Source organism: Idiotropiscis lumnitzeri, chromosome 5 (assembly GCF_059441095.1).
Source record: "Idiotropiscis lumnitzeri isolate Australia: NSW breed Sydney's pygmy pipehorse chromosome 5, RoL_Ilum_1.0, whole genome shotgun sequence".
Classification (NCBI taxonomy): domain Eukaryota; kingdom Metazoa; phylum Chordata; class Actinopteri; order Syngnathiformes; family Syngnathidae; genus Idiotropiscis; species Idiotropiscis lumnitzeri.
The window spans coordinates 29,246,347-29,313,904 of record NC_142395.1 but is presented as its reverse complement, the minus strand read 5'-3'; the positions used below and the strand labels follow the sequence as shown (position 1 = coordinate 29,313,904).

The window sequence follows — 67,558 nt, the reverse complement described above, 5'->3', positions numbered from 1 at the left end:
TCGGGCTGACACCGAGGGTGTATATTTGAGACATGTCAAGGTTCAAAGGCGGCTTACTGTAATGCATTTTATTTTGGAGTCAGCCAGTCGTCCCTCAAGCGCCTCCAACTGGTCCAAAATGCTGCTGCTCGGAAGACGGATCACATCACGCCAATCTTGGCCTCTCTTCTCTGGTTCCCAGTTGGCTTTAAGATACTTCTGGTGGTCTTCAAATCTTGAAATGGCCTCGCCCCACCGACTGAGCGCAGCCTCAGGGGCCATCGCGCCTTTTCCGTTGCCGGTCCTTCCCTATGGAATGGGCTTGGATCTTTGACGTCTTGAGCGATCAATGGCAGGAAATGAGTTAAATGTGGGGCAAGCCCCGCCCACTCTCTGTCCAAAACTCATTTGAAGACACATTTTTATTTTTTAGCTTTTGACTCAAAATGAGACTGTCGCTGTTCTGCTGTTGTTCTGGTATCCATTTTTTATGTGTTTTAGTTTGTGTTCTAATTTCCTGCTAATTTATATGACACCATATGGACAGCGCTTGGTTGCAAAAAATCAAGTTGTATTGTATTGTAAGTAACACTTCATCACTTTTTAAATCATTCGCTAAATTGATTTTTTTGTTGAAGTTGCGTTCCCGTGCAGCCCTGCTGAAAGTCTTTCCCGGGCTTTGTGCAAACTCATTCGCTAGAAGGTCGATGTTTTAGCAGGGTGTCAAGAACAGATCTTGTTTCAAGCGTAGCGTAACTTGGAGCACTGTGACGACCATGAACTGCCACAAACAGAAAAACTTCCTGCCAGGCGGCGGCGGTTTTACGTTAATTGGCAAGGGAACAAATGGCGCGCAAAACTGCAACGCCCATGTGATGTAAAAAAGAAAATACATATTGGTGAACAGTGTAGCAGAACAGATCGCTCAAAAATGATCATGACAACCTCATCTAACCTTTTGCTTCCAAGCATCAGCAGCACCGCCCCAAAATACTTCATTCAAAAGAACATTCAATTTGCATTTTAGAGCATTGCTTAACTATGCCACAATTTCTGCATGTTGCATTTGGAAGGACTTGTCTCATTAATCTTCCACCACACCCATAAATGAATCCGGGGTTGGGCTGTTTGATCTTCTAATAAGGTCATGTGCCTTCTAATTAGAATAAACCAAATAAACGTTTTGACATACCTTAAAAAAAAAAAAAAAGATGGAATCGCCTCACGCACAAGTGCTTCAAACAACATAATATGTCTCAATTAAATTGAATTCTTGTGGTTCTTATTTGGCACAAAAATGTTGGTGATGGCCGAGCTGCTTTTCAAAAATATGAATGATGAACCTCAACTCAACTTTTGTCGGCAACAAAAAACCTAAATTGTTTAAAACCTAAAAGTCGATGCACCTGCTCGGCTTCCTGCATCAAAACGAAACTTAACATTGGGATTTTCCAGTTGGTCAGTCGTCGACTATTGATTGTGCTGCGTAAAGCATCAATCATTGACTTGTGTTACTATAAGACGGTGGAAAAACACCTTGATGGGACAATGAACCCTGGTTTGGTATTGTGACAACATGCAATCCTCCACCGAGGAATGCTCCGTGTGAGGTGTGTGTTCTTTGCTGCAGCCTGGAGATGAGTGTGCATGTGATTAAGTCGCCGGGCTGTGTGTGTTTTTCCAGCCGTACTCTCCGTGTGGGCTGATAGGCCAGAGCACCGTTTTTCAGCCGTGGGTCATCGAAGTTCACCTGCATCAGCATCATCTTTTCATCATTTGCCGTGCTGAGAAAGATAGTTAAAAAAAAAAAAAAGCGCTATACTACTTTCTAACCCTTTTATCATGAATAAATAAATAGATAAAATCTAATACTAAAGAAATAAATAAAATGCAAAATAAAATAATACCAAAAGAAATAAATACATAAAATACAAAATAAAATGATAAATAAAATACAAATAAAAAATAAAATACAAAATAAAATAAAATACTCAATAAAAGAATAAATAATAGAATTGGAGAAATTTTTTTTTCAATAATTGCTTTGTGCCACGCAATTCTAAAATAAATTCGGCCCTGAGTCTTTTGCCACCGATTTACACGAGAAGTCAAGCGCAAAAGACACCCCCCCCCAAAAAAAAAAAAAAAAAAAATCCCGGCTTTGCTCATACAGAAGGAGACAAAGCATTTTCAACAAGTGCATGCCTCTGCATTTCTTTGCACCGATGATTTAAAATTTCATGTTGGAAAAGGAAATGTCTTTCCATTTCTGGAATGACCCAAATGAAGGCAAATGACAGCATCGTCTGTCCTGTCCGTTCACGTGGTAAACATTTCCGGTAATGGATGAGCCAGTTCAATAAACAGAATGGGAGTGAACACGCTTGCACGGACCTGTTCTATTTTTATCCAGTGACGAACGACTGCGCATACAACTACTGCAATCGGATTTCATCATCTTATTATCTTTATTCTCCTTTCAGACATTATGCAAGGTGAGACGTGCTACTACTTTCTTTTTGTGTAATCACAGCTGACGATGCGTAAGCGCCACATAATTACTTCTATGATCTAACTCGAAACAAGCTGCCAGTAAACAAATTCCTGTGACAGAAAAAAAAAAAAATCAACCATGTCAGATAATCAGATTCAACATATTAATTTGCGTGCATTAGGATACAATCATTTTTTTATTGCATAACCCGCCTTAGTCATGTCGGAGCAACCAAACTCTGTAGGTTGTATCTGCAGAGGAGAATTTCATGCAGAGACAGCTCAGCTTGCTTTCCAAAGTACAAATAAATCAACATCACGTCCAAGTGGGATGATCGCTTGCCAACGACACATAAGAATACCTTAGCACAAAGCTACATTCAAATCTCTTTTCTAATAGGATATTTATGATGTGAGAGAAAGAAAGGATTCTTGTGTGCCCTAGCCTGAAATGTGAACCAGCACAAATACACTTTAGATTGTTTCTAGTTGAAGGCCTGGGGCTTGGACTGCAAATTTACCGCCACTTTGTGTGTGTGTGTGTATTCTTCTCTCCGACTGAACAGGAACAAATATTACCTCGGACTAAAGGCCTTTCTTGGGAGAGGCGAGCATCTGTGACCTAAAACCACACTCTTTTTCTCATAAAATGTATAATGGTTAGAAAAAGTCTACACATTCCCGGTTTAAATACCGTGGGTTTTTTTTACCTAACCAAAAACCCATTTTAAATCTTTTCTACCATGAATGAAATAATTAACACATTCAAACACACATTAAATGAGAGACAGCAAACCTGTCAACAGTTGGAGTGCCTTTGATGAATGAGCAAAATCCTGGCCAATGTTGATGATTTTGAAAGGGCCTAATGTCGTTTGGGCCCAAGAAAAAAAAACTCTCAAGGAAAACAAAAATTCTACTAGTGCGCTGAATTTGGTTTACGAATGACGACAAAGACCTTACGAGGACTGGACTTTAAGCGAGAAAGCAAGGCTATTGAATAATGCTCCAACAGATTTCCATATTGCAGGCTGTATTTACCAAAGAACATTGAATTGCATTTGTTAAATATAGCTTCCATTGTGCCTCTTCATCCAGTGCAGACAAAAGTGGAGTGACGCACTGAAGCTGCACGAAAGCCTTCAGTGATTACATAAGACAAACAAATCCAAATGGACGTTTTCTCTTCTCATCTGTTTGAGCACAATGTCTCATTGTTATTGCCCAGAGCAGTGGAAGGGATTTAAAGAAGGAAGAAAACAAAACAAAAACAACAACAACTTGGAAACTATGTCAAAATAAGCATATTTAGTGTAGTGCAAAAGCAAAATTCTAAGATCAAATCATTTGCGCTGCACTTCACTTCCACCCCCCGGGTGTTCGGTTTGCTCCCACATTCCCAAAACATGCATTCTAGGTTTATTGAACACTAAATATTCCCTGGAAGTGTTTGTGAGCGCGGGTGGTCGTTCGTCTTTGTGATCCCTGTGATTGGCTGGCAACCAGTTCAGGGTGTAGCCCCGCCCACTGCCTCAAGGCAGCAGGGATTGGCTCCAGCACAAACTGACGCACAGATTATATCGTAGTTTAAATGACGTTTTCTGCAAACTTGAAATGTATTGAAGAAAAAAAAACACAACATTGACAGAATGAGGAAAATACATACTGTGAAGAGCGCTTAATCGATAGCACTCAAAACTTGAGCAGAGTATTTAAAAAAAAAAAAATGGAAAAAAGAAATGAAATTAAATTTATTTGTTTTCGCCATCAAGCACTTGTGCCGATATCGATTTTTCCGTTGGAAGTAAAACAGATACTTTTAGGCCAGTGATGCTCTAAATGGAACCTTTTGGGTCTGTGAAATAATTTGCAATAAATTATAATCCATCATTCCAAAAAAAGTGAACACCAATAGGGAAACAAATCCAACAAACAGAAGCAATAAACTCCTCCCTAATTTAGTTTTGGGCTTTTCTATGATTGTCAAGCGAAGTCAATACAATATTTTCTTGAACTGAACAGTAAAAGAAGTGTTGCTGACACAGCAAAACCTCCATCGTGCACTTTTGCCTCCTCTAGCATCGTCTCCTGCAGCACCGCCTCTCTCACTTGGCAGGCGCGACGCTCAGGACCTTTGCAGTCCACATAACACGAGGACAAGAAGAATGAACGAGTTCCTTGGAGGAATAAATTTAGCGCCGTTACATTGAGGCGGTCAGACAGGTCGGCGCTAAAGACAGCGAGTCAGTGATGAAGTGCAACTGAAAGGAAAGCCGATGAGCGCTTCTCATGTGGAAAGTCCTTGATAGCCTTGATATCCAAGGTTCAAGATAATTCAGCGCACTCGCAGAATAACGTTGGCATACCAGTCGGACAGCGATAGTGCACTAGTTGACATCTACGTGCTACGAGTATGGCGAGTTGTGGTTATCGGTTATCGGTTTTCAGCAGTGTTGGGTCGTCAAGGCCTTCTCTGCTGGCCTAACATGATCATATTCTTCACAGTGATGTCATATTATATTCTAGTGTTGATTTTTCAATTCGTCCGAGGCCTTCAAATACAATCGTGCGGGCTTTTACAGTTGCAATAGTAAGTAAGGCCTTCGCGCTGGCCTTACGCTGAAGGCGATGAACGCGTTTTGTGATTGGGGGGCTTCGCGAAGCGGAATCAACACACCCGAAATTCGTAACTGACGACCGCTTGAAAATGTAAAATACATTCTTGCTTCTTTTAACCACAATGGCCGAAAGTGGGAAAAGTCTGGATTTAATTGCAGATAGACTTGCGACCGAGCTTTCAAGAGAAGCGAGGTCGTCCAACACTCACTCGGTACCGCGTGTCTGTCTTTCTGTAAATGATTTCTCCAGCCGTGGTGTCATAAATGATGGTGTTATGAAGATGATTTATTCAAGTAGGATTTCACTGAAGGCCCAGGTGTAAAATGCACGGCCCGCCACCTTTTTTCATCTTTTCACGTTAAATTCTGCAAGATAAGACCGAGCGCTTCAGCAGAACGACAAGTCGTGGCAGTTTCTTCAGTTTTCAAGCGGTTGTTCTGAAAGCATGCCAAGGGTGTCTCCAAATGACGACAAAGACTGTCCGAGTACACGGATGTATTTGATAGCCTTGATATCCAGCTTATGTGTGGTGCACTACTACACACTTTATTCTCTCTCGTAAGACAACTCTGTTCACTCGAAAAAAGACGGAACGCTAGTAGAACAATTGTGTCTTCTTAGTCTTGCCATTTTTTTTTCACGACTGTATGACATTTCTGCAAACCAGTAGGACAACCTGCATCATACTAGTACCACCAGTTTTTGTTGTTGCAACTTTTGACTTGTCTCAAAACGAGTTCACAGTTTTGCCACACTAGCAGAGCTGCACTGGAACGCACAAAAAAAAAAATATGGGCTTTTTATTTCTTGCAACCATGATTGTGGAAGGTATCTTGAAAAAAATGACTTCTCAGCCATGTTGTTTGGCTCTTATGGTGCGAAAATTGTGCTGTCAAGTGATTACATTTTTCAACTAATTAATCACGAGAAATTTCCACGACTAATTGCGATTTATCACATTTTTCAAATACTATTTTTTTTTTTAAGCTTGCGACAGATAATTAAAAAAAATCACCAAATATGAAGTATATATTTAATTCAAAGGCTGTTTTAATGGCTTTTTTTTATTCTTAACTATGATCCAAAAGGAGACATTTTTACGGGCATTTTTCTTAGAAATAATTCTCAAAATTGCCGACCAGCACCAACACTCCATCAGTGTTAGTTTGCAAGGCCCAGTGTTAACTTGAGCAGGGTATTTTGTTCTGAAATGATGTGCTAAAGATGTACTATGGTACAATATTTGCCAATTATTTTTGAAGTAAATCAAACTGAGTTCAAAACATTTTTGATTAATTTCCAGAGTTAACGCTTTGATTTTGACAGCCCGACTAAAAACACATGCTAACAACATTACTAGTAAGACAAAGTCATTCTACTCGTGCGCTGAATTGTCTCACAAGCGAGGACAAGGGGCTTACTGGAATCCGACTGGAATAAATAATAATTCATGCGGATCAATGCACAGAGAAGCTTCTAGTCTTACTAGAAACATACAAGACAAGTGCCGCCTCCACTCCATTTTTGTGTGCACTGAGGCGCCCAGCACCCGCCTACTGTACGTTGCGCGCCGATTGTTCAATTAGATACGGAGAGGGTAAAGTGGAAAAGTATGCAACCTCACATATCAATCCTCTTAAAGTGATTAAAGCCTTAGCAAGAGTTGCAGGTCAGCTGCCTGCTGTTATGCAAGCAACTGAGTTCAGCACATTCCCACAATTGCGTTTCATTCCATTACCATCAATCACTGAACACGGGAGATATTTTTCGGATGCATGCGAGTCAATTAAATGGAGTGTGACGATTTGTTAAAAAGGAGCAGACGCAGTTTTGTGTTGATTGATTACTTTCATTTCTTCCATTGCTTTACTTTGAAAGTAGATTGGTGCAAATTTGCAGTCATCCATCTTGTTTTTTTTTTTTGTTGGTATTTTTGCCTACAGTGAGAATAAAGTTTCCTTTCAGTAGGTCAGCCAAAGCATGCGAAAGGCCTCCCCACCCCACCATTGTCCCCCTCGCCCCAGGTATGACATTTGTGTGCAATGTGCGTGTGCTGTCTCTCTAATGAGTTGTCATGTAATGCTCTATTTGTGTACGTCTCCATGGAGATAATGATGTAAATTCACGGAATAGGGACAGCCAAACAACAAGTGACGGGTGTGAGCTGTATTTTGCCCGCCAGTCTAGTCGTCCGCTGGACGAGGACGAAAGGAGTGGATGGGTACACAACTGGAAATGGAAAAGATCGCAGCAAAGGTGAAAGAGTGTTTGGGAGATTTGCATTTGTCAGATATGGAATTTTGGGCCAGTTCTTCAAAGGTAATGGGACTGGATTTTGGTTTATCGGATTGGATCAAATCTTGACAATGAGTTGTTTGAAAAAGAAAAAAAGCCTTTCTGTACGGTAAAGTAAAAAGAAAAGGAAAATGATCTTGTGCCCCGGAAAAAAACACCCAAACTCACTTCAACAAAAATGATAGATTCCATTTTCTGTCATTCGTCATTGCATTTTCATTTTGAGGAAACAACGATCTTGAAAACTTTGGATCAGGGTGATCCAATCCAATGTTGCGTTGAAAAAAATGAAACGGATGACCTGATCCTGGATAGCAAAAAATTGGATTTCCAAATCTAGATCATCTTCAATCAGCCATGCCAGCGTGAAACTTTTTTTTCGCCCGCTCGCTCGCTCCGCTGTACTCACGACCAATAAAATATAATTCAACATTATTTATCTCGGACAGCTGGGGCTGTAACAAAGCGCTTTCCAAATACAAGAAATGAAGTGACATCCAGATTTTGGATTTCCTCTAGACAGGACAGAAGTGGTCTCAAGGAGAAAGCGTCAAGCAAGTATAACAAAAACCAAAACGGAACCTTGTGGAACGCCATACGACAAATGAGGCACTCAAAAGCGGCCTGGCTATCAAACGTTTCTCTGCAAGACGTGCTGCTCCTCACTGCCAAAAATGCGGCACTCGAAAGCAACCGTGCCAGCAGACAGTCTGGCGGAACGCTGGCTGGCATTTCGGCACAAAGGCATAGCTCACCGTATGTTGCAATGGCACTGGAATAACCGCTGCTGCGAACAGAGGTGATCAAGTTTCACACACACACGGACGCGCGGTCGTGCGTGCAAGGCGCTCACGTCATACGCGCGCTAGACTCGATCATCCAGAAGGGGAAATCTCGCAGTCTACCGGCTGCCATTTTCATGTATCGACCTCTGCGAGTTTTTTTCATTTTGGACAATGCTGCCCTGATTTTGATGCAAATGAGGGATGGCGCCATAATTTTCCAGGAAGAGGCGACTTCAGGCGCACAACGGCCCACAACGGCGCAAATGCCCCCTTAGGCCCAATTCTACCTGTGCAAAATGTAGAAAAATGCCAAAAGAACGAAAACTTTGCACTAGACTTTTGCTGGGAACAGAAAAAATAGGGCACAATATCGAATTGTAAAATTTCTTGTCTTGCACATTTTAATGATCATAAAACAATTGTAATTGGTAGTTCGAAACAAGTCTCTGAATTCACTTTACAGGATCCTGAAGTTCACCTCAAAAATTTCAACTGCATTTGAAGTTTAACCTGAAACTTAGCCAAAAAGCTAATTATCCTCAATTTGTTTTGCGAGTATAATGAGTAGTCCACGCCTTAGTTAGTTGAAGTTAGTAAACTCAAATGAAAAGAAAATTTGGAATTAGCAAGGCTGGGGGAAGGGTCCGGAGCAGCGTAAGTAAGACCTTGGGACTGGAGGCCCATTCGCAACACGTAAGAATCCTGAATTTCTCATTCCGGGTGTTCAGTATAGGACATGCGCTTACATAACTGGCAGCCGACAGCATGTTCCGTTCCCAACTCTGTTTACACATGTGAGAAATCCACAGTGGGAAGATATAAATATATAAATTGGCACAGCAGAGAGAGTGAAGCAAAGATAATGTTGTGAGAATATTCCAACGTTACACTTTGAATGACGTCATATGAACTCCTTCACTGCCAGCCCAGGTAAAAAGAATGTACGTCTCCACCCGTCAATGGCAGTAAATGCATGCAAATGATTACTCATGTCAGAAACATGCTTTATAAATAATGACTTCAGTATTTATTTGTTTTCAAAGATGGTGCATATATATATATATATATATATATATATATGTGCCGATAAAATGCAAAGATGGCTGCCCATGTGTCGATGATCCTGCTTGTGTGGATGACCCAAGTAAGCAGAGTCATAAATATGACACAGCCATGGACGTGGACATGAGATCATGCCACAGAGAGACAGCGAGCGGGCGAGAGAGAGCGAGAGAGAGGTGGGAGATTGTTTGGCTTGGTGCTGACAGGCCGGTTAAATAACAAAATAATGAGGTCAGGAGTGTACTGTCTCAGCGGGTTCTGAAATACTGCAGGTTAGGGAGAGGGGAAAAGTTCTCGGGCCACACCAGCCCTCACTTCACCACAAGACTCGGCGCAACCACGTATATATATATATATATATATATATATATGTGTTATATATATGTGTATATGTATATGCATGTTGGCCAGTGGAATTTCGTCATGTTACAGGTGTTCATCATTTTTGTATAAAAAGTCTGCAAAGAATTATGCAAGCATATATCAAGGGCCAGATCTGGCCCGCGGGCCTTGTACTTGACACCTCTGCATAACACATGGATCCAATGTGGTAAACACTAATTTAGAACACTTTGCTCCTTAATTCCCGGGCCCCTCAGCGCTGTCTTGCTTGTTTTTGTGGCGTAATAAAGCGCTCAGAACAGCTCCTTAGCTCCTGGCAACCAATTGTTTACCGATTAATCTGCGCATTTTCAGCGGAACAGGCTGACCCAATTTGCTACGGGTCAGCGGGACGTGATTGTTCCAAATGTGTGTTTTCATGATGACCACCTGCTTTGCACGTAAGGGAAAATGTTCTCACAGCGGGGCCGTGTTGGAGTCAGCGTGTGAATCTGTGTCGTGGAAGCGTTTGAGGTTGGAGTCGTAGAGTATTGTCTTTCTGCTTTATTTATTAGCCTCTTACATAAGTATCAGCAGGGAGACGGGCCATGCTGTGGCGAGCGGCAAAGGCCAGCAACATGCCACATGTGCACGCTGACATTTTGGAACTATCGTGTTGGATTAAGCTTGAAAGTAACTAGTGAATCGTTGGTGTGCTTCCATTGTCACCTGTGTGTGTTTCAAGGTTACGTAGGTCCAAATGGAGCTGGAAATTGTGTTGACTAGTATCCAGTTTCATTTCCAATTTGATAAGACTCAGCAATTTCTTTCATACAATTAGTTGCAAAGGCCTCCCCGCCCACTCGATGTAAAATTAAAAAAAAAAAACAAGTAAATATTTTGTCACTAGTAGCGCCTAATCGCAAAGGAGGCAGTAGTGGAAAATACAGCATTAGTAAGGCAGTCATTCTACTCGTGCTCGGAACTGTCTTACTAGTCAAGGTTCATGTACTAGTTCATACTACTTTGTCCTCACGAGTAGTACAATTTTGACAAACTAGTAGCACAACTACATGGGAGAAGTGAGGCAAACTAGTCGACAAATGCATAAAACTAATGATGACATTATTCAGTTCAACTATTTAGTTAACTATGGATAGACATTTGCGCATTTATTCCCTGTTCTTGATATCACACATGAGAGATTTACACTAGTTCTGTCTTTTTCAGCACTAGTTATACATTCAGCCCCACAAGTCGTACTCATTGCACAGAAACTGACTAGTCAGTCATTTTCAGCAACATGTTAACTACTCAAATGTGGCTCACTCTAACATGTGAACTAGTGCCATATGATTTCCGACACTAGTTAATGAGTGTGAGCCAAAATACCAGCTAGTTAACGAGTGACAAATAAAATACTGACTAGTTAACTCATGAAAGTCATTTGAAGACGTGATAGATAACGAGTAAGGTTAAAAAATGTTAACTCGTGATGCCCCGAATATCCACTAGTTACACTAGTGCAACATTTTGACTTAACTAGTAGGTCCAAAATATTCACTAGTAGAACCAATGGATTCAAACCTGCTTAGTAGTCAACTAGTTACTTACTCAAAAATCAAACGAGGAGGTGGGGCAGATGAGTGCATCCAGAATTCCTATTGGCTCTACAGTTAAATCCACCAATCAGAATTCAGATTCACATTATTTGCATATGTTTTACACCAGTTGATAAGTTGTCCCGGGGAACTGCAGCTGGTTAACTAGCAGCTGCCTATTATGGCTTACATGTTGACTAGTGAATGCAGAAATACAGACTCGTTCATGATTTACTAGTTTGAAATCAGAACAACAATTTTTTGGTGTAAATGTGAAATTATGAAGCGATCAGAATTTATTTGGGTTTGCAGTCATAATGGCCAACTGAGGGGAAGCGCAATCTCAATTTGGCCTGCGACAAAAATGAGTTTGACACACCTGCAGTAGATGAATAAATGTTACTAGTAAGACACGATCGTTCTGCTAGTGCGCTCCAGTTATTGAAGAGTACTAGTACTAGTACACGGATTTTAAAGTGGATATCAGGAACACGGAATAAATGCTCAACAGCTTTGCCCACATGTGCGCACACACACACGCACACACGCACACACGCACACGCACACAGTGTGGTGGAGAGAGCGAGAGAAAAAAAAAAGAGTAGTGTATTTTACAAAAGTGTATTTCCAGTAGTTGAAGGCTAACCGAGTGTCACAGCAAGCCGGCCTCTATGCCCAAATGAGGCTTTACAGGATAGAAAACAAACGGTGTCCCTTTGCACAAAAGATGATGTAACAGCGAGTTGAGCGCTAGTCGGGCCTGTGGGAAGATGGAGGTTGTGATACGGAGAGAAAAATGAGGAGGAGGGAGTGGGGGTAAAATGCTGCAGCCCTCCCTTCTACCTCATCCACCATCTGTACTGACAGTGGAGGGCTCCTGACCCCCCCACACCCCAGTCGCCCCCCCCCCCTTCCCTTCGCACTGTGTGGAACGGGCTTTACATAACCCACTGCAGTCTGAGGTAGTGCAGCACATCACTCCTGACAAAAGCTTCCCTTTGCAAGACATGAGCAGCATGGCAAATTTTCAATGAGGTGCCGGCGCTGCTCGATGGAACGACAGCCGTTCTCTTGGTATCCAATTTAAGGTCCGTGTACTCGTATGATGACCCTCGTGAGGCAAAGTGGTACGGATAGATGGATGTGTTCATACAATTGTGCGCAGAAGTTTACATACCTAAGAACAACTGCATTTTACGAGCCAATTAAATCTGTTCACTCGTTGATATTTGCATGCTACTAGTACTATGAGTGAAGTATTCGATATTAACTGGTAAAATGTTGTCTCCAGTAGGAATCGAAGCATGCGGTTGCCGTTTCTGCCACACGATCCTACTAGTATGCCAAAGTTGTCTGACTTGTGAGGACAAAGTGTGCACTAGTACATTGACCTCAAGATGGATATCGAGGATATGAAATAAATCATCAGGTTCAATCAGATGCACGGAGAAGACACGGGCAGGTCGAAAAGTTACGTTTGCTGTGAATGGTTGGGAAGAATTTGCGCTGAGTCAATAAGCATTTTTATGGACTACCCTGGTCGCTTTATTAAAAATGCTCAACATTTTCAGGATGCTCAACGGGCTCGTTTGTTGACTAACCGAGTGAACAGTACTCGCCGTGTGTTTGTGCAAGTGTGTGTGGGGGTGTGGGTGTGTGTGTGTAGCGCAGAGACCAGGTTGTCAGGAGAGAGAATGCAGTCATCGTACGGAACTCTTACCCAATCACAGAGTGTTTTACCAGTTTTGGTCGTCAAGGCGCTTGGAGTCGATGGCAGCAGACGATTGGCAAGAGGTGGGGTACGACTACCCCCTTTTGTGATTGTGTGCCAATCGCAGAGTATGGCCAAGGAGGGAAATTGTCTTTTTAGTTGCTTGTATAAAAAAAAAACACAATTTCTGTCCATTTTATTCCCGATTACGTTTGCCGCAGTAACGACGGTGGCTCTGATTTCTATTTCTTTCGGTCTCAAGCGCAATTTAGCCCAGGTGTGTACTGTTCATGTGACAAATGAATGTGCGCTTGTGAGTTGGCGTGTGACAGTGCGTCATTGTTGAATTTGAATGACGATAGTAAGCGGGACTGTGGTCGCATTCGTACATTCTTGTCATACTGCGGTTGAACGGAAATGGAGACAACCTCAAGTGAGCTCACTTGCTGTCAAGCGTGACGAACGCTGACGTCGCCGGACAACTTCATTGAAAGGTGATCTCATCTCATTTGCGAGTGTTACATAAGTGTTCGGGAGAGTAAGATGTTACATTTTGCCCGTAATATAACGAGCCACTCTCAATTCTTTTGGAATGCTATTACAGTTACAGAGTCTGGTATCGCGTTGCAAATTTTCAGGACCTGAACGGTAACGAATTTAATCAAACATTTTGAGTGGCAGTGCAGCTTACCTCCTCACTTGGCATGTTGCCGCTATGAAGCAATCGTGACAATCAGAGTTTCTCGACTCCCTACCAATTTACAGCTGCACAGTTGAATGTTTAAAGTCTCTTTGATCGCATTTTCGTTAGTATTTACACAAGCATGAGCTTACGCAAAGGCCTAGAAGTTCTTGTTTGTCACACCGATCCCAATCATGGTTTCCGAAAACGGTCATGGTCTGTATTTGTTGTTTTTGCTTCGGTATTTAGTTTTGTGGTTTTTTTCTTTGTGTTTGATGTGTCTCGTCATGCTCATTGCGTCCACCTGTGTTGGTTTACACAAGCCCAGTGTTAACCAATCAGCACCTTCCGACCCTTTGTGTCTCGTTCAGGTCTTCCTCGTTTTTGCCTTCATCGTCTCTGTCAGAAGTTGGCGACGTCAGTTGTCCTCCTGCCTGGCAAGTCCTTGTGTTTAGCCGCTCCCTTTTGTATTTTTTATTTTCCCAGTCCCTTGCTTGCTGTTTTCTCTACATTAAATTCCCATTTTTTACTCCTACCTGGAATTCCTCCTCCACAAAAACCTTGACAAAAATAAAATTCGAAACTTATCAAAATATAAGCTGGAAAATTGTATATATATATATATATATATATATATATATAAAATCAGTTTTGACTATCAATACAATATGTTTGCGTTTATTACAGATACCCTTTTGTTCTGTTTCATTAGAATTATCAAACATACGTCATCCATCATTATTAGTTGTGTCAACATTAATTTTACAATGTTGACAATTTCATTTAAGATTTATCGTCTGGGATTAATTATTTACTGGATAAAATATCACAGGCAATATTAACAAATAAATCTTATTGTGCCAAATATTGCTGGAAGGTAGTGATCTTCCACCATAGAGTTGAAACATTTCATAGCACAGTGTAATATCTATGAGTTAACTTCACCAGCTACTGTATGGTGGAAAATATTGTAAAAAAAACTCATTACTTTCACATGCAACATAATATTTTACATACATTTATATTTTACTTTCATTTTGTAAGTAACATAAATAAACACATGGATTTTTTTTTTTTAGCAAGTGCTGCATCCATCTTACGTACTTGCACCCCCCCCTCCAGATTTATCAATTTATCAGAAATGAATTAGGTCAATTTCCATATTAAGATCCCTAGGTGACCTCAACACAATCTTAGTCATTGAGAAAATGTAGAATAATGAATAGTCTACTGCGAGTGTAATAAAAGTGCAGTAGACTATTTTAATTGCATGTGTGGTTCAATGTTGTTGAACATAACATGTCCACACAGTCAGGGAGAGAAATGTCAATGATCGAAAAACCTTTCCAAATCCAAATATATTTGTGACTCATTCAACTGAAGAACACCTGACAGAACGTGGTCGATTAAACTTTATTTGATGACTTGCTTTCATTTCCTGTGAATCAGGTCTTGATACAAAGTCACTTTGTAGTCACGTTGATAAAGTAGTATCCAAATAGCAACTATTTTATCTGGAAAAATAGACGGGAGATTTCTCATGCATTTGAATCACATTGTTACAAAAAAAAAAGATGGAGAAAAAGGCCTTGGGAATGTCGAGTTACATAAGTCAACTGTTTCTTTATTTCTCACTTCAGCTGTACACGACATAAACAAGCAATCGCACAATTGTACACACCTACGCAAGGTTCTCTTAAAAAAATATACAAAACAAGGTATGGCTGTTTATCAGCTATGTGGGCCGGGCACTGATAGTTCAGTCCAAAAAAAAAATATTTATTCATCGTCTTCTTCCTCCTCCACTTCCTCCGGCTCCTCCTCCTCCCTGCCTTCTTCGTCTTCTTCGTCTTCTTCATCACTGATCACATATTTCTTGGTCTTCTTCGTGGCCATTTCCTCATCATCCTCTGCTTTTCGTTTGCCTGACCCCTCACCCTCCTGCAATAAACACAAATGCTAATTCCTGGCAGGAGAACCAAAATGAATTTAATTGACGCGTTAGGCCTGAATCATGATGCACAAACTATTTCATTCGATTTACATTGGCAATCTATGTTTTTATAAAGTGCAACATTATAAAATGCTATTTTCCTGATTAAAAAAAAACATAAAAAAAATATTTTTGTTGTTTTTTGGGGGGAGAAGGGAGCTGGAACAGATAATGTTTACTCGTGATAGATGGATTATCAGCCGGGCCAATTATCGGGGCTGATATTTGGCATTTTGCCGATTATCGGCGTCAGCATTTTTTTTTTTTTTACTTTCAAGGCCGATAAATTAAACGCTGGTTCATTTTGGCTTGCGGAAGCTCTCACTCTCTCTCTCGCACTCTTTCTCTCGCTCTCTTGTGCTCGTGGCCCTGCCCGCAGAAGCAGATTGGCCCGCCCAAAGCTGCCCATTTGCTTTTTCACCTTCAGTCACACGCACTATGGGAGAGGAAGGTACCCAAATTTAAATCAATGTCAGTCTACTACAAATCACAACTAATAGAAAATGATTTGCCGCAGTAGACTTTGAAGAGATTGTTGTTTTCATTGAACTATAAGTCTGAAAAACCTTTAATATGTTGTAAATCACTAAAGTTGTTTAATAAATACGTGCTTAGAGGTATTTAAACAAAGTCAAAATTTGACACCATTTTAACCCAGCAAATGAATATCAGCTTCAAATATCGGTTATTGGCCTCCATGACTACTAATAATCTGTATCGGCCCTGGAAAAAGCAGATTGGTCGGTCCATCACTATTGTTTAGCCATCATCCATCGATCACCCAACTACAGTAAAACAAATCCAAAAACAGGGCAGACGTTGAATACTTTCCCACTTTTAACTGCTAGTTGCATATTCTTCCAAGGTGAAAACATGAGTCAGCACTTTTGCTTTGTTTGATTCTTTTTTTTGCAGGCGGTGTGTGGAAAAGCAGCCTTTGTGCTGATCTGTAGCACACTGCCACCTGCGTGCTAACTAGCATATGACACTCACCTCATCGCTGTCCAGCTTTTTGGCTTTCATCAGCCTCTGGGCCTTGTCGTCGTCTGAGCCTTCATCGCTGTCCGATGAATAGATTCTCGCTCGTTCCTCTGGATTGAGTGAGACAGTGTACAGCAGTGGATCGGTGTAAATATTTTGTTGCCTCAAAACAGCGATTAGGGCTCACCTCTCAAGCCGCCTCCTCCTTTGTATTTGCCCTTGATGGCCGCCAAGCTAATTGACTCCTCGCCCTCTTCTTCATCGTCGTAACGATCGGGCTCCAGGTAGCTGCTGCTCAAGCCTCTCTGATGCTGCTTTTCTCTCATTCTCCTCTGCTGCGACTCTCGGCGGATGGACGCTCGTAGGCGCTCCTCCTCTTTCTACGTGAGCGGACACCAGTTGGAAATTCAGCGGAATCTTTTCAAATGTATTGCGTCAGTGTTAATGTGGGATTACTGATGATGAGTTGACATTTCTTGGCAATAATACATTCGACTACTCATTTTGTGGTTTAATATTATAGCTCGGTAATTCCCACCCCCTGTCCTGCGACACATTTGTGGGTAAAATATGTGACCATGTTTAACTTTGGATATCGGTAGACTGATAGCGTAATTGTCCAAGTCATTTCCAATTTTTCATTACAATATCACTCACAAATACCAAAGGTGCTTGCTAAAAACTTGTTTCTTTCTCTATGTCGGTGGAGACGCTCGGCCATCCAGGTCATGGCAATCCACAAAATTTGAATGGATGCAAATGGAAACCTTTTTCCGAAAAAGTTCAAATATTATTAGTTGAATGATATTAGCCATGCCAAGGTAAGGCAACTGGCCCAAGCTCTTGGTTCTGTGCATATTGGACGCCATCAGGGGCATCCTTTGTTTGGGTTGGCAGCTCAGACACAAGCAGGCTCGAGGTCTGAGTGACAGAATGTCAGTGTTGCTGACCACAGTCCAACATTATTACGTAAGCGTGTCACGATGTGTCTTTATCTAAACAGCTGTGGTGAGCGTGTGTGTGTGTGTGTGTGTGTGTGTGTACTTGACATGACTCGGCCAGTTGGATTTCTTTTCTCGTGGTGATAAGAGTGTTCTGTAAACATCAACAGAATAGAGTGTGTGGCACCTTAATCATTTCATTCCGATGCGACTCTGGATCCCGTCCAGCCATGGGGAGGATGCGGATCTTTTGTGTCTTGGAACAACGGTCGGCCAGAGACAAGGTCATCTTCCTGTGTGTGGCGCTGTCCGTCGAGTGAGGCCTGGCGAAAGAAACTGATTTTATTGTGGGATGGTGTGAAAGACTTTTCTTTTTGTCGCCTCGGTGACGTTGACGTTATGCAATTGTGTCGCATTTTTTGACAGGGAGAGAGAGAGTGAAAACATAGTCGAATAGTTGGGTCTGTGGAGAACCTGCATACCCATTAAGTGTCAAAAAAAAAAAAGTGGAAAAAGTTTCCAGAATTCGCTAATTGTTGCAAGTCATTCTTTTGAAATAGCCACGTTTCACATTTTAGGTGAAGGTTTCTACCTCGAAGAGGACCTTTATTTATTCTCGATGGCCCACCGAAGGAGATGCGAGTACCTGAACGTGAGTTTGGTTTTGAACACCGCCTGTCCCTGCAAGCCAGTACCCTGACGGATGAACAGGTGGTTGTGGTCTCCCTGGAGAGGAGCTTTGTAAACGTCAAACACTTCATTGCCCAGGTGGAGGGACATGCTGCAGCAAATAGAAAAGCAAGTTGAGAGCGGAGAGCAGTCGGACAAAGTGACATGATGATAGGACATACCTTCCATCGGACCACTTGACGATGCGTGCGTTGCTTTCGCGTGTTTCGTTTCCTTCCTCGTCGCGCTTGACTCGCCAGCGAATGGTGTTCTCCACCTGGGAAAGGCAACGATTCAGTCAGCCAGTCTCGCTTGAAAACCTTCCAATATGATAACTGAGTTGAAAGAATTTGGCAAAGAAGAAAGGGCAAATTTCCTCCAAACGCTTCATTTCAGTTATTGCTGCGATGACACACATTCAGCGACAGCATACGGAAGCCAAAACACACCTTCAACTTTAGCCTGGTGCGTCCTTCTTCATCCAGCATTTCCTCATCCTCAAACTCATCCTCATAGTACTGCGGGTCAAAAGGTCTGCAAAGGAGGAATTCAAATCAACTCAGCTTCAACATTCTCAACTTCTATCGAAACATGTCTTGAGTTAGTGTGAGTACAAAGTGTGTCTATAAAAGTTTAATGGGCTCCAACCTGGGCTCCACAGAGAGAAAGTTGGGCAGCTTAACAAAGTAAAGGTCAGAGCCAAGGTCGGTGCTGACTTTGGGGATCTCCACTTCGATACGAGTCTCAGGCACAGGCTCCTCCTCTGCCTGCTCCCCTTCCAAACCATCTTCTGTATCCTAAAGAGAACAGCTCATCAAACTCCGCCTCATTGAGCCATGATGAAAAGGGATGAGCGAAACAAGACTTTGCGAGACGCTCTGAGGGCAACACACACGAGTAATTCTCATGAAAGTTGACAGAGGCAGTAATGAAAAAGTTGAGGGGGATACCATGGGCTGTCCCGGGGTGGGGGGCTTTTCTGCATCACTGTCGGAAGAGATGTCGTCGGCCTCGCCGAACAGGTCATCCGCTACCGACTTCTTGTCTGCACGGGAGCACAGGTTGCACAACCTATTCATCTTTGACTGGGGAAAAAAATGATGCGTGAAGGGTGAAAAGACTCATCAGCGTCTCTTACTATCATTTGCACCAACGTCGCTGTCAGAGTCGGAATCTGAAGTGGCTTTTGCTTTGCTTCTTCTATGGATGAAATCATCTTCGCTGTCGCTTCCTTTTGCAGATTCTGAAAAATGCAGAACAACAATTTAAGGACACAGCAGGATAAACGCGTCTTTTGGCCTGTTTGACCGTGACCTTTTTTGTATTCTGTTCTGTGTGTGTAGCCCACAAGACAACTTGGCTACTGTGATTATGCCTTGCGCTCACCTGCAGTTACAACGCAACAAAACATGGTAGGAGGGCTTTTCGAAATCAGAGAACCTTAGAAAATTCTGTCTATTCTTCCACATATGCAAATAGTTTTAGATATATATTGTTTGCTGTAGTTTTGGTCTTGCTTTGAAGAAAATCTCGCCCAGACCATTAGTTTGGTTCGCATTTTTTTTTTTTTTGCAGTTTGTTAAATTCTTTTTTTTTTTTTCGTATTCTTGTTAGACTCCCCACCCTACACAATTGCTACCCCATTTTTTTTTTTTTTTGCTCAAACTGAGTATTTATCAGCGTTTGTTGAAGAATTTGTAGGGTTAAAGAATTCCATCCCTCCCCCCCTCCCCTGTGAGTATCGAGGGGCTGCTGTACCCGCTTTTCTATTTCTGGGCCCTTCATCATCAGAGTTCTCTCTTTCTTCATCCGAGTATTGCCGTTTCTCCTCTTCGTCCTCTGATTGGTCACTCTTAGCCCCGCCTTCCCACTTCTCATCATCTGAATGGTTCTCCCGGCCGGACGCTTCTCCGTCAGAGTGCGGAGTGCCCCCACCGGACCGCGGGGTACCGAGGTCGCTGTGAATGCTTACACAAAAGAAAATGGACAATATCGCCCCCATTATTATGACAGCTGTATAAGATAGGGAGAGATTTTGCTTTTACAAAGATCAGAACTCCTGTCAAAAAGGTATGAAATCATGTATTGCTGAGGTAAAATGTTTCTGTTATTGTGATTCTAGTTTGTTTGCAGGCAAAAAGGTGATGTAAACATTTCTACCAAATGAAGCAGAACATGAATATTTATTAGCGATAGACCGATTATCGGCGGGGCCCATTATCGGGGCCGATATTTGACATTTTGCCGATAATGGGCAGCCGCCTTTTTATAACTTTCATGGCCATTAAATTAAAAACTGGTTTATTTTGGCTCGCTGTAGCACACTTCTCTCTCTCTCTGCTGTGCTGGTGGCCCTGCTTGCAGAAGCAGATTGACCCGCCCACAGCACCATCTGATTGGCTCCTTGTCCAGTGGATAGCAGCCAATCAGCAGTAAGCTGCCTGTTTGCTTTTACAAAAAAGCTTTAACATGTTGTAAATCACTTAAGTTGTTTCATAAAGATGTGCTTAAAGGCATTTAAACAATGTCAAGTTTTGGAGTTTTTATTTTTCAAAATTTTGACACCATATAATCCTTCAACCAATGGATATCGGCTTGAAATATTGGTTATCGGCCGCCATTACTACTAATAATCGGTATTGGCCCAAAGAAAAGCATATCGGTCCGTTGCTAATATTTATGTAAAGGCAGAACATCCATTTCGAGTCAATGAGCCACTGACCTTCTGTCAGAGCGGACACTGCCCCTCTCAGAGCGAGGACTTCCCCCTCCAGACATCCCACTGCCTGCCGGGCTTCCGCCTTCTGACCGGCGGCCTCCTCCTTCCTCGTCCTCCTCCTCATCATCTCGATGGCCACGCTCCGAGCCGCTGTGCTGCTCTGCATCGGAGTGTTCGTTCTCAGCCAGATCCGAGTGCACGCTGGCGTCAGACTGATTGCCCGACCGCTCAGACTGGTTGTCGCTGCGTCCACTGCCGCTGTGCTGACTGCGCTCTTCTTCCTCGCTGTCGTCCCCGAATAGTTCCTGGGAATGAATGGACGTACAGTGACTCCTGTAATGGAGAATTCACTAAAAATACAAGACCCTACCTATCTTCAAGTTGGTGTTTGATTAGCACTTGTCACTTTCGTCATTGTTAGTTAACGATGTAATATTTCTGAGTGTCGTTGTTGCCAGCTGTCAAACTGGCACACACCTCATTCATACTGGGTTTTCCAGCCTCATGGCCTTCCTCTTCATCATCATCATCTCGTTCTCGATCACTGTCGCTGCCACTGCCAGATGCGTTGCTAGCAGAACGAGGTCGCTCTTGCTCAGAGTCAGAACCGGAACCTGAAGCAGATTCTGTGGGACGTCGGTCACGACATTAGGCACACTTAGAAATGATATCCAGTACAAAATTATTTAAAATTGTCTAATTCATGGTTTTATGAGGAGGCAGTAATTTGCGTTTGATATTTACTATAGTCATTCTAATCCTTCATGGGGATAGTCACAAAAATTGACATGCCGCTCTATACGTTTTGCACACCACGCAGTGAAGCGGATAACACAGTCGGCTTGGAAGGAGGGATGTCAAAGTGAAAAAGAAAGGGTTGTGCCGTGTTCAAGGGCACCTCAACAGGAAGCAGATTCACATCTCTCTAAAAATGGCTTGCATTTTTTAGTCTGCAGCAAGACTCTATCGATGTATAGGTGACACTATCAACACTTTAATAAACTTTCTGACTGCAGGGCTGCTCGATTACGAAAAATATGAATCTGTAATAATTGAAATCACGATTATTTAAATAATTTACTATACAATATTACAAAACAAAAAAAATATAAAAGGAAACAATATGAAGGCAATTCTTAAAATTTAAAAAAGGTGCTAATAATTACATTTCCTTGTATAAACAAACATTGCATTGGAGTTTACTTGCTACTTAAATTGCCATATAATTGTTGTAACACCTTCGTAATCAATTTATTACTCAATTAATTACTATAGTAGTAGACATTGTAAAATTAACTTTATGTAAATCAAATAAAGTATCAGAAGATTAAGTCACATAAAATAAGCTTAATGAGCATGACTTCTGGATTCTATTGAAGCAACTTCAAAGGTCAAACAATTTTAGTGTGTTTGATATAGGCTAAATAATAAACGTGAGGGACGAATCGCTAGGAAATCGTAAGTTTATTTTTTTTTTCCATTTTAATTGCAGTCCATGTTGTTAAATATGTTAGCAGAAGTGCTAAGAAACATCGCCGTGTGTTCCTGTTAGCTAAAATTTAGTTATTCTTTGACTGGGTGAGCTTGCGAATGTCCTAAAAGTAACAGATGAAAGGTTGGAAGAGAGCTCCATACCTCGTTGATCATTGTCGCTCTCTCCATCACTCCCGAACAATTCGTCCATATCCGCCATTTTTGGAAAACTGTGAGAAATGTGACCTAGCGGAAGTATTTGGGAAGACTTTACGAGGACACATTCAACTTCCGTGGTCACGCTGTAGACGACACGCTGCTGAAGTGAGTTCAAAACAACACCAGGGGGCGATAAAACGTAGGGTGTGGAAATCCTTAATTTCCAGTTTTAGGTCCATGTACATGTTATTAGGCATTGTCCTCGCTTGTAAATTACAATTTACGTTTTTTTCCACTACTGAATGACATTTCTGCAGTTTTGGCGCATTACCAGTTAAATAATGTGTGACTAGTGTGAAGCTTTAAGCATTTATTCACAAGTAAATGCCAAAGTTCTCTTGCTTGTTAAGACAGTATACAAATACATGGTCATGCCTAATGTGCATTGTCATCCAATAGCTGAATAATGAAAGCAATGATCAAATTTGTAACTTTTTTTCCTGACATGTTACGGACCTAAACAGCAACTCAATCTTATCTCAATTTATGTATGAGCATGTTTTTGCACCGTCAATTTGTCCTTTTGAAAATAGAGATGGAAAGTGGAACGCACATGTACGCACATATTAATAATAATTTTATTTAAAAAAAACGTAATGGGCTCTGAAAAACAGTAGTACGGTCTGTTATTCAGCTGATTTCAGTCCGACTTGCAGTTTTCTCTTCCTGGGGTGGGGATTGTTGGGGTTGTACTTTGCCCCCATTGGTTAAAAACTGTGTAATTGCTGTGTCTATTGGTCAAAATCTTACGTCACTCAATGAATATGCGGCACTCGCTTTTCCCTGTTTTACCAGCCTTGGGCTGAGTTTCCAAATCTTACGCTCTCGACACGGTCCTCACAAGGAAGTACTCCCATCATCACTCTACCTCGTTTCATTGTTTCCCAGGTAAGACATGCGAGATCTATCCGTTGGCCAAACGGATATTTTTATCGTTTATTTTGCGAGAATAATTGAAGTAATAGTACTGCCACTTGTTTGTATGTGTGCCCTCGAGCTGGGCGAGCTAGCTTCAACCATTAGCACTGTTGAGCAAATGTTAGCCTGCTAGCTCGCTGCTGTCAAGACTATTTCTATCCGATGCCGAGTTTCAGTGGATATTCGAAACAGTCTTGATTTAATTGCGAATTTGCTTATTCCAATGTTATATAGATTATGACGGATTCTAACGGCCGGTGGGATCGTCATAAACATGTCATGACGAATTAAACGTAGCAGATAAATGGAAGTCTCTCTATGGTTACATTTACGTAAACTTCTCCACTGAATGGAAATTACGCGTTGTCAGTTTATGGGCGTGTTGTCGTTCACAACACAATAACAGATAGTTCTTCTTGTACCTTGACAGACGTGCTCCATCAACTTGAGTTTCTGTCTCGTTTATTATTACTCGTTTCCGGGATTTTATTATATTTCAGTTCCAGGCAGTTACACGTCAGTATTCGTATAGTTTCAGTATTTAAGATAGGGTGACTCCCATCATCATTGAGAGCGCTGAAGTGGAAAATATCACACAGAGTCAATAATCATTTGGAAGATCATATTAGCTGTGTTCCTGATTGCATGTATACTTTCTTGTTCGCATTGTACAGCTGAGTTGACTTCAGGTCGACATGGTGAATGCAGGGTGTGGCTCCTGTGTCATGTTGCATGGTTGCTTGGGGAAAGTGAGCTTTCACATGATCGTCTTACAAGCTGTGAGAAAACTGCTGTATGTACCTGCATGGAGTATGCATCCTGACATGACATTGGTGGTGAAACCTAGCGTCTGCCACACCTACCCAATGCAGTGTTGTCTTGCAGATAAACAGGCTCTGCAGATAGGATTTTGATTGCATAAAGAGAAAGCAACCTGCTCAGAAATGTTGTCATACAGTTTAGCCCAAACCAGTTATACCCAAATACATGTTTGAAAATAAATATGTAAATATGCACAGTTTGAACTTTTAATTCAGTGAATGCAGCAAATCTTTGTGGCCAAGATTTTGCTTTGTCTTTTTTTTTTTATAGTCGTTCAAATTATCTGATTAATCGTTTCAGTCCTACTAACTCCTAACTCAAACTCCTAACTGTCATTCATATCAATTTCTTTGTGTACTTTAGCCAAAGCTGCAGCTATTTAAGAGTTGAATTCTTTTATTCTTTTCTTTTTAACTTGTACGCAGCGGCGTAACGGCCGACTTGACTCATCTTCCAGACTGTTTAGGGCGTTTATCTTGCTGTGGCAAACTGTTGCTATCAGCAACACAACATCGTCAAGAAATAATCTTCAGTCGCTAATTAGGGGCACTAAAAATGACTCAACTTCCCAGACGCTGTTTTGTACGCCGCCTATTGCCAGCGTTGAGCAGCGCTCAACTGGAGGTCACCATCCTCACGTTCAACAAGTATCTGTGACTTTGAGTGTGAATGGCTTTAAATACGCAGCCTAGTCTGGTGAGCCCCTCACTCTGGGCGTCAACAAATGCGAGTTTAGAAGTAGTTAGCTGTCAGTTTTTATGTACACTCGGCCCGAGTGTCAGCTTGCCCTCAGCAGTTTCTGTAGCAATGTGCTTATTATGTGTCTGTTTTATTTTTTCAATGATTCTTAGTGAACATTTGAAAATTCACTCTGACACCTGTCCGCTGCTCTGAAAGTTAATTTCCGAACGCAGCCCACGTTATAAACCAATCAGCGGTGCGTCCTTCAGCTGTTTCCATTTGTAAATATCAGATTGTTAACATTAACCATAAATGATTCCTCCTTTTAAGAATTTGCCCATCAGAGTGGAATAAAAGTATTAAGCCTTGGCTTGTTGTTTATATTAAAGTTGTTGTGTGACTTTAGAGGTCACGTCTTTCCCCGAAATGGCAGCCAGTTTCCAAATGTACCACCTTGAGGCCAGAACATTCAATTTTGAACGTTCGACTGTAATAAGTCGTGGTTTATTCTAAAGCCATCTCTCTGGTAGTACTTGTATTTATTCTCATGCTCTTCTATTTTTTTTTAAGTCTTTGCCGAGCTGGAATGCCGGAAGCTCTTTGAAATCTTCTCTTATTAAACATAGAACAGTAAAAATGTAGGATGCGTCTTGAGTGCACCGTTGGAAAGGGGGAGTATGCAATCATGTGTTATTGTGAGGAACACCCCATTTCCTGCCTTGTCATTGCCAAGAGAACCCATTTATTATTTACATGAGAAAATTCTTATTTCTTCGCATGTGCAAAAACAAAACAAACACGGTTCAGTCCGTCTCTGTATTTGGCCGTATGCGATCGCACACTTTCTGCCATGATCGGTGCGGTCGATGTAGAGGAGGATGAACAAGATGGCGATGGGAATAAAATAGAGTGACGTGTGGGATGAGGAAGCTGGGCAATTCTAACTATAGTCTCATGTTGGGGCGCTCTGCTTTAATAAGGGAAGGAGGCGAAAGCACTTCCTGTTCATCCCTCTGATGTATTTTCCCTCTCCCCACTTAAACTCTTTAGAGATTTCTTTTTTTGATGATATACATGCGGCTGTGCGATGCTCCCTTCTAATAATAGACACGTTTAAGCGTCAATTAGTGCGCGTGAGGTCAGTCAGTGTCAGGAAGGCCAAGGTGACAAAGTGAGTTGTGCAGACAGGTTTGCAGCATGATTGGCTTACAGTTTGTGTTGTTGGATTAGCAGAGATGAGAAGGAGAATGGAATTAATCAGACTGGACTAATGGATCCTCTTGGTGTGTTGTCTTCACCCTTCACCCAATCTCGCTGCCTGGTTGCATGCACTGCATTTTTTAAAATTTATTATATTGGGCCTTTGTGGTTGCCGTTTGAGAAAAGAGGAGAATATCATGAAAGGTGTTATTTCGGGCTCATCTTGTCATAAGAGCATTATACGTGTGTGACTTACATTTATCCTGCACTTTCTCCAAATCCGAACCAGAAATATCATCACACTTTTAGACTTTGCACTTTTCAGCGTGTCGTAACTGACACTTTGACTGATTGCGGACCACACACTCAGAAGCTTGTGTGTCATAGCGTTGGCGCATTTTTACATGTACGGTACTGATAAAGTGAACCCTCGGTTATCGCGGTTAATGGGGACCGAGACCACCCGCGAAAACTGAAAATCCGCGAAGTAGCGGCGCACCTTCAAAAATGCTTAAAAAAAAAAAAAAAAGAAACTATCTATATATATATATATATATATATATATATATATATGGGTAGAGAGGGAGAGAGTGAAATTCATGTTATAACAAAAAAAAAAACATTATTATTAAAACTTATTATTTCTTTTATTCCCCAGCCATTATTTTTGTATTTATTCAATTACTTCTTTTTGTATTTATTTAATTACTTTGACTTTTACCTGCTGGTACGCCGTCCGGTGTGCCCTGTGAAATGAAAGGTGGCATTCTTCATTTATTTATTTATTCATTTATTCATTCATAACTGACAGCCTCGCGCTCCGCTCATGCCCGGGCGGAAGTTGTTCCTCTTCGGCTTAACTGCCACGCACGCCGGCCGGAGCTCTGGTACGGTCCGAACCGCGCGAAACGTCGCCCCAAATCGTGCCCGGGGGAACGTGCTCTTCTTCGTCCACTCTCCTCTTCGCCCACGCTCTTCTTCGGCGCACGCCGGCCGTCTAACCGCTCCAGCGCCCCGTCGTGCCGCTCGGCAAAACTACAATGCCCCCGAATATTTTTTAGACCCGCGAAGCACTGAACCCGCGAAGGGTGAACCGCGAAGTAGCGAGGGTTCACTGTACCTGTATTGCTGCATCCCTAATTTTGACCCTATCATTAGAAATACTCACGATGATACAAGTACCATTTCCCATTGTCCATGATTACTTAAAAATGTTGTCCTTTTAACATTTCATTCACATGAAAGAAGACATCTTGAATCTCGACGATGCAAACGGATCTTAAAGTGTGCAATATTACGAGAGCGAGCAGGTGATCTGGATGCACACAGTTTGGGTCTGCGCGATACAGCGTTTCGCTTCACTTTTGTACATCCGTATGAATGTTGAAAATTTGAATACACAACCATGAGTCGTCCAAAACATCCAGCATCCAGAATACTTTGATTTGGACGATTAAATCTAAACAATTATTGATTTTAGCTCAAAGCATTCCACCTGAACATTCTGCTGTGCAAAAGCAAGCCAGACGAGATTACCATTAAAGCACACTGTGGACTGAGAAACCGGATCTCTTTGTGAAACGCAGTCTAACGCATTGATTCGCAAACATGGTCTTGTGGCCCATGACTGTGCCATGAGAGAACGTCCAATTTATCTTAACTGGTCTTGAAATTATGTGTCATTATCATATTGTAACGTTCCAAAAGCTAAGATTGGAAACACTGGCCGTGCTGTATCCAAGCATTGTATGGCAACTTGACACATTTGAGTAAATATTGTCTGAGTGGAATTTTTGCTGTTAATGAAAAGCCATCAGCGTTGACATTTCAGTTCAACCTTATGCGCTTGCGCCCATGTTGGTCAATGCTCCTGCTGGGACGCTTTCCGTTTCTCCTTAATATGTTTGTTGTGGTGGTTTAATGGAGCAGGGAGGCTCGGGGAAGAGATAGCGACGGACAGAGGTTGAATTGTGGAGGCGAGAAACTGAATAGCGCCTTCAGGAAACCCCTCTCAAGTGGAGAAATCCCTGACTCCAGCCGCTGCGGGGAAACTGCCAGAATTGTTGAAATAATCTTTTTGCTATACCTCACAGTTGAGGAGTTTTTTTGCCCGCTGTCACAGCGTTGAATTACTTGGGTTGAGGCGCATGTTTTATGTAATCTCGAGGTAGCTGCTTCATGTTCACTTTCTAGTGCAATAAAATAGTCCCAGCAATGCATTAAGGGAAGTTTAGAGTTAACTTGATATTTATGGGGTAACTTCAGATGTAGCCCACTTCAGGGGATTCTGCAAATGATGAGGTCATGCTGTGTTCCAACTGTGGCGTGGGAGAGTGAACAGAAAAGAATCAGGCTCGATTATGATATGGTAGAGTGCGACTTTGTTTGTCTCTGGCGTTGACAAAGCTCGTTGGGTTCGCTCGACGAGAGTTAGCCGTCTTCATAGGAGTGGCCGGTCTGTTGCGTTTCTGAGGAAGTTCTTTCTTTCTTCCAGCTGTGCGTGTTGCGTCATTGCAACGCTTTTTGTGCAGCGCAGGCCGCTGAGATCAACTTTTGTTTCATTCACAAGGATGAGATCAACTTTTGGCCTCGTTTACAAAAGACTTGATTAAATGTGATGGTATTTTTTAATAAAGGAGTGAGGCATCCAATTAGTTCTGAGTGTCGACTGCGCAATACTCGAAAAACTACGAAAGTACAATAATGACTCTTCAAATGGCAAAAAATGTACTAGAGAATGTCTTATCTGTGTAGAACTGCGAACCAACGTATGTTCTGCGTCACAATTCTGAGATTCGGGTTCGGCATTGCTTTGCGGAGCTTGCACGCACTCCTCGTCACCACTTGTGTGGGTCTTCCTCGTTCCAAAACATGCATGTCAGGTTCATTGAATTGGAAGACTGGTTTTTGCCACTAGATTTGAATGTGAACAGTTGTGTGTCTGGCGCGTGACCAGTCCAGGGTGTACCCCGCCTCTCATCTCAAACGCAGGTGGGATGTGGCCTGAATGCGGAGAAACGCTACAAAAGTTTGATGGACTGAGATGTTGTTACTGTTGTATTGGAGTGGATAGAACCTTTTTTTTTTTTAGATCACATCGCACAATTGGCAAATGTCGAGTGGATCGGCAGAATTCATAGCACTCAATCATAACTGAACCGAGAGGGGGGGAAAAAGCTGACAGCAGCAGGAAGTTATATTTTTGTGTGCTTTTTTTTTTCTCCCCTCCTTCGTCTTCAGGTCGCCTTTTCTTTGCTGCGGAGCGACAAAGCAGAGCCATTGAAAGTGGGGCTGCCGTCTACTGTTCAGTGTGGTCAGGAAAGCAACAGCGAGCATCATGACGTTGTCATTCAAAAAGGATCTGGACAAGTACAAGGATCTGGATGAAGATGAGATCCTTAACACGTTGTCGGTGGATGAGCTCAAACAGCTGGAGACGGCACTGGAGGAGATGGACCCAGAGGTCAGAGCGCTGGGGGGGGCATTTCTGTACTTTTAATTCACAAAAACTAATGTGTGTCTTTGGTCCTTCTCAGAATGCTCTTCTTCCAGCTGGTTTACGTCAGAAGAACCAAACTACAAAACAAGCCACAGGAAGGTTTGACAGAGAAAGTCTCCTCAAATACCTGGAGAAGGAAGCCATGGAGTACACGGACAGAGAGGACATTGTACCCTTCACCGGAGAGAAGAAAGGTGCGTGAATCGGAGCACCTTGAATCCATCTCTCAGTTCTCATTCTGGTCATTAAAAAAAAAGAAAAAAAATCAACACAGATGAACAAGATGCCAAGGAGTTGTCAGTATAAAATGCACTTTGAAGTATTTCCAAGTGCAGAACTGTGACAATTTGCCTCCCAAAATGCAAAGGACATTTGCTATTACTGACGTCAACCCTATCACCATGACGATGAAATGATGTTGAGTCCACCGAGTTATTTGTAACGTGAAGTGGGATGAGAGCGGGTGTCACTCAGTGGCTTTTGTGTCTGTGGTAGTGATGCAGTTGCAACACACAGCTGTCATGACTCCGCTGCTGTCTTTGCAAGTATTACTAATGCTTGTCCGCTCTTATGCAACATGACGGCAGGGGAGTGCGGGGGAGCGCCACCATTGTGTGTGGGGTGAGCTGACAGAAGAGATCCAAAGCAGTGAAACTGTATTTTGGACTCGGTTGTAGAAATGAAGACAGCGGTCGCTTGACTTGAGAGTTTCTTTCATTCTGTATATCAACTCCTACTTCCGAATTGAAACAAATGGAAATGCCGGTAATCCGTCACAACCCGACATTGTTCTCCTTCCGGTGTGTGATCTTTGGCCACCAGGGGGCAATAGAATATGCGCATACAGGCACAAACAAAGAGGAGTTTCAAAACCGAGTGACAGTAAGATGCACTCATAATAATATACGCCTGTGAGTATAAATATTATCCGTCACATGGGTTGCTGCACCATTTGTGTTCCAATAGACTTCAGTAAAATGATTCATAAGTGTGAATGTATTTTCATAAAGTTGGGAAAAATACAAAAAGATGCAAATATTTTGCTTTATAATATAACGTGGCAGTCAGGCAGAATCCTCCTACTGTCAAAATGACACTTCACACTAAATTAAAAAAAAAAAAAAAAGACAGCTTGTTTTAGCACTGCTTTATTAAAGTTTTATTACACATGACATTACTATTGCACTCTTGTATCATCATAATACGTCCTAAAAAATATTTTATTCAATTACTAATCTAAAGCTGCCATTGATTAAGATCGTTCAAACATGCAGCCGACGACAGCCGAGTAGTACTTGAAAGTCTGCAATCGTGCGATGCCCGCACCTTGAGAAAGTGTTTCTAAACGTCACAAAAGCAAACCTCTGCCCTGCAGCATCTTCACAAACGTCTACAGCCGCGAGCACGGTCCAACAGAGTTCCCCTTGTCGGAATCTTTTAAAGATTAAAATATTCTCTCAGCTAATGTCGAGGAAATGTGAAGCTGACGTCTTGACATCCACGCTGAACTCGCACTGGCCAGTTTGCCGTAATGCGTCCCATATGTGCATGTGTGCAAGTCCCATGACGACATGGAAAAGTTGAATCATTGCGGTCATTACGTGGAATGTTGCAGATTCCCGTCCCCTGTCTTCATTTTTTCACCCCCCGCTGATAAATGAAAACAAACAGCCCGCCTTTCTTAAGTGCTTTGGAAAGATCGGGCATTTCTCTCTTACAATCCGTCACTTTTTGTTGTCTTTTTTCCTCTTGACTTTTCTATTCCCAATTCTGCTTCCCTCGTTTCCAACTTCAGAAATTTGAGGTTTGTTTTGTAGAGATGAACATTGTACACATCTTGAGGCTTTTTAACTTTTCCCCCTTATCTTGCGTCAGTATTCTTTGTGATATGACTCTTGTTTGTGGTTTCTTTTGGTATTTTCATAGTTGATGAAAATGGGATTATTTGGATTTTGTGGACAGCAAGCCACACCTCTTATCTTTTACTCGAAATGAGGAGGCGCAGAAAGGAGCCTGACGATTCAATTTACTGTTTTGTTGGCTCCAGGAAGTACTTGAACCCCCACCGGGGACCAGTATGAGCAATTTGATTGGCTTGACTGACTTTAAAGGGAGGAACAAATAAGAAGCGCCCGTTTTTTTTTTGCAGGCATGTCGTGCTGGCATCCACAGGCTGCGACACCGCAGCAGCAGCAGTCAAGATTACAGTTCACTTATTGTTCATGACTTCCCCCCTCAACCCCTCGGAGTCGTTACCGTGGCAACACTGCCATGCGTGCCTGAATCTTCGCCTTAGTTGGGCTCAATTGAGAATTCTGGTGTGGAATGTTGTCGCAGAACAACACCACATGGAGCCGAACCCTTTTTTTTACTTTGCATTTAAAATCCGAGCGGCCCAATGACGGCCTGAAACAAATGAAAACAAAATGAATTAATTTCAATCCAGTTTGTCAGCTTCCCGTGTATTTCAGGAATGCAAAATACTTTTTGCGTGTTGCAAAATGACGCCACTTTGTTGCCGAGCGCACAGGAGCCAGTTAGTTGGTGACAGTCTCGGTCATGCGCTGTTGTCAGAGGCAAACGAAAACAAATGTGAGTATGTATGTGCGCAATATTTTTCCAGGAAGGATGTCTCACACACAGTGCAGATTTGTTCAATAAATCGATAACGAATGGTATGAAATAAGACCCTAAAAGTGTCTGGCACTGGCAGCAAAAAATAAATAAATAAGAAAGATAATTTAGATGGATGCCTTATTCATCCCATGAGGGAAATTGACCAGGAAACATATTAAATATTAAGCTCCTCTCCTGTTAAAGATTGTCATGAGGCCATGTGATAAATATATATATAATATATAAAAGTTTGACTTGAACCGTCTTGTCGATTTATTTTCTTGTCCATTGTGGCAAGAATGGACTCATCTCTTGTCTTGTCTTGCTCTTTCTTCAACTTTCTCTCATTTTGTCTCCCCAGGCAAAGTATTTATCCCAAAAGAGAAACCAGTAGAAATGCGACAGGACAATGTCACAACGCTTGACCCGGAATTGGAGGAAGCCCTGTCCAGCGCCACAGACACGGAACTCTGTGATCTTGCATGTAAGTCAATTACTGTACTTTTTTTTTTTTTAACAATTGTATGGACTGAAGGAACAAAACACATCTCGAGACTGCTTCTGCCAGCAAAGCTAAACGTCATCCCATTTAGCTCTCAGACTCGTGACTTCATCTTTTATTGTGTTCTACTCGTCCAAATCGGACGACGACTTCCAAGACGACCTGTCGCAGAATGCCCTTCAGATACACTTTTATTTTTGGTTTCATGTCTGTGGATGTTGAGCCTCATATGCCTGCTTTTGTTTGCAGCAATCCTGGGCGTTCACACGCTTTTGACCAGCAATCAGTCGTATGACGGAACTGCAGCAAAAGAGGGCTACAACAGTATGTAAAACAATAGCAGCAACAAAAAAAAAAACAACAACAATCCTAACTTCTCCAGTACTGATAGCTTTCATATAACGAAAAAAAAAACATTATTATTGTGGTGCAATTTCTCCAAATGTAAAGTGACTTGAACAAAATGTCCAGTCTCTCTGTGGAGTACAAAAGTGTTCATAAAATAGGCCATTGCTTGCCGTTTCTCTCCAGATGTGGTCAAAGGCGAGAAGATGAACCCTGTTTTTGACGAGCCTCCCAATCCCACAAATGTCGAAGAAACGCTGAATCGGATCAAGCGCAACGATGCTTCCTTAACCGAGGTCAACTTGAACAACATTAAGGTGCGACACTCGCTCAGAATGACGAACCTTTAAAGGTCCCTCAAACCTTCAACCGACTCCCTTGCTATTCCTTTTATGCAGAACATCCCCGTGCCCACTCTCAAAGACTTTGCCAAAGCCATGGGGAACAACACACACATAGTCAAGTTCAGTATGGCCGCCACACGGAGTAACGACCCCATTGCCGTGGTGAGGGACGCCGCTTTCTCGGCTTTTACCGCACGGAGAAGCTCTGCGGTCACCTTTTTGAATGTTGCACTTGCAGGCATTTGGCGAAATGCTGAGGGAGAACAAGACACTGCGAAGTTTGAACTTGGAGTCCAACTTCATCACCGGTGCTGGAATGCAGTCGCTGATCGATGCATTGCGAGACAACGACACGCTCACGGAGATCAAGATCGATAACCAGGTAAAAAAATGTCTACGAGCTAAATCGTTTGAAGATCAAGTTAGGATGTGTGTCATCTTGCAGCTCTGAAGATTTTGCACTGTTCATTGTAACTTAATAAATAGGTCAAAGTTCGTTTGTCATTGTTCCATCCAATGATTTACTGGCATTAGTTGTCGGACTCAACGATACTTTCACCTTATTTAGATGCCTGACAACGTAATTGCGACTGGCAAAACAATCCTATTTTCCTCTAGTCAGTCCAACAACATGATCCTGACTCTTGCGACGTGCCGACCTTTTAAACTCTTGTCATTTGTATTTCAGCGGCAACAGCTGGGTACCAATGTAGAGATGGAGATAGCGAAAATGTTGGAGGAGAACAACAGCATTGTGAAGTTTGGCTACCACTTCACCAAGCAGGGGCCGCGCTCTCGCGCTGCCGCCGCCATCACCAAGAACAATGACCTGGGTATGTACGTACGCACAACACTTGAGAACATGTTGCAACCTGCGCGCAATGAGCTCGTTACAAGTTGGGGGTGGATCAGGTCATGAGAAATGAGTGTGACGTATGTGGCGGAAACATGACAAAAATGCTGGTTTCAATGTGGACGCAATACACGCTCAACAAATTTCATTTTTGATCATACATTTTTCAATGCATGTATAAAAGATAAACTATTCAGTAACCCAACAAAAATGGGTTTGAAGCAAACAAAATAATCACATACTCTACCTGGTATTTTTTTCCCAGTGCACTGACTTTTCTCTTGTCTGAGAATCACAATTAAAGAATGGCACAAACCTACCGAACAATGGCCAACATAAAGTGCAAGAACTCATTTAGTACTTTTTTTCCCCCCCACAGAAATCAACTCACTCAAAATGTTTAATTACTGAGGTGCTATGTTTGTCCTGCATATCATTACAAATTTGCACAACAAAAACTCACATTCTTTTGATATGGGGCAGTGTTAAGACCCTGTAAGCGCAAGTACGACATGTCTACCATCTGGTGGTGATTTGATGCTATTACAATTTAAAACTACAGTCAAACATTCTGCACCCGCGTCGCATAGTCTTGGATTTTATCTTTTTTTTTATTCAACATTTTTTCATATTTTGGATTTTTTTTTTCTCTTTGTTCCAACATAACATTTCCCCTCACTCTTTGTCAAAAATCTATATTGATGTTTATAAATGTTGCCAAAAAAAAACATTATTAATAATTGAAAATTTTTTGCGTGTCGCGGTCCAAACATTAATGGCTGAGTTTCGAGTTATTTTGAGGAGATGTTAAACAGGTTTCAATCTGACAAGAAAAAAAATGCCATCTTTTCATTGTTGTTCCATCAAAAGAGAAACTAAGTGAATATTGCAATATTCACATTTGATTTTACTTTCTATTCCTGGTTGACTTTTAATTCCCGGAAACTCTTTGGGATGATCTTGACTTTTAGGCCCCAATGTTCTGCTCTCTCTTTTAGTTCCTCCTCTCATCAGAGCTGCAGTAGCACAGGTGTGATGCATGGCTTGTGCTCAGTGCCAGTTAACGGTGACTTCTTTTCACAGCGTTCACGGGACCATTCACTGCATTAAGAGTGGCGCCAACTTTGTTTGTCGTTCTCTACTCACTGATGCACGCTCTTGAAATGGGTGTGAATTTTGACCACCGCAACTAACAAGTTGTAGTTTAACACTCTTTCGGTTAGTCTTTGCAGGAGGAATAATTTTTACTTTCTCTGCAGTTCGCAGGAGACGAGTGGATGGGGACCATTAGAGGTGGCTTCCCGCCCATCTCCCAGCCAATCATGTCGCTTCATCTCGCCATGTGGAATCCTTTCCACCAATGCCCTGATCTCATCTCACCGTGTGGAACAAGTCTTGTGCCAAACTGTTGGGGCAAGGCGCAGCAAGAACGTACATCTGAGAAGAAGAGAAATAACTGGAATGAAACGGCCTCCCTCTCCCATATATGCGTTTATTATTATTATTATTATTATGCTGTCATTGAACGTGTAAATCAAGTTAGTTTTTAGTCTTTCCATTTCAGCTGCTCCCTGGTTTCAGCCTTGAACTCATCTGTCCTGACTTTTTTTTTTTTTGCTTCTCTTCTTTTCTAATGATATCACCTGAAATTAGTGTTAACGTCGCATAGCTGAATAGAAATTAACATGAACATTCTGGATCACCTCATGGAACACCAGGGTCACACCAGCAGGTCCAACGCCTGCCTAAAAAAAAAAAAAAACTTCCACAGCTCTTACAGATCCACGCTGCTCTCCATCACGTGTACAAAGTGAAGGCACATATAGGCTGTTTTTCTGCCGCTAACTTAAAAAAACTCACAGCTGCTGCGTCTTCTGCTTCATGTGAGCACAGCATGTTTAGCCGATGCTGACCTTGTGCTGCAGTCAGCCCAATGAATAAATGCCGTTTTCGTTCTCTCTACGATAATACTGTCCCCGCTCAAATGTATCACCGCATAAGGTTTTAGATTTCTCCTTCGTTATATTTTTAACTGATCTGTGCTTTCCTGACCTCCTGTCACGGATGCTAAATGACAGCTGGAATTAGAACGTGAACAGGATATTATTGTCATTCTGTAGTGAAACGGTTTAACAGATGAAGCCATAAATGTGTTAAACCATGCCAAAGACCAACACGCGCACGCATCGCTTAATTGTGTCATATTGGACCAGGTGTTAATATTGGACGAGGTTTTGGTTTTTTTTTCTCATTGTGTCATTTGAAAAACATTCCTTGTGCATGTCTTTTTTTTTTTTTTGTTCTTGTCGGTCTATAGTTTGTAGCTGAAATGTTTAATGGAGTGTCACAATGATGGAAGAAAGTGAAATTCTTTCCCCACAATTCCCTCGCCAACCTTTTTCAAAGTGAGGCCTTGAGTACTTCTTAATGCGAAGGTCTGCCATTGATCGACACTTCTGAAGTAACACATTCGATGTCAAATGGAATGTGAGAGCAATGGGCACAACAATGGTTGTAGCAACGACATGCTGTGTGCATCACACCGGACGTCTCAAGGTATGCTGATCTGCAATTCAGATAGCTCAAATACGCTACTTGAATCTTTGTGTCATGCGATCTCTAATCTTGAATGGCATCTTGTCAAACCTATCGACCAACATTTCTGTATGCCACATTCCTTCAACGAGATTTAGATCTGGGCCTCCTTGTTTTTTTTCATGCTTACATGGAATTAGTCTTTTCACACCGCACACAGCGGTGGACAGCTAATGTGCAGCTGCTTTGTTGGGCTTTATCTGTGACTCGTGTATATGATTCTTTTTTTTTTAATGGCATCTCAAATGAAATGTGTGCACTCTCCAATATGTGTACAACACATATCTGCACAACTACTGTTTTTTTTTGTACATGATGGTAAAATACAGGTGCCGACGCAGCAAAGACAAAAAGACTGGTAAAAGGCACTGCTGAATATATCTTCAACAATAAATGTTTTTACATTCAGTCTACTTGATATTCTTTATGACTTGTAACCAGTTTGCAATGATATTTGAGTTTACGAATGTCTTTTGGTGGCCTTTGCGGTTTGGGTGATGCGCTTGCTGGTGTTCCTTTACACCCTTGAATCAAATCCAGTTTCTGTGATTGTTTGCACATGCCTGGGAGATGATGTCATTCTCATATGGGACTTCATCCTGGTGGGTTTCAAGAGGCCTGAAGTGCGCTGAGCTGTTGTCAGAGTGGAGGTCATGTGAAGGATTTAAACACAAAGAATTTGAGGTCGTCAAATGATGTGCACTTGGTTTGATGTGTAATCTTCAGTAATCGAACGTGACCTCGACTGGCACACAAATGTTCACCAAAGAGGAAGGAGTGACTTAAAAGAACATTTAGAAAAGATTAAGAACGTGGCGTTACGTCACATAACATGAAGTCACTGACCGCACTTAAGCAGAACCTCGTGCCTCTTATTTGAAGACGATTGAATTAGGAGTTGTGGATTTTGTTGCATATGTGGCTGTAAGGTAGTGTTTACGTGTCTGAGCTGACAATCCGACGTTTTCCAACAAATGGAAAGTACATTCCCATGCCCCTTGACGACTGACATTTTATTTTTCCAAATGGGGGAAATGAATCAAGGTAATCCCTCTAAGTGGAAGAATTCAAGTTGGAGTTCCCTGACATTTTATTGTTCACCCCAATAAAAATACATATTGTGCATTTTTAGGTCATCACCATTGTAATCTTTAGTCATGAACCAGCCCTCCGAAGTAAGTTTAGGAATCCGAACGCTTTAATTCTCAACAATAAATTGTTGGATTCAAATACTAGCGCGCAGATGTATATATAAAAAAAACAACTAACAAATGCTGAACATTCCAAAGATGAGAATTAAAACTTGGTTAACTGCGCCATCTAGTGTTCAAAAGAATGTGACAATCCGCTCAGGTGTAGCGCCTCAGTTTTCCGGTAGTAGTCGTAAGAGACCAAATGTTGAACATTTACTGTATTGACATTCAAATGTACAGACATTTATACTCTGTACCGCTTATTTATAATATTTTGGACCGAAAGAACCATGTCAATTAAAATGACCATTTAATGAATATCCCCGAAAAGATTAAGATGTGGCAAAATGTTTCATTTGTTTGTGCATGAATTGAATACTATCTCTACCTCCAGTATTTATTTCTTAACTTTCTGTCGCACGTGTCCTCATTAGCGTTGCGGATGTGTAAGAACCACGTTGTCTGGTGAGCTGATGTTTGAAGGGATATTACACCCAATGTAATAACTTATAACCGTCAACATCCATGCGTGCAACCAGATTCATCAGGAGGCAGCCCTGGAGATTGTCGTCATGGTAACACTGTGACGATGACTCATCATGTTCTTACTCCTCCTCCTTTGTTCCTCCTTCATTTAAGAGGGCGGCTGGTATCATTCCTGTTGTAAAATCAGCAGACATCCTTGGCTGTTCTTCTGTATGAGTCATGTAATGGATTCACCATTTGAATGTTGTAACCCAATACTTTCCCACATGGCAAATTAGATTTCATTGTGTACATCCCAAAGCTGCACCTGCCATCTTTGTGCTCCAGGTGAATAACGCATTAGCACATTTCATCAGCACCGTCCAGTGCAGTTGGACCATCATTGTTTGCAACCACTTAGGGGGTTTTATTACTTCTGACGATATTAATTCAAGAGGTAAAGCTAATTCAGTGATTCTTTTGTGCTTTAAATATTCATGCACCAGACAAAGCAGAAACAAGGCCAATGGAAATATTGATAGCATTAATAAAAAGGTGAGAACATTTAGACATGATAGACTCTCCCTTCACGGGTTCTCAGTGTTCCCGTAACGATCTCATTACCTCGCAGTTCAATGATGGGTCTGCGCCTGCAGTTCTGCAATGATTAACTCACCTGTTGCTCCCGAGAAGTGCCGTGCTGGACCACGGGAGATAAAATATTCATTACTTCCCCCAGTTCATATAAAATAAGGGTGGAAGCTTTGAATGTAATTGGTCATCTATCTATCTATCTATCGTTGGAATTTAGTTACCAAACAAATGCGAATTACTAGGTAATAAACCCTTAATTAACTAAATGTACTCAATGCATGTTCATTTTTATGTTCAAGAAGGAAAAAAGTGATCCAAATTTGTTCCGATGGTCTCTTCAATTCTCCGGAATTCAGGAAATAGTACAAATAAGATTTCAGGGCTACTTTTCTTATCCTCGTGAGGACCCGCATCCAAGATAAATGTCGTCAGACAAAATGGCGCACCGAAAAGGCGGGACTCACATTTACATGTTCCCTCACGCTAGACAGTTTTTTTTCTATCATAGGTCATGTCGGTTGAAATCATTTTCTTTTTCAAGATATGAATCGTGGATCACCCTTTTCTTTTTGTCTTGAGTTGTGAGAAAAATGTAGTTAGTGCATTAGATGGTGGTAGTGAACTTCATGGTAGCAAATAGTAATCAATAATTTCTGCTTAAAGCTGTTTATTGCCATTTCCAGTTGAAGTTTAAGTGCCAAACAAAGCAAACTACTCACTCTATTTAATCAAACCACTTAACTTACAAAAGTCCATTATGCCAAAGACAGGATAATAAAACTCACAACAACGTGTCGCGTTTGTTACAACCCTAAAGCAAGTCCTTCTAATTAGCCATGCATCTGAGCTTTCACTCAAACTCCCTGAGCATTTCTTCGATCGCGGTGTTTAATATAGTTTAATATGTTGTTAAAAATAAAACTGAACAAGGATGGCCTTATAATGTATTTAAACAAACATGTTCATGACCTTTAATTGCTGCAGTGTAAAATTTTGTGCAACTTTTAATTTTCAATAAAAATAATAATTATTATTTACTCACTAAGCCGTTAAAAAATAACAAATAAAAATGATCTTTTATATATGCCCACCGAGCAATGTGGTTTTATTTTAAAAGCGTACCGGAACTGAATGATTGTTCTTGTCGCTGATTGGACGCGCTGCCGCTGCTACGTCATTACGGCGACGTGATGGCCAATGACAAAAGTGAATTTTGAGGTAGTGCTCCCCGAAACATGTCGCTCCACTGCGGCTAGCAAGCAGAATTCCACCGGGAATGGCAACCTTTGTGCACCCTGACGCTGTCATTTATATATCCCCGGCCACGCAAGTCGAACGTTAACATTCACCGAGGTCACAAGTTCCACATTACATCCAAAGAAGATGGCGGAGTTCTCGCCCGTATTACCGATGCGGGATGGAGGAGCAGGAGGACGACTCGGGCAGCCTATCTTCCCTCGGTCGAGGTCCGGTTCCGAGTCGGACAGCGAACTCTCCCAAAGCCTCGCTCGGACGAAGATACGTTCGTACGGAAGCACGGCGAGCGTCACGGCCTCTCTGGGGGAGAAATTCATAGAGCATCGGGTTACAGACAGCGATACTCTGCAGGGGATTGCACTCAAATATGGTGTAACGGTGAGTTCACTTTCTACTTCCACATCTCCATCAATATACTCCGGTATAAATGTAGTCGCACTCCGCACATAAGTACAAGTACCAATACCTTTGTATATATAAGACTGCCAAGACAAGAAGGACCGATTCAATTCCTTTACTTAAAATAATAAGACGTAAAGATTTTGTAAAGTGCTTATATCCACGATACTAAAATATTTTTAATCGCAATTCTATATAAATTCACCATACTTTAATAGTAATTCCGAGTGTCATGACTTGTAAACAAGCCCTTTTATGTCAATTGACTAAAAGCGATTGAAAAAAAGCGTAAAATGATTTCCAACCTCTGTGCCACCATACTTTGAATGTAAGTCGAAAACATTTTCCTTAAGGTAAATAGCTTGGAAGGGAGATGGAACGCTGGCAGTACAATAAAATCTTTTTTACATCCGCTGGCCGTACATCACGTAAAAAATTTTTTTGCATCATTAAAACTCATTCATTGCCATTGACGGATATAGAAGCCAAAAAGTACATTTATCTTACCTGGGATGGCTGTGAGTTAACATAATCACAGAGGGACTGGTTAATTCAGTAGGTGGCAACAAATGTTCTTTTGACGTTAACATAGAGCTAACCTCAATATTTTTCTACATTACTCAAACACAATCCAAACAAACATGTTATACATCTGAGAGAAAATGATAACAGTATCGGTGACGGTGCAGACACTGTAAGTCTGTATTCATGCTTGTACAAAATGTTTAGCTTCCTGCGAAAATGATAACCACTTCGCCAGCCTGTCATATTGTCACTGGACAAGAACTGGAAGTGACGAAAGCAGAAAAACGGTGAAAATTGAAGCTATTTCTCAAGAACTAAATGAACCTTGCTCATTTTTCACATCTCCTCTATGGACATAACGGCTGGCTGGAGAGAAGAGCGCGAAGACAAAGTAATCACTCTCATTCACGAAAGATCGCCGTTCTTCAACATCGCCGTGCAAGGCCACGCATTGACTATCGCCCCCGATGGCATGGAGGGGTACTACTTCGCACGTGTGGAAAAAACAAAAACATACTTGCACATACAGGATTTTTGCTCGACAGCCACGATAGACTGAACATATGAAGATACTTTAAGGCCAACATGGATGACAAAACATTTAGCTTTAGAACAGGTGTGATTTTCCCCATCCTCCTCGCAATTAACACATATGAACACATTTTCTTCTTCTTCTTTGCTGTTACCCAATCTTCTAGATGGAGCAAATCAAGAGATCCAACAAGCTGTTTAGCAACGACTGCATCTTCCTCAAGAGCAGCCTCAACATCCCCGTGGCGGTGCCCAAGCACTCCATTTTTAACGGACTGTCTCTGGAGTCTCCTGACGGGGATAGCGAAGCCGCGTGTCAGGAGACGGAGACCACCTGTGTCGTGTCGCTGGACATCGAGGGACCTTCGCCCCCACCCTCGCCGCCGCCCGAAGACTCCAGAGCAGCCCCGCCCAAAGCGGAGGAACTCTCTGCCAAGGACTTCTTACAAAGACTGGACTTGCAAATAAAACAGTCAAAGCAGGCGGCGCGCAGGCTGAAAGAAGAGGAAGTAAGGTGAGGTCAAGTCAACAAAACCACTGTATTTGTTATTACGCAGTACACAATTACAGGAACACTTTCATAACTACAAGTACAGTACAAGCTTTGCAAAAACAATTTTGGCGTTATAAAAAAAAAAAAAGAAGCAATTTTTTTTTGTTGTAATTTTGAGCGCGCTGTTTTGGCAAATACGAGACGAGACACAAAGATTTGAACGCCACATATTTATCTCACTTTTTAATATTGCTCCATTTCCTCATCACTACTTTGAAATGGGCTTTTAGAGGTCCCCTTTAAAACCACGCCGGCGCACCACCCCACTTTTCACGTCAGTGATTTAATTGAAATGTAATGCACTTAAAAGTTAAGTGAAAATTGTATTTATAGGCTTCAAAACAATCATCTTTTGTAGATTAAATGCAAACGCTTTGAACTTAAAAGTTAAATCCAACTGTACTGTACCACTAGAGGGAATCTGCGCACCACCGTTTGAGAATGACTGCTGTAGTTGACTGCACGGCTTTCCTAAAAGTGCAGTCATTCAAAAACTCATGGAAATAAGTACATTTTTGTGAACGTTTTGAATTAATATGATGAAGAATATGATCACGAGCTGTTTTGTCATGTTTGTACAAAGCTCATTACGTAAGTGTTCCTAAGTGGCTTCTGAAGTCTTCTACGCGCTTCAATGAGAGAGCAGAGGACAGGAATCCTGCGCCACATGTTGCAAATGTCAAGAATTTGACTTGCTGGGTCACGATGACGAACTCTCACAAGAAAATCTGTTCAACTGTCCGCTCAACTGCTAGCTAACTGTATCCAAACGTTTTGTACTATTCCGGTGCAAAGCCCTGTGTGTACATTTCTCTTTCACATCACACCGACCTGCGAGAGCGCCACTCTGTTCAAACACACGCACATGCGCAAACATTGACTGAAAATGCTGTGAATTCTCAGTTTGTGAAGTTCCCGCAATGTTACTTCAAATGTGTTCGCCAGTTCTAAATGAGCTTATGCGACGTTCTCATTTGTTGAGGTCCAGCTCACTCACCTGATCAAGCTCCGCCCTTTGAAGCGATTCACACTCCATGTTGAACAAGATCATAAAAATAATACCAACACCTCACTTGCACGTCATGTTTAACTCATTGACTACCAGCCGAGTAAAAAATGAAAAAAAAAAAGGATCTTTGACGTCTTCAGCCGTCAATGGCAGTAAATGAGTTAAAAGACATTTTTGTCACATTAATCAATGGGAATACTCACTTGTGAATATATTAAATCGCTGCAGCTTTAGTACGAGCACATAATTGGCAACTGGTATTCGATTAGAGTTCTCAATTTCTTCCTAAAAACTAATTTAAAGAATCAGTTTTTCATGATTTTGATTGAACGAACGACACTTCCTGGTTACATGAGCTTTATAGCCAAGACCGTTGTCCGATTAGCCTTATTCATAATTTACACACGACGCACGCACGGCCTTGTGACCAGTTTCAAAGCGGATGTGTGTTTCCGCAGTGGGAAATTTCCATTCCACATTGTTTATCTTCCTCTTCCGCAGGAGCAGTGAGGTGAACTACACGGCGCCCAGCACGTCTTACCAGGAAATATGATGGACCCTGTTTACCTGAACCTCCGCTTGTTTGTTTTTTCTTGCTTGTTACGTATGCCTTTTATTTATTATGGACATGCAAGTGTTATGACATGTGCGATTGTTTTTTTTTTTTGGATAGTTGCCCAGGGAGACAGACAGCATAAGTGGAACATCTTGTATACAGGTACTATCAATCTATTCATGCACTGAATAGAATATAAATGCAACATTTTTATTTTTGCTCATGTTGTTCAAAAAGAGCTGCGGCTTTTTTTTTTGATGCTTTACCATACACCACAAAAACCATTTCTCTTGGTAGTGTTCACAAATCTGTCTAAATCTGTGTTCTGAGCTTGTTTCCTTTGCCGGGATATATCTGTAAGCGACAGCGCAGGTGTGGCGTAGCAAGATGATGGTTAGACAACGTGGTTATTGCACAAGGGGAGCCTTGGGCTGCCCAAAATAAAAGTCACAGTCAACTGATGACTGCAATCCGATCGTTTGCTGCCACCAATGTTTAAATTGTCAAGTACATTTTTAATGGGTACGCCTCGAAGAGGCGTCAGTCATTTTTTATTTTTTTCTGTGAAATTCCGCTTTGTAAACGACTTCAATGATGAACAGATCCATGTAGATGGTGACGTTATAGGAAAGCGTGTGTCGGAATTGTGCGCAATGTTTCTGGAGAAAGTTGTTTAAAAACAAAAAGCTGCAGACATTCAACTTGTGCAACTTGAGCGTCAGTGTTGCTCACGGCGCATTTCATAGGATATCTGTGAATAAATTATTTTGCCATCAAAAGCCCTTTCGCGCTCTTGTTTGTGTTGTTTTATAGTTGAGGTGTCACGAAGAAAAACAAATTGTCACAAAGTGGGGGGGGGGATTCTCATTGTTGAGATCAAATGGCTCACCCACACAATGCTGTCCATGTTGTCTACCATCTGCCTTATACTGTGACTGTGAAGAGAGCACCTCTCCAAAGTGCCAGACGCCATCGATTGTGACCATTTGTCCACTGAAGTCTGCGTCGACGACAAACTGGAGACGTCTTATTTTAGAAAAATCATCGGCAACAGCTCAGATGGAGGTTCCTGCAGTCAGTATACCAATTGCAGGCTCCCTCAAAAGTTCCAACTTCTGTGACATTGGGCTGTTGGGCCGTGTGATAAAACAGCGCATTGTTGAGCGGCCTTTTATAGTGACCGGCCTATGTCACACCAGTGCAATCGTCAAGCGTTTTGAAATGACACACAAGTTAGCTTTTTTTTTTTTTAACGTTTTGAGTTCAGCTCATGAAGTCCAAGCAAAAGAACATGTTGCATTTATAGTATTGTTAAGTGCTGGCATTTAAACCGGTTGTGTTGCGTGTGTAATAATTTCAGTGTCAACTTCCCATGACCATTTTTGCACTATTGGACCTATTAAGCACACTTGCAAAGAAAAGACAGTGTTTTAATTGCTTTCACAGGCTAGGAAAAATAAGTCACATATTTCCATTTTATAATACCTCATCTTGTGTGTCTCCTCAGATGGAAATGTTAATGTACAGACACGTGAAGAGGAATGATTGACACATTGCGTTACAACCGTTCACTATAATGTAAAACACAAATATATTTTTGGTCAAATGAAAAGCAGGAATAGAATAAGATTTCATATATACAGCAAAAAACGCGCATACACACGCACACATATATATCAGTGGTGGGCCTTCTCTGCTGGCCTAACGCAATCAAGAAATGATGATCATGGTCTATCCTAGAGTTTTTATCCAATCAGAATTCAGCTAGCTCCTGTTGCTAGGCGGTTCCAGTTGCACGCACTATCGTCGGAAGCGTTCAAATACAATCGCGCGGTCGTCTGTTCTGTGTGCGCAAGGGAGCTTTTTAAGTTGATAGACACTTGCGATAGCCAATCAGATTACAAATTGATGACAGTAAGGTCTTCGAGCTGGCCTTAAATTGAGGGTGATGAACGCGGCTTGTGATTGGATACTTACTCGTGAGGCGGCAACGGTATGCGGAATCAACACACCCGCAAGTCGTCACTGGCGACCGTTCGAAAATCTAAACTATATTTTTGCTTTTTTAATCCACAATGGCCGAAGGATCAAAAAGTTTGGAATTAATTGCAGACACACGAGCGGGGCCATTTTCAAGAAGGAGCTTTCTCACCCGGTACTGCGTAAGTGTCTCTCGATATTATTTCTCCAGCCGTGATGTCATAAATGATGATAGTATGAGGGGGATTTTTTCAAGTTGTACAAGTAGGACTTCACTGAAGGCCCAGGTGTCAATTGCACAGCCCGCCACTGATATATATATATATATATATATATATATATATATATATATATATATATATATATATATATATATATATATATATAGAGAGATAGAGATAGAGATAGATAGATAAAATTAAAAGACCTCTGCAAAATTATCAGCTATTGGTCCCTTAAGATTTTCCAGTGCTATTTCTGTGTTTTAAAAAAATGGATAGAAATGACAATCACAAAGCTTGGGGTTACTACTCATCAATCTTGCCGTGTAAATAGAAATACAATTATTTTTATTCATAAAATTTTATTATATCCTTTCCCTCAATATGATTGTAGCATGTGCGGGAGAATAAGCAATTATAATGAATACACTTTACCATGCCATGGGGATCAAGTGTAAGTAAGAAATGAATGTTCTCTTAGTATTTGGATTCAGTTCTGGAGGATAGTGGATGATGTCACAGGCTGCTGTAGATCCTTTTGATGGTGTCCCCCTCGTCCCTGGCTATGATGCCCTTCTCAATGTAAGAGTCCACCTGCTGGTCCATGAAGTCCTTCAGTTTGGACAGGTCGTAGTCTGGCACACAAAAAAATAAACACAGTGATCACGTTACCTTTTTTGGATTAAGGTGAGACTGTCAACAGCTCTCAGTAGTTATTGGGCTTTATTGAAAGTTCGTATCAAACTGAGCAGAACCATCTTTGGGCAGGCAGACTTGTTGATGTAGTGCAGCTCTGGGCGGGTTGCACATAATGTTGTGGCTACTGAGTGAATCTATGACCACTCAGCAGGGGAGACACACATGTATGGAGGATAGGCCAGTCATCACGACACCCAAACAAGATGTAATCTGTGCCGTAGTTATCATTACAAGGGATTGAGGTCAGTCTAAGCATGTGTGATGGGGAAAAAAAACCATAAGGGAGCCTAAAGCTGATGTTAGACTTGTCCCTATTAGGGTCATTCCACAATCAAAGGGACATTTTCTGTCCCGCCCAAGAAATTTCAAATAACTGATGCCCACATTTTCAGGGTTACTCAAATACTCGCAACCCTTTTACTCATTATCTGAAAAACAAACATTATTTTTTTGGAGTGCAAATTATATCGCTACATTTGTTCTTGACCAGTTAGCATCGTGTCAAAATCAGCTAGCATGTACTCTTGAGTCCAACCTTAGTAATGCTAAAATGAAATCAGTATGCAACTAACAAACGCAGCCATTTATGATCTGAAAACAAAAAAAATCTTAACAATAAAACTTCAAATGTGTGCTCTTGATGGTTGACCAAGACAAATAAAAATTTATGATGGCTTGGTGCCTGTTTTTGTTGAATACATAAAATATTTTAAATTATTATTATTTTTATTTTTAGAAAAGTGTTGGTGTCTAATCTGATGACCCATTCCGTGTGGAATTCAAAGCAACATATGTTTTACCCTTGTAAAGACAGTTTTAATTTCCTTTGTCCTTTTACTCATCCCTTTAACGTCACAGCACTTGCAAGTGTAGCTCCAGAAATGAGCTGTTTGTTATCAGTCCTAGGAATAAAACAAACATTGCTCCGACACTAATCAAAGAGGAAGATGACCTCCAGTTATTAATTTCAGTTGGGAAAACCTCTGTTAATGACGCACCTTCCTTCACGATACAGTTGCCAGGACACTGTTTGCTGATGACAAACCTGACGTGTGTCAGGGATTAAATTCTTTCAATCTTGACTGTGAGGCGCCAAGAACCAAAATCAGTATGTGGCCTGTGCGTCCATCTGCTCTTCTGCCTAATCTGCGTGATGTGTAGGCGTAAACCCACACACCCACACACGCACACGTTTCCAAACAACCCGCCAGTTGAGATTGTCCTAATGTGTGCGTCTTGTGGCGTAAACACAATCTCTGTTTCTATGACACTGGCTGAGGTCAAGGAGACCTTTGTTTTCCACCTGCTCTTCTTTTCCGACAACAGAGAACAATCAATATATTAACTGGACACTTAATTAGGTACACTTGCATAATCTAGTGATTACCTTTTGAGGTATTTATTTGATATCCTTCACATATATTAAGGTCCTTTTCTAGTAAGGTCTTTGGGGCAAAATGCATGCGACTAGTTCTACTATTGACGTAAAATTCTATTTGTTAACATCTTGCACTTTACTGGTGGTACTCGGAGTGTAAAGAAGCCTTACTAGTGACGTGTCTTTGGAGTATGCCAATGTTCATACAATAGTGGAAAACAAAACATGAGTTGAAAAACACAGTTCTTCTACTTGTGTGTGGTTCTACTGTGTTGTTGAGTGTACTGTACAGCAGTGCCTTGAGTTATGACTTTAATTTGTTCTCGGACCAAGCTCCTTACTCAAAACATTTTTATCACAAATAATCTTTCCCCACTGTAATTCATAGGAATGCTAATGATCAGTTCCAGTCTCTCAGAAATAAGTGTTCTTAACTCATTTACTACCATTGACGGCTAAAGACGTCAAAGATCCATTTTTTTTACTCGGCTTGTAGTGAATAAGCAAACTAGCATCCTACAATATTTTCAATATTTAAACACATTTCCCTCACCTCATTGGAACGCTCGTTTTTCACAGAGAATGACTATTGGCAGTATATATTCGCTTATTCCACAATTTATGGAGTTTAAAAAAATGATTGCGATATTGTTTGTCGACATGTGTTGCTCCACAATTTGTGTTTTATAACATGGCCACATTGCTGCTATTGGATTGTGCCTTTTGGTGAAAACGGGATGTACACTGTAACTGTGAAAGTGTTCAGTGTATTTTCTCCGATTATCATGTGTCTTCTTTGGCTGAACAGTCGACAGGCAGGCGGGGAGGCGACTGTTGTCCCAGGCAACCATCCCACACTAGAATGCTAATGAAGTGTCCCACATAGAAGCTTGACGATGAGACACAGTTCAAACCTCCCTGCTGGTCTTTATTGTCCTGTAAATTCAGGCTTGTCAAAATTCTTTCAACGTTTCTTTAAAAGGCACGCTGGCTTTTTGTTTCACAGCACATGCTTCACACGACGCATGTTGAATGAAGCCTCTCGGCGCGCACTGTAAAAAGCAATTGTCACATTCTGCTGTTGATGGCCTGCACAGTGAGAGCTCATTAACATTTCATTTCCTGCTGCCAAATGAAATACCGCTGGGCATTGATTTTTTTACTCATCAGGGAGACTTTTGAGCATCAATCAGTTTTCAGCGTCGACAGCCACAACCAAAGAAACAACAGCACTTGCTGAACAAGAGAAATATTAGCTCTTGGAAGATTACATTTTCCTCGTTGTAAAAATGGAAAGTTCAATTTAGTTGAATTTTTGTTTCAACTTTCTGGTGTGCAGTTTGGACAGAAGAGTCAGGACTGCTTGTGAGTCAGGGTAAAAATGAAAGAAAATGCACTACTTGCAAGACGTTCGGGATATTATTCGGTTTTCGGGTAACATTTCATAACATTCATCCAACAAAGAACAGTTAAAATGCACGGTCATCTTTACCGGTGAAATTGTTTTCGACCTTCTTTTAACTTCTGGATGCTCGTCCAGATGGAAAATGTTTCAGTACTTTTTTGCACAACTTGCTTTTGCAAAATTCGCAAGCATTTGCGAAAGTATTCCCCCTCTAGAACATTAGGACCTTTTGCCACATTTCAGTCTTCCGACGTAACGGAAGAGAAGCCGGTCACTTTTTAAAATAACATGCTTCAGCCTCGAATAAGAAATAAACCAGAAGCACTGCAAGTTTTTTTTTTCCTTCATCTCTGTAGTCCGCTACGGGTTATTACTACTACTGCGATATTCTGTATGTAGTTTCACTTTACGTGATTAAAAGGGCTGTCGCAAGACTTTTGTCCGTCGAGTTACACACATCATTAGAGGAACAAGTCGGAAGGGTTTACTGAATAGACCTTAGTTTTCTGAACGAGGCAGTGGAATCAGCAGTAATTAGGACAGACTCATCAAGAATGCTCCATATTCATTCGCTGCGGAGCAAGTGTCTCGTCAAGCATCCCTCAAGCGCTCATTTCCAATGCAGATTAGGGACAACAAAACGAGCTTAAAGGTTTGAGCTCTTCTGTGCCTTTGAGCCGCTTGTGACCCGTCGCAATTCTCAGGATTGAGCGGCCACATGAGTTCCTTCCTTCCTTCGTTCAACTCACCATCTTTGCCGTCTTCCTTGTTGTGTTTCTTCAGCCATTCGATGTTTTTTCTGATGGCTTCCAGATACGTCTCGGACTTGCCGGGCCGATCTGTTGATGACAATCAATGCATATCAATCAAGTATTGCTTTTGTTCACCCGAAATACAATTTTCTGATGGACTAAACATGAAATAACTGCAATTATAATTGATAATACATCAGTGAAAAAACAAACAATAAATGTTTCTAATCCGATATTTATGTCAGAGGCTAATCCTGTTTTCCTATCGAGCGAGTAGAGCGCAGTGTACGGGAACAGGAAATAACGGCAGCTGAGACCGGCATTTGGCCGACTCTTCTAAGACCGGCCTAGTTCTGGGCCAAACGCGGACGCTGTGCTATGATTGGCTCAGCTGTACTGTCGTATTTATTTATTTATTCATCTCCTGCTGGCTCTGCTGAGCAGAAACAAAAGATCTGCTTTGTTTTGTAGTCCAAGTAGGACAAAGGAGATGTTTTGTTTAATTGCGGTGACGTCATTTAGTTTCAGTTAAAGTAGAATACACGTGAATTTTTAACACATTTTCCATGCACACATATTGTGGTATCCTCTGGGCCAGGAATATTCTCAATTGTTGATATCAAATCTGAACTCCAGATATTTTTAATGTATGGTTAGCCTAAGAAATTGCTGACTGATCGTGAAAGGGAAATTGCTATTTTTCTGGCGGCCGTTCTTCGACTTTCTGACTGCTGTATGACTTCTGTTTTGCATGTATGACAATCTTTCGCTGGATTACTCTTTTGCGACTCCTCCTATGCCCTTCATAGACCAACAGATAAATATTTGTGTGAGAACCTGTTCAAATGTGGTGGGAACATAGACCGTTTCAAAGTCCTTTTTGTCCCACAAAAAAAACTAAAAAATCCATTCATATTTAATTCTTAATTCAACACAAACGTTTAAATTTAAAATCCATTGGTCATAGGTAATCTGGAAGAGTCTGAATATTCATAAACTTTGTCGCACCTGTCCTGAGGGAATATTTTTAAATATTTGTGTACTTGCGTCCAGTTAAAGCCATTCAATTTCACTGTCAAACAAATGACAAATTCGGGTATTTTTATTTCTGTCAAACGTCAAAACCAATCCAGTTTGTCTTGAACAGTAAATGAAACAGGGTTGCTCAAGTCCATCCTTTTTTTTTTCAATGTCTCCCTCCTCCAACATATCTCGTTCAAATAATTATTATCTGATGAGCTGTTAATTGGAATCAGGTATGTAGGAGGAGTGAGACATCTAAAAGAGGAGCGGACTTGGGCAACCCCGTTTTAAAGGCTTAAAACATACCAAGATCAATGAAGTTGTTTTGCACGAATAAATCAAAAGGCCTTTGGTTTCAACGGCTATGTGGGATCACAATTATTGTCTAAAGACAATGTGTAGCGTGTTCATCGCAGCTGCTTTGTGGACTGACTGGTAGATGGCTGATCCGGCTTGGTGGAGTCCTTCAGGTTCTCGTACTCCTTCTGCATCTTGGCAGCCTCGGCCTTGGTGTTGTCATCCTCGTCCAAATTCTTTCCCACTGCCCGGAAACACAACACTTGATTAACCCCCAGGCTTTGTTCGATTTAACGACACTTTAGGTTTGTCATGACCAAAAAAAAAAAAAAAAAAATACACTTAGCCTATATTTAAAAAAAATGCGTATTTTATTGCTTGAAGTAAATAAAATAAAAGTGAATAAAATGTAAATTTTCCCTTCTTTTTAACCATTCACTTTTGAGATTGTTAGCACAATACACAGATTGTAAAATCTACAAAAAAAAAGAAATGAAAACAACATTTTTACCTATGCAGTGGATCCCTGCTGGTTGGAAATTACAAAATAAAAAAAAAAGTAATTCTCATGCTTGGGAAGTTTTATTGCCTTTGCATTAACACATCTAAAGTGTATAAATAAAAAAGTTATCAAATGGACACAAAAGGCACGCATCGAGTCCAGAGGGCAATAAAACACAAAGCGATCGATGATGAAAAGCCTCGGTAATCAATCGATGAATGAAATCAATACTTTCTTACTGAGTGAGTTATGATCAATTAAAATAACGACTTCCCCGTCATAGGTAAACGGGTGTGCCACAGGAAATAATCCAGTTTCACTTAATTGCTCGGAAAGTGATTACTAATCATGGAAACACCGATAAATAGCACCTCACCTTGGTCTTATCGGCACGATTGCATTGAAGAGGAACTACTGCATGTGGAAGTGTTTTGACAAGACTCCAAAACATTTTTAATTCATTAACTGTAAACTATTTATCCTGCTCATCTAAAAAAAATATTATTTTAATCAATATTTTTCTTTAATATTTTGCCTTCAAGAGTTGCAATGTGGCGATCACTACCAGTGGAGGGGCGACGCCCTCGGGCCCTTTATTGACAAGCCACAACAGACCACAAATATATATTTAAAAATTTTTTTTTTTATGCAGCTCGCTCTGCTGGCGACATGCAAAACAGGAAAACGCTTCTTGACTCGAGAGCAGATGGCACCATTAACGTGCATATACACCTGCTACCATTCATGCAAGACAATATTTGCTTTGTGTCCGTTCAAACAAGCACAAATTTCGCAGAATGCAAAATTACGAGTAAATTGAGACAGTTCAGTAAATATAATTGAATTTTTTGGAGACTCTTTTTCCATGGTATGCAATCCAATCTTGTCATAAAATTTGTGCCTTGGCTTAGGAAAAAATGGAAAATACTGAAATAAATGGCAACAAACTAACTAACAATCAACTTCTGACAAATATATAATTTTGTTTTATTTTACCATTGGATCCTGTAAAGTCTGGCGGTCCGAGAGCCTTCCCAAGCTTGTTCTTGGTCTGCATTGCAATCATAGCGTCCAAGTTTTCTACGAGAATGAAAAAAAAAAAAATAAATACCTTTAGGACACATCCTTGCAGGCTCCATCTTTTGCTAAATGAATAAAAAGAAACCAATTAAATGTTCAAACTGTGCATATTGTTACAGATGCTTGATCTTTTTATTTATTTATTTTTTTAAATCCAGTGCAGTCCATATGTCATTGCAGTTCAGTTGTGTTTAACTTTAAGTGACATGCATTTATTCTTTTATATGATTTTTTTTTCAAACAGTTTTGGTACAATATTGATGCTTGCATAAATCCTAATAAAATACTAAAAGTTACATTGACTAACATGAATATTAAATATAGTTTGTGAGCCACTGTTTTTCCTGACGGTTCTTTTGATTCAAAATGCTTTAAAGTGCATTGAACGCATGATCTCTTTTTTCCTGCTTGGATGACTCCTCCACAAAGGCACAATAAATGTAGGTTAATATTTTTCTTAATTAAAAGACGTGATTCATCATCTACAATTACGACGACTTACTACTACTTCTTTCTCCCGATCAGACGTTCTCTTAGCAAGTTCTGTTCCGTCTGAATTCACACCGCCCACAACCACCTGTTGTGCGGCAAATTGTTCTTATTTGTTTTTTTTAAGGCTCCTTCTCAACATTGAACAGCTAAAACGTTGCTTTCCTCCTCCTCTGCTGTGCGCTTTGTGTCTTGTCTAATATTTTTTTTTAATTTGATTTATTTATTTTTTTTGCCATGTGCTCAGTAGGTCATGGAACTTGCTGACTCAATGAGCATCCCGGTCAACTGGGGGCGACGGCGCCTCGAGTTAACATGTTGCTAGGTAATTGTGAAATTCTGACCAATTAGTTCGAGTTCCAATCTATAACAACCATATGGCCAAGGCCGACCGGTTGCCATGGAAACTGACATCATGCGTAATAGCTGTTTTGTTCAGCCGGATATGGTCATGAATGGCCGGCTGCTCCTCAGGGTCATGCGAAGGACTCCGACATCTACATTTCGCTTTTGTGATGATTGACAAGCTGATAATGGATGAGATCCAAAATTGGACTTTGAACAAGATGCTAAATTCTCAGCCCTTTGTTTTTGTTGGTTTTTTTTTTCCCTCGCATAATTCTTTTTATTGTGAGTTGGCCAAATTCCCTTCATAGCAACACAACATTATCACCCAACTTTAGACTGAACCACAAATGGACTCGCATACACACTCACATGCATTAAAACACGCTCGGGTTTACACCAAATGTTTGCGTTAAAATGTTACATTCGTCCCAAATAAAAGGACAAACATCGAACAGAAAGTTAAATGAAGGAGAAACAGGTGACAGCTGTGTTTCACGCGTGAAAGACTTTGACGTGATGATAAGCCATAAAAGCAGGCTGGTTATCAAACCGTTGTCACTCATCTGTCATTTCCAGCTTTACGCTCAGCTGCACTCACTGATAAGAGAAAGTGTCTTTGCACTCATAAAAAGCAGAAAAATGCAAAAAGAACGTTCCCTTTCCTGGATTTTTAACTCATTTACTGCCATTGACGGCCAAAGACGTCAAAGATCCATTTATTTATTTACTCGACTGGTCGTGAATATCTTAATATTATCGTCAAACTATCAGATTGGGTAAAATACGAGTTTATATTTTGGTGTGATCAAGACTCAGAATTACTGGAAACAGATAAGTTGTAAATGCGAGGGCCTCCTTTATGTAAAGTGGTCTTACCCAGATAAGAGACGCCTTCTTCGGGTGTGATGGTGCCGTACTTGACCATCATCTTCACAAAATCAATCAGCGTCTTCATGATGGTGATGAGCGTCGCTCTTTCCTGAGCGTCTTGATCTGACACAATCACCAAAAAATTAGGAGCGGTCATGGCAACTGGAATTGAACCGAGTACTGTATCGAAGTACATTTTTTTTTCACGTCTTTTTACATTACTTGAGTATTTATTTAGTTGTTTTAAATTCACTTGTGTGTATGCGAGCGTTGTATTTGTATGTGTGTGAGAGAATTAATTATTATTATTATGACAGACTACAGTACTTGAGTCCTAAGTAGTTATACATTTAATTAGTTGTTTTTTTTTCATTGGAAATATCAACTAATGACAACAAGAAGAATTTTGTGACTCTAGTTATACATTTACGAAAGTACAGACTGTGAGTACTTGCGCCACCTCTGCACAGAGGCGGCACGTTGTCTTGTGTTGGCAGCAACTGGTTGCTATCGTGTTGGTATTATCATGTGGCGTTTGGCTGAACGGTTCTGGATGATGGGATTATGAATAATTAGTGCTGGTTTTCTGCGTGTGTGTGTGTTCTTGTATGTCAATTTACAAAGGCGGACTAAACAGTGACTCATCCAGAACGCCTTATTGCCATGGCAACAACATGTCCAGGTCTTTGTCCTGGCTTGGAGGCGGGGTTTTTGTGTGCGTGTGTTTGCGTGTGTGCGTGCGTGTGTGTGTGTGTGTGTGTGTGTGTGATGTAAGATGACCCCCTGTGCTCACCGGAATTGAGGCTCCTGAGGAGACGATAGAAATTGGGGAAGTACTGGAGATCTTGAAGGCCGTCCTCCGGGCTCACTTCATTGTCGTCGTCGGCATCATCTTTGTCCCAAGTATTGTCGAGTGTCTCGTCTTCGTCTTCCACATCCCTGTCCACCTCACCCAGAACCTCCTCATCCTCTTCCTCCTCCTCGTCATTGTAGCGCCTATTGGGCTGCTCCCATTTCTCCTGTGGATGCACGTAGCACATTTTTATGAATCGAAATGAACTTAAATATGCCGCCATGACTTTTTCAGAGTGCATTACCGATTACCGAGTTTGTGGACTGAACGTCCTGCACACCCCTGACTTCCTCTTCATTGCTGTCTTCGATCTCGTTGTTTTTGGCATTTTTGGCGATGAGATCTTGCAGGGCCTCGGCCACCTGATACTCCAGCGTGTCGGCCTGACTTTCCGTTATCTAACCGGAAGACCAAAAGCAAGACTGTAACCAACTGAGAATTGTATAACATTGACCCATGCTTGTGAGAAGCCCACTGAGCCAAACGGAGGCGTCATAAACAATAATACACGGGTGAACAAAAATCTTGTTTCATAGCATTTCATTTTCGAGAGAGCGGCAAAGGTGGTTAATCGGAGGTACAAAAGACAACTCCTGTATTTACTGAACAAAAATATAAACGAACCACTTTAAAATTTTCCTTCCCTGTTTCATAAGATGAATTTAAAGACCTTTTTTCTGTTTTGAAAGGCCTCTTTCTCTCAAATATTGTTTACTAATCTGCACAAATCTATATTAGTGAGCACTTCTCCATTCAACTCACAGGTAACGGGGGCAGAAATATGGCCCTGCCAATATGGATTTTTTTTTGGGGCTATATTTGGCAGAATACAATTCTGATAGCCGATTAATTAAGAAAAGATATAAAGAATGAAATAACTTTTTTTATGATGCCTTAATGCTTACAAGAATAAAGACATGAATTGCAGGCAGAACAGAAGCTGTTTTACAATAGTTGGTCCTTTAATATTTCTTTTATTTTACAACGTAGTGAAAAAATCTCTATGTCTGCCTTATGTTATAATGTGGTAATACGTCAAAAAAAAAAAAAAGAAAAAACAACTGGGCTATATTTGTTGATTTTAAAAGAGCTCGTATCGGCTGATTAATCAGTCGGGCCCCACTCAAAAGTAAAGATATCTGTTTGAAAAAGTAGGGAGTAAAAGAAAAAAGTCGGAAAACTACATACATACTCAAGTAAAGTCGATTGTTCAACATTTGTACTTGGTTATTTCCCGCCACTATTCACGCATTCGAGAAACTCCAGATGTGTACTTTCACATACCAGACCCAGTTTGAGCAGCTTGGACACAATCCGGTCAAAGACGCCTCTGTCGTCCTCCTCGTAAATCTTGTTTGCGATCTTCTGAACGATGTCTTCGGCCGTCAACAAAGTGCCGTCCACCTGACGGAACGTGTCTGTGTCATCTGAGAGGGGACGGGGGGGGGGCATCATTTGTGTGAGCTAATTGAGTTGCACTTTGTTCATTTGACAGAACACACTGCCGCTAATTCACAACCATCTTGCTGCCATCCTCAAAGGACCTTCGATCCATTTATCAATCGGGAGTGGACTGAGGGCCACATGGAAAACAGTGAAAACTTTTTCTCATAGTGGCCACATTTAATTTTATGTTTAGAAGATTTGGTAAATAAAAAAAAATACATTTTTAAAAAATGGGCAGTGGGATGTGAACAACGTTCTACATTTGTATGAGAGAGAAAAACGGCCTCCATCTCCAGCCTTCAACTCACAATAGTTCATTTCCTTTGTGCCAAAAACTTTTATATGAAATGCGGCTTTGGCCTGCCCACAAAAATTGCAAATAAGTGAGCAAATAAAGGAGTATAGGTCAGAAAAAAATCTTTTTATGAAATTGTGATGAAACACATTTTCTTCCATTTTTACTCCAAGTAGGTGTTTTGGCAAGCATCCCAGTACTTTGACTGCGGCGCGTATATTTTCTTGCTCTTATCAGAGATGTTATTCATCCTGCTCAACTCTTTTCGAACTCGCATGCCTCCCACAAAGAGCAAGCGTGCGTTGCCTTATTGGTTCATCTTCAAGCAACTGTTGTCTCACTCCGAGGAACAACAAAAAGAACATCCAAAGTATGCTTGGCTGTATCGTGATGTGACATAAGCCGATGAGAAGCTCACAGATGCTGGGCCTTATGCACCGATTGATTTGTGCCTGAGTCACCTCACTTCACAGATTCTATTACGCTGAATCATTTCTGGATGTTTTATCTCTCGAAATCTGATGGGAAAGCATTTAGCGTATGCTTTTTTTAGGCAGACTGGAATACTCCTGAAATAATCTTTTTTTTAAATTACAAAGTACATATAATTTTTCTCACCCCAGCTCACATACTGACATCTGGATTTTTTTCCGTTTTATTATTTCCGTTATCTTGATTTCAATAGCGTATTTCTGGAACCTTGAATTGGAATTTGGATGACACAATTGAATTGAATACAATAGCACAGAAATGTGCTGGTATGATCAGACGAATATAGAGCAATAAATATCAATAGCAGTGGCAGCTAAAAAAAAAAAAAAATAGTAAATTGAAACAAATTGTTAAAATGAAAATGCTTGAAATGTGATGAAAAATTATGAAATTTAACGAAATACAACTTTCGTTGATTAAAAAAAATAACTAAATAAATCTAGCAAAAATGTCCTTAGTTTTCAATATTATATAATTCGGGGTTCATTTTAAAAATATTTATTTTGGTATTGCTGTACATCTGAAGCTACGGTCAGTTTTTGTTACCTTAATACATTACGCACACTCACACTCACATAAAACAAATACTAAAACTAAAAATGAAACTAAAATAAAGCGAAACGAAAAAAAAACAATATAAACAAGCAAACTTATCCTGAAAACTATCCAAAATTGAATTCAATAAAAGATAAAAGTCAAAACTAAATAAAAATGAACTAGAATGAAAAATCCCAAACTATTATAACTCTGATCAGTAAACGGTCAATTTTGACTTTTGTGGAGTCTTTTGTATTTTTGTGGCATTGTATTAAAAACAAAAAAAGTTGTTTTAACGCTAGCGCTTGTGAGGGCTGGCACAAACTCATTGGGAGATAATCCCACTGACATCCACGTGTTCGCTTTCATGTCTGCCTGCAGACGCACGTGGCATGTTCAAAGTTCACCCGCTCGCAGACAAGATCACTCATGGATGAGCCTCGGTTGTACTCGAGTCGAGATCCCATGAGTATAAATGTTTTGTTCTTTACTTAAGTTGATTTTACAGTAATCTGTGCTGTACTTGAGCATTTATGTTTTTGACGATTTAAATGAAGAGGTAAAGACAACAGCGGCATGGTGAAATTCTTATTTTTTTTTCCTATTGTACAGAGTGTACTTTTTTACTTTTACTTAAGTAAAGGAGATCAAATAGTACGTTTTTAACCAGAGTATTTTTTTCAACGCAAGGACCTGCACTTGTACTCAAGTACCGATCACTGTGCTTGTTACTTGCCGTGCTCCATGCCGTTCTTGGTCGAGTCGTATTCCTCAGCCAGACGGCGACTCTTGGTCGAATCCGAATCATCTGGAATGTACTCATCTTTCTTTGGTTCCACCTCACCAGAAGTCTCCTTGGATTTGTGGCGCTGGATTAATGACTTCAGCTCGGTTGGGTCATTGACGTCCGGCTCCTCTGTGACGGCAGGTGGCTTCCTCTCTGATAGCGTGCACAAATGAAAATCATTTATCATTTGCGGACAACGCATGTGCTGCCTTTGAATATGCTTGGAAAAGTGACGACACTCTCAAAGCAGGAAATTTATTTATGGGAATGAAGGTTTGATTACACTGGAAAAATGATTTCAGTTTAATCAATTGATGAATATTTAAATGAAGTAGGCCACTATGATTTTTTTTTGTGTCTCCAGTTTTGGTGCTTTTAAAAAAACACAACGTTTATATTTCTGCTTGAATATGATGCTTTTGTTCTCTTTCACCGTCTTTTACCAGCAATTCTCATGAATTCCCCAAATATTTCCAAATTCCCCAATTTAATTTCCCTTTCAGATTTACCAGAAGGTTTATGGATATTTACTGTAATTTTTCCACCCTTTTGTAACCTTACTCTTGAGTGAAGACAAAATATTAGACGAGCAATCTGCTCATTTTTGGGTCTCGACATTTTCTTCCCGGCATTGTTGAAACCTGAACTCGGGCTGCCTTATTAATTGATTAGCGATACGATTTCCTCTTACCAGCCGGCTGTACTGCAGCCTTCACATTGTCCGCCTCAGCAATCTGAGGAAATGACACGCATAGATATTAGATTTTGATTAATTAATGTTTGTCGAGCGGGGAGACGAGAAGGCCTCACCTGCTCTTGGAGTGGTCTTTCTTCTGTCAGCTGTCGGTTGTATACAGATTTATCTGCAAAAATAATAGACCAAAAGACAGTAAACATCATAAACACTTTTTTTTTTTGCATCCCAATGAGGATTTGTTGGCTAAACTCATTTTGAAGTGGTTTATTATATTTCGACCGCTTTTAGTTCATCCCCACAGAATTTTCTATATTTTACAATTTTGCGAGTTTTGTCATCGCTTCCGTTTTAGCTTTGAGACATATGAACGCTGCTGCCCTCCTACTATCCCCCCGCCCCCTCACCCCTCGTTCGGGCAGACCTTAATCGGATTATCAAACAAAAGATTAAACTGAGACGAAAATAGACCGGAGGCCCCAACAGCCGCTGCTGAGCTGCAGCTCAATTTGCTGTATTCTGTTAATGAGCAGATTTGCTGCTAAATTGTCAGAGAACTGCCGCAAACAGCTACAAAGAACCACAAACCCGACTCTAATCTGAGCTAGAATTAGTCAATGGTTATCAATTGTTCGTCGTGAGCACTTTGCATCCTTAAAGGTCTACTTTATTCTATTGTTAGAGATTCTGTGGTTTTCTGTGAAAGTCAGGATATGTCACTAAAGTTTGTTCCTCTGCAGTTCGGAATAATGTTATAATGCTAGCTCTCTTATCGTTGGAGATATAAGATCTAAACGTCTGGACTGTATATTGAATATGAGTGAGTTATAATGCCCTTTAAAAGGCCAACTCACCCTCGCTGGATGCTGTCGGTGTAGGAAAGGCAGATATTTGGTTTAGTAGACTGAAAACAAGAAAATGGAAAACAATGCAAAAATGTTTAGGAGGCATCCTCAAATAATAGTAAAAAAAAAAAAACAATTATGAAAAAATAAAAATGGGGTTGCTGGTGCTCCAAGGATGCGAGTCGCTCGAGTGAAGCCCTCGGCGGGGGGCGGGGGGCGGGGGGCGGCTGGCCTGATGTCCGCTTGACAATGGAAGGAAGTGGAGCTGTCTACCGGCTGCGGTGCTGAAAACAGGTCACGCAAAATGTTTTGCTCCGACAAAGGATGAGCAAGGAAGGCTGAGTAAAGCCCCGTGTGAGCTACAGCATCACTGGTCGAAGGATGGAACACTGCTCAGCACAACAGGACCCGCCCCCTCACTGAGGAGGAGGAGGAAGAGGAGGAGAACGCTGTAAAAAGTGTCCTCACAGATCACCGGAAGAGCACATACTGCACGCTATGTGATGCTTCAGAGTGAAAGACCACTAAAAGATCTGTCTAAATTCTGATATATAATTAATTTGTTATTAATGCAACGTTTTTTTTAAAAAAAATCATCAAACCCGTGACTCCTTTTTAGAACAAATCCCAATCTCTGTTTTTGTCTTTAGGCCAAAGCAATGAAATTTCACTTTGGCACTATTATGTGGCGTGTGGTTGCCAAGGAACTATGTTGGCGTAAATTCCCGAATTCTTTAGACCAAATTAGTGCTTTACCGCCTTTTTCTGGCTTCATTGTGCCAAGGAACTCTTCTGAAGGGAATTGAGGCGCTTTATTTAAATCAAGTACTTTGCAACAATTGCGTGCTGCTCAAATGGCTTTTCATGCTTTACAATATCATGTGTGATGTTTTAGAGTCAAACGTCACATATAGCTGTATAAATCTTGTCTTTAATGTTCATAATTAGTGTAATCGGTATTCATTTCACAACAGGTAGCATAATGGAAATGTGGATAGCACATGTGCCTCTTAGTTGAGAGGTTTTGTGTGGAGTTTTGCGTGCTTCTGCTTCTTGCTTCTGTGCAATCTCATGTCTACAATTTTAAACCAACAACAACATTTAATTAAAAGCAACATTTGTTTTCAGCAATTTCAAATTGAAGCCCATCATCTGCTCATCACCTTTTGCAGCGTTGGAGCATGACCTGGCCTTGTCATGTGCGTCACACAATCCCAGTGCGCCATGCTTGTGCTATACATCTTTCCTCTGCCCACTGGCTTGTCAACAGCAAGCACAATTAAACGACCAGCAAATTATTACACTAGTGCTCACATCACAGATTAACAAGGCCGCTTTTATGATCTGCTTGCTTTCATATTCTCTGGCTGATCCCAATTAAATATAGAATGCTTAGAAAGCCTCAGGTGCGCCATATAGAGGCACAATATCATATCCATCCATCCATCCATCCATCCATTATCTACTGCTTATCTCGGATCGCGGAGGTAGCAGCCTCAGCAGGGAAACCCAGATTTCACTCTTTCCAGACACGTCTTCCAGAGGGATCCCGAGGCATTTCCCGGTCAGCCGGGAGACAGACTGTCTCCAAATTCACCGGTTGCAACCTCTGAAGGCCGCAGTGTTGGGGTAGTACATAATACAACGAGTTACTCATAATATTTTTGTGATATTATTACTGTTACCGTGTCATATAACACATTAAAATTAATACAGGACCTCAACAGAAATCCGTGTAGCCCCAAATTAGGCCCCGCCAGCATTTCATTTAATATTGTAAAATATATCCACATTTTTTTTATCTCATCGCCCCAATGTATCGGTCCAGCCCCCCTTCAGCCGTAGACAACTTGTAGTACCTCCCCAAAATATTTGGCTCTTCCATCATCAAGAGCAACATTAACTGTAAAGTTGCATAGCAGCAAAGACAATAGAATTTTTATTGATATAAAGTAGATGTAACCACATTATGCAATAATAATAATAATAACAATGAGGGTCTAACAAATTCTTGCCAAGGGTGCCACATAGTTTTTCTGTTGCATTATGATCACTTACAACTATTCTTAATATTTGACTACATCAATACTGTCATCTTGTGTTTGGCGGCTGCAAGTACATGCTCTCGTCTTTGCCGCAATGTAATACGTCCCTTTAACAGTATTATCATAGATTTAGATAGATAGACAAAACAAAAAGTTGCCTGTACAATTTTTCCTCAGGAGTTTGTCCCATGTACCAAACTAATGCTACAATTGCAGAATTATTAGACCTTTTAAAATATCAGTCTTCACAAAGGTCCGTGCCAAGTAGTCACTGGTCTGCCATCATCTCCTGCATCCTTTATTAAATAACATCATCACCTTTTCTACTAATCCTTGTGCTTCTTTGCTCTTGGGTCCCGCACATTATTTTCAAGCGAAACTAAAACACAACTGTGCTTATTATTGTGTTTACCACTAGAGGGAGCCCAAGTTCTACATTTTGAGGATCAATGTTCCAACAAATGAAATAATAGGATGGTGGTCTAAGTCTGACTCAGTCAATGCGGTCAGCGTTCAAGCAAAAGTAAAACGTGCCTTTTTAATGCGTTTTTTATTTAATACAAGCACATAGATAACATTATTTTCAAGTTTTAGTGCAAAAGAATGAAAGGGCGAATGACATGACGTCTGCAGTCCAAATCACCACAGGGCATCCTATAAAGCCGAATGGTTTATAGGAGGATTTTTTTCCTTTTTTATTTTTCCCAAAACGCTTGTCAGCAAAGTGAACTTTCGCGTGCATCTTTGTGAAGCCAACAGGAAACTTGTGGCCGCATGTGCAATTTGTGGTTTATTTTCCAGATCCAATCCATCCATATAGTTTCTGTCTTGGAGACTATTTCAGCTATTAAAAAATGGGGTCGGGGTTTAGTCAGTGAAGTCATGAGTTATTAGTTAGTGCAAAAGAGTGGCAAAACTTGAAAGTCTATTTGACCATAGCAAGCATGGAAATGGTGGTTTTCCCAGAAATGCTGCCTAAAAACATCAATCGTTGACAGTGAGCGTCAAAAAGCGAGAACCGATCCTTTTCTTGCTTTAGTTGTCAGAAGGAACGACAAAAAGACATTGACAAGAAATTTTAATAAAAGACAAGTGATACACTCTGGAGACGTTTCTTGTCATTAGTTTTATGTACAGATAATTCATGTGACGCCCACACTTACACACGCACGCACTCACACACACAGGACTGATTGCTTACCGTAATCTTTGAAATGCAAATATACCTTAATGCACATTTTTTTTGGCCATGAATGCATTTTCGGCTCACACAAAAAACAACGCAAACGCAAAACCTCAAAGCCACGGAACATTTATTCCATATTTTTGCTATCTAGCTTTAGGTCCGTACTAGTAAGACAATTCAGCACACTAAAAGGTATTTCTTGGAACGAATGTTTTCTCACTACTGCTTTCCACAAGTGAACGCAACTTTAGTGTACGAGTCAGATATCTTATTACTCCAGTGGTGGGTGGTCAGGGCCATCTTTGCTGGCCTAATATAATCAAGAAATAAATTCTTCACATGGATGTCATATTATATCTTAGTGTTGTATTTTTAGGTGAGAGTTTTTATCCAATCAGAATTCAGCAAGCTCCTGTCGCCAGGCAGGTTTCAGAATACCAGAAGCAGGCACAATTTTTTCAGAAGCCTTCAGATACAATCGTGCACGTGGCTGTTGTGTCAAAGCCAATGAGCTTTCAGATTTGATAGACAGTTGCAATAGCCAATCAGATCTCGCGTTGGTTGCAGTGAGCATCCTTGCTGGCCTTACGCTGAAGGTGATGAACGTGTTTTGTGATTGGATGCTCACTCGCGAGGGGGCAGCGCGATGCGGAATCAACACACCCGAGAGTCGTCACTGGCAACCGTTCGAAAATGTAAAATATATTCTTGTTTTTTAAACCACAATGGCCGAAGGAGGGAAAAAGTGTGGATTTAATTGCAGATACGCTTGCGAGGCCATTTTCAAAATGGACCTTTCAAGAGAAGCAAGATCGTCCAACACTCCGTACTGTGTTAGTGTGTTTCTGTAGATTATTTCTCCAGCTGTGGTGTCATAAATGATGGTGTTAGGAAGGTGATTTTTTTCTAGTGCACATAATTGCCTTTCGAGTCAGGGCAAAAGAGCCGACTAGTGCGTGGACCTTTAGCTCTATATCGAGGATACGGAATAAATGCTCAAACACCTTCCCGTGAACGCATACATGACACACGTTGTGGAAGGTTGCGCATGGAGACAAACGGTCTGAATGAAACGACACTCGGTGAAGCCACAGCTGCAGGATGTTACAACGAGCTCCATAGAATCGGATACAGGAAACAGGAAGTTGACAGAGAAAAAAGGAGGAAGTGACGCAGGCAGTCCGTGAAGGATGGAAGAGGAAGCGGTCGGGAACGGCGAGGCGGTGTCAGACGCAACGAAAGGTTAAAGCGTCCCCTCGTCCAGAAGTTTGTTGATGCCGTTGCAGATCTTCCTCAGAGACAGTCTGTACTCGTCTCCATCGCCGTACAGCTCAGCCAGGAACTCGCCGTGGGCAAAATGGTTGAAAACGTGGTCGATGCGAGCGTGCGAGCGAGCCGTCAGGTGCTGCTCGACCAGCGTGTGAAGCAGGTCCCGGCACTCCAGCAGGAGCTCGGACAGAATATTCCGGTCAAAGGTGTACTCCACCTCATAGAAGGACACGGCCGTCATGGCCGCCTGGTTCATCTTCTTCTTGAAGCGCTCCACCGTGTCCAGCTCGTCCGGGCTGAACTGGTGGTTGCGGTACAGGATGCCGATCTTTAGGGCGATCTTGATGACGTCCTTGATGATCTTGTGGGCCTCCTTCTTGCTCTTGGTGTACTCGCGACTGGTCTTGTAGAGCTCGTCCAGGATCTCGCTGCTGGTGTCGTCCGTCAGCATGTTGGCCACCACCATGGTCGCCATTTTGCTCAGGATTTTCTTCTGGGCTTGCAGAGCCAAGGAGCGCGAGTTGAAGCTCTCGTGTCCTTGAGGAGGCAGAAAAAAAAGAGCAAGAAATGAGAAGGCGGATCTAAAATAAGAGTTGCGAGGTTGTACAGCTTGGCTGCTGATCCAAACATCCAAAAGTACGCTCACTCTGTGTTCAAGTAGAAGTTAGTAATGGGAAAATGAAGCTTCAAATTTGCGTCATGAACCAGCTGTTGTATTTTTCGAGTCCTCTAGATAAAGATAAAGATAAAGATGTCCTTTATTAGTCCCACAATGGGGAAATTTGAGGTGTTACAGCAGCAAAGATATAGATCACACAGAGTCGGCGGCGTAATGTAGATGACACTGTTGGGTCAAATAAAGGGTTTAAAAAAATGGCAATTCAGTGTGCTTTCAGCCCAATCACAAATTGTTAAAAAGAAATGAAAATTTGTCAACTTTTTTTTGGATAAAAAAAAGGCTATGAGGTCACATTACGTTTCATCCTATGTTTGAGTTGAAAGCTGTGAATTATTTTTGAAAAGTGAAAAATGACAAAAGTTAAATGATGACCCAAGACTACTTTTTATTGGATTTTACATTTCACAAGATAATACACCTTTTATTTTTTTTAAAATGACATTTAACTCCTTTCTGTGTCTTATTTACATTGTATGGTCACCTCTGGCTATTGAATAAAGTTTATTATACGCTTATTACTCTTATTTCGACAAAGTATGGTAAAAATCATGAAAAGTCTCCTTAAACACAGACTGACACCTGCTATCTTAAGCCGATCTTGACACAACTGCAGAAATAAGTGGACGTGCGTGGAGCTGAACAGATGTGCGGTGCAAGCGCATTCTACAACAGGGCGGCGGCCTTCTTGGAGTTGCCAGCAATCTGGTGGGCTGACTGAGGGAGGAATGATTACAATCTACTGTAGAGAACATCAAACAGCTGTAGAGCGATAAAGCCTCTGCACACTCTCTGTCCGCATGCGAGACAGCTGTGCACGTGTGGCTAGAACTATACTTAGTCAATGTTGAACACTCATGTTTGACATGTGGATGTGAGGAGCTGGCAAATGAAAACTTTATTTTATTTTATGGTGGGGCAGATGTCACTATATATATATATATATTTTATTTCATATAAGGGCCTAACTGGGCAAATGAAGTCACACTAGATCCACCAAACAGATCCTAGGTATGGGCGACAAAATTTGGAGCCAAACTGATGGGGAAAATAATTAATGCTTCACATTCAAATGAAGCACTTTGTGAGGAATTAATTGTAGTCAAGCAATCGCGCACTGATTATTCTCATTGGTCCTATCAAATCTGGATGTCATCTGGATATAAATTAGTTTGTTAAATCTTTAAAAATAAGTATGTAGAGAATGAAAAGGGTGGGCCCTAAGATTGGCCTTTGAGGATCAGGATACAAATTTGCTAATGGTATCATTAAGAGTATCGTATTTTCATGGCCATAAGGCGCACTTAAAAGTCTTAATTTTTCTCCAAAGTGGATGGGGTGCCTAGTAATACGATTACATGCTACCCTATGTTATGTGTTTTACCATGC

At 41.1% G+C, this 67,558-nt stretch overlaps 5 protein-coding genes across 7 annotated transcripts in view; 2 read left to right on the top strand and 3 right to left on the bottom strand.

The window, feature by feature from the left end:
• Window positions 1–15,151: 15,151 nt before the first annotated feature.
• On the bottom strand, window positions 15,152–22,621 carry leo1 (LEO1 homolog, Paf1/RNA polymerase II complex component). Its single transcript, XM_088296976.1, has 14 exons — window positions 22,487–22,621; window positions 21,329–21,477; window positions 20,855–21,156; window positions 19,891–20,099; window positions 19,271–19,375; window positions 19,083–19,177; window positions 18,781–18,929; window positions 18,582–18,666; window positions 18,315–18,409; window positions 18,110–18,244; window positions 17,651–17,786; window positions 16,710–16,902; window positions 16,535–16,632; window positions 15,152–15,489 (listed from the first exon to the last, which is right to left on the bottom strand). Exons 1-14 carry the CDS (start codon window positions 22,542–22,544, stop codon window positions 15,328–15,330), a joined length of 1,971 nt encoding a protein of 656 aa, XP_088153102.1. The 5' UTR covers window positions 22,545–22,621; the 3' UTR covers window positions 15,152–15,327.
• A 667-nt stretch (window positions 22,622–23,288) lies between these two features.
• tmod2 (tropomodulin 2) lies at window positions 23,289–37,023 on the top strand. The gene is made up of 10 exons (XM_088296662.1): window positions 23,289–23,431; window positions 29,405–29,627; window positions 29,701–29,857; window positions 32,641–32,763; window positions 33,031–33,105; window positions 33,313–33,443; window positions 33,525–33,632; window positions 33,709–33,852; window positions 34,159–34,303; window positions 35,583–37,023. Exons 2-10 carry the CDS (start codon window positions 29,502–29,504, stop codon window positions 35,612–35,614), a joined length of 1,041 nt encoding a protein of 346 aa, XP_088152788.1. The 5' UTR covers window positions 23,289–23,431; window positions 29,405–29,501; the 3' UTR covers window positions 35,615–37,023.
• A 3,311-nt stretch (window positions 37,024–40,334) lies between these two features.
• Window positions 40,335–67,558, top strand: part of lysmd2 (LysM, putative peptidoglycan-binding, domain containing 2) — a 49,051-nt gene continuing 21,827 nt past the window's right edge. For 2 of the 3 annotated variants that reach the window (XR_015843120.1, XR_015843121.1), the window contains exons 1-3: window positions 40,335–40,805; window positions 42,050–42,396; window positions 43,946–46,162. Coding sequence is in view for 1 of the 3 variants with exons in the window: in XM_088295447.1 (XP_088151573.1) it covers window positions 40,554–40,805; window positions 42,050–42,396; window positions 43,946–43,997 (651 nt within the window). In the remaining 2 variants the exon portion in view is untranslated. Of the gene's footprint in view, window positions 40,806–42,049; window positions 42,397–43,945; window positions 46,282–67,558 lie in introns of those variants that run through there. The other variant, XM_088295447.1, reaches the window with a different exon arrangement.
• Window positions 46,533–61,385, bottom strand: scg3 (secretogranin III). Its single transcript, XM_088295446.1, has 12 exons — window positions 61,003–61,385; window positions 60,265–60,317; window positions 60,146–60,188; window positions 59,404–59,607; window positions 57,182–57,324; window positions 56,149–56,295; window positions 55,838–56,063; window positions 55,051–55,167; window positions 53,254–53,337; window positions 51,892–51,999; window positions 50,433–50,522; window positions 46,533–46,836 (listed from the first exon to the last, which is right to left on the bottom strand). The coding sequence occupies exons 1-12, from the start codon at window positions 61,097–61,099 to the stop codon at window positions 46,718–46,720; spliced, it is 1,431 nt and encodes a 476-aa protein (XP_088151572.1). The 5' UTR covers window positions 61,100–61,385; the 3' UTR covers window positions 46,533–46,717.
• Window positions 64,101–67,558, bottom strand: part of tnfaip8l3 (tumor necrosis factor, alpha-induced protein 8-like 3) — a 22,055-nt gene continuing 18,597 nt past the window's right edge. The window contains exon 2 of the mRNA XM_088295448.1: window positions 64,101–66,030. Within this exon, the coding sequence (XP_088151574.1) occupies window positions 65,468–66,030 (563 nt within the window). The 3' untranslated portion in view covers window positions 64,101–65,467. The remainder of the gene's footprint in view (window positions 66,031–67,558) is intronic.

Excerpts from the sequence above, each read along its gene's own strand:
- tmod2 (XM_088296662.1), top strand. The coding sequence starts at position 29,502 with ATGACGTTGTCATTCAAAAAGGATCTGGACAAGTACAAGGATCTGGAT. Across the intron at positions 33,106-33,312 it reads AGCAAAAGAGGGCTACAACA|ATGTGGTCAAAGGCGAGAAG; the intron begins GTATGTAAAACA and ends GTTTCTCTCCAG. Across the intron at positions 33,853-34,158 it reads AGATCAAGATCGATAACCAG|CGGCAACAGCTGGGTACCAA; the intron begins GTAAAAAAATGT and ends TTTGTATTTCAG.
- scg3 (XM_088295446.1), bottom strand. The coding sequence starts at position 61,099 with ATGCCTCCTAAACATTTTTGCATTGTTTTCCATTTTCTTGTTTTCAGT. Across the intron at positions 53,338-55,050 it reads AGAAGGCGTCTCTTATCTGG|AAAACTTGGACGCTATGATT; the intron begins GTAAGACCACTT and ends TCATTCTCGTAG. Across the intron at positions 52,000-53,253 it reads AGACTTTACAGGATCCAATG|TGGGAAAGAATTTGGACGAG; the intron begins GTAAAATAAAAC and ends GTTTCCGGGCAG.
- leo1 (XM_088296976.1), bottom strand. The coding sequence starts at position 22,544 with ATGGCGGATATGGACGAATTGTTCGGGAGTGATGGAGAGAGCGACAAT. Across the intron at positions 21,478-22,486 it reads GAGCGACAATGATCAACGAG|AATCTGCTTCAGGTTCCGGT; the intron begins GTATGGAGCTCT and ends GACGTCCCACAG. Across the intron at positions 18,667-18,780 it reads TTTCTCTCTGTGGAGCCCAG|ACCTTTTGACCCGCAGTACT; the intron begins GTTGGAGCCCAT and ends CCTCCTTTGCAG.